The sequence below is a fragment of the Dryas octopetala genome, chromosome 1 (assembly GCF_963921425.1).
Source record: "Dryas octopetala chromosome 1, drDryOcto1.1, whole genome shotgun sequence".
In the NCBI taxonomy this organism is placed as follows: domain Eukaryota; kingdom Viridiplantae; phylum Streptophyta; class Magnoliopsida; order Rosales; family Rosaceae; genus Dryas; species Dryas octopetala.
Window position 1 is genome coordinate 1,100,637 of NC_141366.1, and position 63,067 is coordinate 1,163,703.

Here is a 63,067-nt window from a genome sequence, read left to right on the forward strand (position 1 = left end):
GCCAGCCATCCTTTCCCTTTACTCTTTTCAAGATTTAGACCCATCTGTTTCCTTCTTGAGGTTTGCCAACAAGAACTACTCATCTCGAGTCTCGCTCGTAGCGACTATACGATTGCTTCCTTGTGTCAAGGTTCTCAGCCAAGACACTCGCCCGATCGATAGGTTCTTATGACGCCGGCATTCCATTCTCGCATGTCGGATCTTACTTCATTCCCACATCTCATTTGTCCTGGCACTAAGGGCTAGCTCGCGCCCATAGTCCTTTCCTCGAGTTGAACATGCAAGCCAACTTGCATGTATGCCACCCGAGTGAGCAACTCTTCTCCGATGCCCCACGGTAGCTTTCTCTCGTTGGCACGGGGTCGCCCTTCCCGTGCCTGCTAGCATCCTCTATAGTGCATGGCCGAACCCAAGCCGATGCCCTTGTTGAGTACTACATGGCCAATGTGCACCATGAAGTCTCCGGGAGTTCACATCTGGTTGGCGTGATGTGCATACGACGCGGCGTAAGAGAATTCCCCTTGTAGCCTCGTGTGCGCGCGCCCAGCGCAATACAAGCACTCCCGCTCGCTTGTACTGTCCGTGGGACCTCCTGTCCCACGGAGACACATGACCGCCCTCCGGAAGTCATGTGCCCGCCCCCTAGGTCCCCTCCGGTTCCTAGAGTAGCTCGCTTAACGCTCCATGGGTGTGGGCGCCGGGGGTGGTGGAGAGCTTGACACCATGTCTCCCCCTAAAGAGCATTTTATGCCTTTTCTCACAAAGCAGGAGGAAACATCGACTTGCGCGAGGAGTCATAATTGGCCATAATTAATTCATCCGAACTCCGAATGACGAACCGTCAGTTGCGTTGGACTCGTTTCGACCTCCTGGATTTACCGGTATTTTTAGATTTCTCAAATTCCAACCGGAAGACCCCGAAACAGCCAAATTACGAAATTACCCTTCCGCGTGCGCAACCCGGCCACACTTCGCCAAACGGATGCCATTCTCTTGGCATTTGGCCCTCCATACTTCATATTAATGTCACGGAAGCACAACTCTAAGTGCGGACCGTGACATCCTCCCCCACTTATCTTGTCGATGCCCCCATCGACGTGCCTCCCGTTTTGCTCCAAAATGCTCTTTAGGTCTTCTCACTTCAATAGGGTCGATGACAACGAGTACTGTCCCTCTACCTCTGTAGAATCACCTCTGTGACGACCTTCTCGCGCCCACTCTTGGACTTGGCCAAAGACATGTACTGAAGCATTCACCCATACTCCATTCTCCTCTTCCTGAACGCAATATTTATATGGTTCCACCACTTCCATTGCCCGCTTGCTCCTCTGAGCTTGTATGTGTTCACTCTTGGATTTGATGGTACTCGCCGTACTCCTCGGATTGCTCCTCTGAGCTTCAATGAGTCCACTCTTGGACATAGAATTTCTCTCAAAGCTGTTTGATGGCTCCTCTGAGCATACATGAGTCCACTCTTGGACTTGGAGTCGTAAATACATCTTGTTCGACTCACTCAAAGAGAGATGCACCCCGCCGGGTGTAGCTTAAAAGCTAACCGCACTCTTCTGCGGCACCCTCATGCTCATTTATAGTGGAAAGGGCCCATTTCACTCCTGCATTATTGGTTCCATCCACATCTCAGCTCCTCTTCAGCTCTCTAGTCTTCTTTGGCACTTAATTGCCCCATTTGCTGGCACCAGTCAACTCCTTGACACGACCGTCGTACCACAAGGCTTCGTCCTCTCACATACTAGACCCCGTAGCAGAAGTCATGCACAAGTTACTGAGCTGAACAACCCCTGTTGTAGTTTCACCCTCGCGGATCCACTTACCAGCACTATCTCTTGTCCCTCGGTATGTCTCTTGTAATGCACCTATGTGCGTTTGATGCCGATGTGCTCTCGTGGGCTCCCCCACTTAAGCTGGGATATACTTGTCCCCATTTGCCTCTTCTCGTGCACCACTGTGCATCCTTTGTGTTGACATTAGTGGGCTCCCCCACTTTTGCTATCAGCACTCTTGTCGATAGACTGCTTGACTAGCTCAATACAAACTCCACTCAATGTCCATGCAACCGTCTCACAAGTTCTGAAGGAAGTGCGCCCCTCTAGGCGAGGTTCTCTAACCTACTACACTCTTGTAGCACCCCGCTTACACAGCTCAAGTGATCAACCGCATGTCCCTCAAGTAGGGTAAGCTTGAACTCTGTACGCTTCATTGTTCCCTGCTTTCTCGGCCCTCGTGGCCGTTGCTTCAGTGTATTTGGCCCTCGCGGCCTTCAGCTTCAATGTAATTGGCCCTCGTGGCCTTCAGATTCTGTGTATTTGGCCCTCGTGGCCTTCAGTTGTTGAGTGCATGGCCCTCACAGCCTTTACTTCTATGCACTTGGTCCCCGTGACCTTTGCTTCAATGTATTTGGCCCTCTTGGCCTTCAACTTTTCCCATTCGACCCTCTCGGTCTTCTAATCTCAATTCTACATAGCCCTCATGGCCTTCACTTTTATGTACCTGGCCCTCCTGGCCTTTGCTTTTGAGTACTTAGCCCTCTTGGCCTTCACTGTTTATGTACCTGACCCTCCTGGCCTTTAGCTTTACTTCATTCGACCCTCATGGTCATATGTTGGCTTTTTCGCCTCTTGCTTTACTCTTTCTCAGGCTCTTTGCCTTCGTTGTGCTCAGTATGTTGCCTCTTGCAACTTTCGTGTGGCTCGTCCACTCTGGTGTAGCTCCTTGCTCCCTTATGTGCCTCCGCACTAGGGTGCCTTCGTTTCAACTGATTTACACAACGTTGGCTTCTTTGCTCGTCTCAATACTTCAATAGGATTGTTGGCAACCATATGACAACTGTCGTGGCTTACATGAACTCGACTATCACAAGAGCAACCCACCAATGCGGCTTACAAGGTACCTCTGAACCCATGCGCTCCTCTAGCGGCTTACATGCTTCAATAGATCAATGCGCCACTGCGACGGCTTATAAGAATCTAAGGAAGAATGCGCAACTTCACTCTGCAGCTCTTCTGACTCCTCCTTGCACAATGCACTAGTCTATCATAGGTGTCAACGCTTCCGTCCAGCATGTCTCTTCGTTGGGGCTTCACTCTAGCCCATTTTCTCATTGGGTGCCTCTGCACGTTGTTCTCTTACTTGTTTGGTGCCACCGCACATTGTTCTCTCGCTTGTTTAGTGCCTCTGCACATTGTTCTCAGACTTGCTCGTAGGGCTGTGTCTCTGTAGCCCATCCATCTGTTTCAATTTGCCCTCTGTGGGCTTCTCTTTGCCTCACTCTTTGGCCTTGGGGTTCACATTCACTAAAGATGTTGCCCCGCTCGACATCTCCGTCTATCAGCACCATTCAAGTTAGCGTCGTCCCCGATTTGGCCACTCTTGACCAACCAGGCTCTGATACCAACTGTCACGGGCTCACTTTTTACGCAGCGGAATTTGCCCGTGCGGCGCCAAGATTCCTCTGAATCAAGGCCAGCCATCCTTTCCCTTTACTCTTTTCAAGATTTAGACCCATCTGTTTCCTTCTTGAGGTTTGCCAACAAGAACTACTCATCTCGAGTCTCGCTCGTAGCGACTATACGATTGCTTCCTTGTGTCAAGGTTCTCAGCCAAGACACTCGCCCGATCGATAGGTTCTTATGACGCCGGCATTCCATTCTCGCATGTCGGATCTTACTTCATTCCCACATCTCATTTGTCCTGGCACTAAGGGCTAGCTCGCGCCCATAGTCCTTTCCTCGAGTTGAACATGCAAGCCAACTTGCATGTATGCCACCCGAGTGAGCAACTCTTCTCCGATGCCCCACGGTAGCTTTCTCTCGTTGGCACGGGGTCGCCCTTCCCGTGCCTGCTAGCATCCTCTATAGTGCATGGCCGAACCCAAGCCGATGCCCTTGTTGAGTACTACATGGCCAATGTGCACCATGAAGTCTCCGGGAGTTCACATCTGGTTGGCGTGATGTGCATACGACGCGGCGTAAGAGAATTCCCCTTGTAGCCTCGTGTGCGCGCGCCCAGCGCAATACAAGCACTCCCGCTCGCTTGTACTGTCCGTGGGACCTCCTGTCCCACGGAGACACATGACCGCCCTCCGGAAGTCATGTGCCCGCCCCCTAGGTCCCCTCCGGTTCCTAGAGTAGCTCGCTTAACGCTCCATGGGTGTGGGCGCCGGGGGTGGTGGAGAGCTTGACACCATGTCTCCCCCTAAAGAGCATTTTATGCCTTTTCTCACAAAGCAGGAGGAAACATCGACTTGCGCGAGGAGTCATAATTGGCCATAATTAATTCATCCGAACTCCGAATGACGAACCGTCAGTTGCGTTGGACTCGTTTCGACCTCCTGGATTTACCGGTATTTTTAGATTTCTCAAATTCCAACCGGAAGACCCCGAAACAGCCAAATTACGAAATTACCCTTCCGCGTGCGCAACCCGGCCACACTTCGCCAAACGGATGCCATTCTCTTGGCATTTGGCCCTCCATACTTCATATTAATGTCACGGAAGCACAACTCTAAGTGCGGACCGTGACATCCTCCCCCACTTATCTTGTCGATGCCCCCATCGACGTGCCTCCCGTTTTGCTCCAAAATGCTCTTTAGGTCTTCTCACTTCAATAGGGTCGATGACAACGAGTACTGTCCCTCTACCTCTGTAGAATCACCTCTGTGACGACCTTCTCGCGCCCACTCTTGGACTTGGCCAAAGACATGTACTGAAGCATTCACCCATACTCCATTCTCCTCTTCCTGAACGCAATATTTATATGGTTCCACCACTTCCATTGCCCGCTTGCTCCTCTGAGCTTGTATGTGTTCACTCTTGGATTTGATGGTACTCGCCGTACTCCTCGGATTGCTCCTCTGAGCTTCAATGAGTCCACTCTTGGACATAGAATTTCTCTCAAAGCTGTTTGATGGCTCCTCTGAGCATACATGAGTCCACTCTTGGACTTGGAGTCGTAAATACATCTTGTTCGACTCACTCAAAGAGAGATGCACCCCGCCGGGTGTAGCTTAAAAGCTAACCGCACTCTTCTGCGGCACCCTCATGCTCATTTATAGTGGAAAGGGCCCATTTCACTCCTGCATTATTGGTTCCATCCACATCTCAGCTCCTCTTCAGCTCTCTAGTCTTCTTTGGCACTTAATTGCCCCATTTGCTGGCACCAGTCAACTCCTTGACACGACCGTCGTACCACAAGGCTTCGTCCTCTCACATACTAGACCCCGTAGCAGAAGTCATGCACAAGTTACTGAGCTGAACAACCCCTGTTGTAGTTTCACCCTCGCGGATCCACTTACCAGCACTATCTCTTGTCCCTCGGTATGTCTCTTGTAATGCACCTATGTGCGTTTGATGCCGATGTGCTCTCGTGGGCTCCCCCACTTAAGCTGGGATATACTTGTCCCCATTTGCCTCTTCTCGTGCACCACTGTGCATCCTTTGTGTTGACATTAGTGGGCTCCCCCACTTTTGCTATCAGCACTCTTGTCGATAGACTGCTTGACTAGCTCAATACAAACTCCACTCAATGTCCATGCAACCGTCTCACAAGTTCTGAAGGAAGTGCGCCCCTCTAGGCGAGGTTCTCTAACCTACTACACTCTTGTAGCACCCCGCTTACACAGCTCAAGTGATCAACCGCATGTCCCTCAAGTAGGGTAAGCTTGAACTCTGTACGCTTCATTGTTCCCTGCTTTCTCGGCCCTCGTGGCCGTTGCTTCAGTGTATTTGGCCCTCGCGGCCTTCAGCTTCAATGTAATTGGCCTTCGTGGCCTTCAGATTCTGTGTATTTGGCCCTCGTGGCCTTCAGTTGTTGAGTGCATGGCCCTCACAGCCTTTACTTCTATGCACTTGGTCCCCGTGACCTTTGCTTCAATGTATTTGGCCCTCTTGGCCTTCAACTTTTCCCATTCGACCCTCTCGGTCTTCTAATCTCAATTCTACATAGCCCTCATGGCCTTCACTTTTATGTACCTGGCCCTCCTGGCCTTTGCTTTTGAGTACTTAGCCCTCTTGGCCTTCACTGTTTATGTACCTGACCCTCCTGGCCTTTAGCTTTACTTCATTCGACCCTCATGGTCATATGTTGGCTTTTTCGCCTCTTGCTTTACTCTTTCTCAGGCTCTTTGCCTTCGTTGTGCTCAGTATGTTGCCTCTTGCAACTTTCGTGTGGCTCGTCCACTCTGGTGTAGCTCCTTGCTCCCTTATGTGCCTCCGCACTAGGGTGCCTTCGTTTCAACTGATTTACACAACGTTGGCTTCTTTGCTCGTCTCAATACTTCAATAGGATTGTTGGCAACCATATGACAACTGTCGTGGCTTACATGAACTCGACTATCACAAGAGCAACCCACCAATGCGGCTTACAAGGTACCTCTGAACCCATGCGCTCCTCTAGCGGCTTACATGCTTCAATAGATCAATGCGCCACTGCGACGGCTTATAAGAATCTAAGGAAGAATGCGCAACTTCACTCTGCAGCTCTTCTGACTCCTCCTTGCACAATGCACTAGTCTATCATAGGTGTCAACGCTTCCGTCCAGCATGTCTCTTCGTTGGGGCTTCACTCTAGCCCATTTTCTCATTGGGTGCCTCTGCACGTTGTTCTCTTACTTGTTTGGTGCCACCGCACATTGTTCTCTCGCTTGTTTAGTGCCTCTGCACATTGTTCTCAGACTTGCTCGTAGGGCTGTGTCTCTGTAGCCCATCCATCTGTTTCAATTTGCCCTCTGTGGGCTTCTCTTTGCCTCACTCTTTGGCCTTGGGGTTCACATTCACTAAAGATGTTGCCCCGCTCGACATCTCCGTCTATCAGCACCATTCAAGTTAGCGTCGTCCCCGATTTGGCCACTCTTGACCAACCAGGCTCTGATACCAACTGTCACGGGCTCACTTTTTACGCAGCGGAATTTGCCCGTGCGGCGCCAAGATTCCTCTGAATCAAGGCCAGCCATCCTTTCCCTTTACTCTTTTCAAGATTTAGACCCATCTGTTTCCTTCTTGAGGTTTGCCAACAAGAACTACTCATCTCGAGTCTCGCTCGTAGCGACTATACGATTGCTTCCTTGTGTCAAGGTTCTCAGCCAAGACACTCGCCCGATCGATAGGTTCTTATGACGCCGGCATTCCATTCTCGCATGTCGGATCTTACTTCATTCCCACATCTCATTTGTCCTGGCACTAAGGGCTAGCTCGCGCCCATAGTCCTTTCCTCGAGTTGAACATGCAAGCCAACTTGCATGTATGCCACCCGAGTGAGCAACTCTTCTCCGATGCCCCACGGTAGCTTTCTCTCGTTGGCACGGGGTCGCCCTTCCCGTGCCTGCTAGCATCCTCTATAGTGCATGGCCGAACCCAAGCCGATGCCCTTGTTGAGTACTACATGGCCAATGTGCACCATGAAGTCTCCGGGAGTTCACATCTGGTTGGCGTGATGTGCATACGACGCGGCGTAAGAGAATTCCCCTTGTAGCCTCGTGTGCGCGCGCCCAGCGCAATACAAGCACTCCCGCTCGCTTGTACTGTCCGTGGGACCTCCTGTCCCACGGAGACACATGACCGCCCTCCGGAAGTCATGTGCCCGCCCCCTAGGTCCCCTCCGGTTCCTAGAGTAGCTCGCTTAACGCTCCATGGGTGTGGGCGCCGGGGGTGGTGGAGAGCTTGACACCATGTCTCCCCCTAAAGAGCATTTTATGCCTTTTCTCACAAAGCAGGAGGAAACATCGACTTGCGCGAGGAGTCATAATTGGCCATAATTAATTCATCCGAACTCCGAATGACGAACCGTCAGTTGCGTTGGACTCGTTTCGACCTCCTGGATTTACCGGTATTTTTAGATTTCTCAAATTCCAACCGGAAGACCCCGAAACAGCCAAATTACGAAATTACCCTTCCGCGTGCGCAACCCGGCCACACTTCGCCAAACGGATGCCATTCTCTTGGCATTTGGCCCTCCATACTTCATATTAATGTCACGGAAGCACAACTCTAAGTGCGGACCGTGACATCCTCCCCCACTTATCTTGTCGATGCCCCCATCGACGTGCCTCCCGTTTTGCTCCAAAATGCTCTTTAGGTCTTCTCACTTCAATAGGGTCGATGACAACGAGTACTGTCCCTCTACCTCTGTAGAATCACCTCTGTGACGACCTTCTCGCGCCCACTCTTGGACTTGGCCAAAGACATGTACTGAAGCATTCACCCATACTCCATTCTCCTCTTCCTGAACGCAATATTTATATGGTTCCACCACTTCCATTGCCCGCTTGCTCCTCTGAGCTTGTATGTGTTCACTCTTGGATTTGATGGTACTCGCCGTACTCCTCGGATTGCTCCTCTGAGCTTCAATGAGTCCACTCTTGGACATAGAATTTCTCTCAAAGCTGTTTGATGGCTCCTCTGAGCATACATGAGTCCACTCTTGGACTTGGAGTCGTAAATACATCTTGTTCGACTCACTCAAAGAGAGATGCACCCCGCCGGGTGTAGCTTAAAAGCTAACCGCACTCTTCTGCGGCACCCTCATGCTCATTTATAGTGGAAAGGGCCCATTTCACTCCTGCATTATTGGTTCCATCCACATCTCAGCTCCTCTTCAGCTCTCTAGTCTTCTTTGGCACTTAATTGCCCCATTTGCTGGCACCAGTCAACTCCTTGACACGACCGTCGTACCACAAGGCTTCGTCCTCTCACATACTAGACCCCGTAGCAGAAGTCATGCACAAGTTACTGAGCTGAACAACCCCTGTTGTAGTTTCACCCTCGCGGATCCACTTACCAGCACTATCTCTTGTCCCTCGGTATGTCTCTTGTAATGCACCTATGTGCGTTTGATGCCGATGTGCTCTCGTGGGCTCCCCCACTTAAGCTGGGATATACTTGTCCCCATTTGCCTCTTCTCGTGCACCACTGTGCATCCTTTGTGTTGACATTAGTGGGCTCCCCCACTTTTGCTATCAGCACTCTTGTCGATAGACTGCTTGACTAGCTCAATACAAACTCCACTCAATGTCCATGCAACCGTCTCACAAGTTCTGAAGGAAGTGCGCCCCTCTAGGCGAGGTTCTCTAACCTACTACACTCTTGTAGCACCCCGCTTACACAGCTCAAGTGATCAACCGCATGTCCCTCAAGTAGGGTAAGCTTGAACTCTGTACGCTTCATTGTTCCCTGCTTTCTCGGCCCTCGTGGCCGTTGCTTCAGTGTATTTGGCCCTCGCGGCCTTCAGCTTCAATGTAATTGGCCCTCGTGGCCTTCAGATTCTGTGTATTTGGCCCTCGTGGCCTTCAGTTGTTGAGTGCATGGCCCTCACAGCCTTTACTTCTATGCACTTGGTCCCCGTGACCTTTGCTTCAATGTATTTGGCCCTCTTGGCCTTCAACTTTTCCCATTCGACCCTCTCGGTCTTCTAATCTCAATTCTACATAGCCCTCATGGCCTTCACTTTTATGTACCTGGCCCTCCTGGCCTTTGCTTTTGAGTACTTAGCCCTCTTGGCCTTCACTGTTTATGTACCTGACCCTCCTGGCCTTTAGCTTTACTTCATTCGACCCTCATGGTCATATGTTGGCTTTTTCGCCTCTTGCTTTACTCTTTCTCAGGCTCTTTGCCTTCGTTGTGCTCAGTATGTTGCCTCTTGCAACTTTCGTGTGGCTCGTCCACTCTGGTGTAGCTCCTTGCTCCCTTATGTGCCTCCGCACTAGGGTGCCTTCGTTTCAACTGATTTACACAACGTTGGCTTCTTTGCTCGTCTCAATACTTCAATAGGATTGTTGGCAACCATATGACAACTGTCGTGGCTTACATGAACTCGACTATCACAAGAGCAACCCACCAATGCGGCTTACAAGGTACCTCTGAACCCATGCGCTCCTCTAGCGGCTTACATGCTTCAATAGATCAATGCGCCACTGCGACGGCTTATAAGAATCTAAGGAAGAATGCGCAACTTCACTCTGCAGCTCTTCTGACTCCTCCTTGCACAATGCACTAGTCTATCATAGGTGTCAACGCTTCCGTCCAGCATGTCTCTTCGTTGGGGCTTCACTCTAGCCCATTTTCTCATTGGGTGCCTCTGCACGTTGTTCTCTTACTTGTTTGGTGCCACCGCACATTGTTCTCTCGCTTGTTTAGTGCCTCTGCACATTGTTCTCAGACTTGCTCGTAGGGCTGTGTCTCTGTAGCCCATCCATCTGTTTCAATTTGCCCTCTGTGGGCTTCTCTTTGCCTCACTCTTTGGCCTTGGGGTTCACATTCACTAAAGATGTTGCCCCGCTCGACATCTCCGTCTATCAGCACCATTCAAGTTAGCGTCGTCCCCGATTTGGCCACTCTTGACCAACCAGGCTCTGATACCAACTGTCACGGGCTCACTTTTTACGCAGCGGAATTTGCCCGTGCGGCGCCAAGATTCCTCTGAATCAAGGCCAGCCATCCTTTCCCTTTACTCTTTTCAAGATTTAGACCCATCTGTTTCCTTCTTGAGGTTTGCCAACAAGAACTACTCATCTCGAGTCTCGCTCGTAGCGACTATACGATTGCTTCCTTGTGTCAAGGTTCTCAGCCAAGACACTCGCCCGATCGATAGGTTCTTATGACGCCGGCATTCCATTCTCGCATGTCGGATCTTACTTCATTCCCACATCTCATTTGTCCTGGCACTAAGGGCTAGCTCGCGCCCATAGTCCTTTCCTCGAGTTGAACATGCAAGCCAACTTGCATGTATGCCACCCGAGTGAGCAACTCTTCTCCGATGCCCCACGGTAGCTTTCTCTCGTTGGCACGGGGTCGCCCTTCCCGTGCCTGCTAGCATCCTCTATAGTGCATGGCCGAACCCAAGCCGATGCCCTTGTTGAGTACTACATGGCCAATGTGCACCATGAAGTCTCCGGGAGTTCACATCTGGTTGGCGTGATGTGCATACGACGCGGCGTAAGAGAATTCCCCTTGTAGCCTCGTGTGCGCGCGCCCAGCGCAATACAAGCACTCCCGCTCGCTTGTACTGTCCGTGGGACCTCCTGTCCCACGGAGACACATGACCGCCCTCCGGAAGTCATGTGCCCGCCCCCTAGGTCCCCTCCGGTTCCTAGAGTAGCTCGCTTAACGCTCCATGGGTGTGGGCGCCGGGGGTGGTGGAGAGCTTGACACCATGTCTCCCCCTAAAGAGCATTTTATGCCTTTTCTCACAAAGCAGGAGGAAACATCGACTTGCGCGAGGAGTCATAATTGGCCATAATTAATTCATCCGAACTCCGAATGACGAACCGTCAGTTGCGTTGGACTCGTTTCGACCTCCTGGATTTACCGGTATTTTTAGATTTCTCAAATTCCAACCGGAAGACCCCGAAACAGCCAAATTACGAAATTACCCTTCCGCGTGCGCAACCCGGCCACACTTCGCCAAACGGATGCCATTCTCTTGGCATTTGGCCCTCCATACTTCATATTAATGTCACGGAAGCACAACTCTAAGTGCGGACCGTGACATCCTCCCCCACTTATCTTGTCGATGCCCCCATCGACGTGCCTCCCGTTTTGCTCCAAAATGCTCTTTAGGTCTTCTCACTTCAATAGGGTCGATGACAACGAGTACTGTCCCTCTACCTCTGTAGAATCACCTCTGTGACGACCTTCTCGCGCCCACTCTTGGACTTGGCCAAAGACATGTACTGAAGCATTCACCCATACTCCATTCTCCTCTTCCTGAACGCAATATTTATATGGTTCCACCACTTCCATTGCCCGCTTGCTCCTCTGAGCTTGTATGTGTTCACTCTTGGATTTGATGGTACTCGCCGTACTCCTCGGATTGCTCCTCTGAGCTTCAATGAGTCCACTCTTGGACATAGAATTTCTCTCAAAGCTGTTTGATGGCTCCTCTGAGCATACATGAGTCCACTCTTGGACTTGGAGTCGTAAATACATCTTGTTCGACTCACTCAAAGAGAGATGCACCCCGCCGGGTGTAGCTTAAAAGCTAACCGCACTCTTCTGCGGCACCCTCATGCTCATTTATAGTGGAAAGGGCCCATTTCACTCCTGCATTATTGGTTCCATCCACATCTCAGCTCCTCTTCAGCTCTCTAGTCTTCTTTGGCACTTAATTGCCCCATTTGCTGGCACCAGTCAACTCCTTGACACGACCGTCGTACCACAAGGCTTCGTCCTCTCACATACTAGACCCCGTAGCAGAAGTCATGCACAAGTTACTGAGCTGAACAACCCCTGTTGTAGTTTCACCCTCGCGGATCCACTTACCAGCACTATCTCTTGTCCCTCGGTATGTCTCTTGTAATGCACCTATGTGCGTTTGATGCCGATGTGCTCTCGTGGGCTCCCCCACTTAAGCTGGGATATACTTGTCCCCATTTGCCTCTTCTCGTGCACCACTGTGCATCCTTTGTGTTGACATTAGTGGGCTCCCCCACTTTTGCTATCAGCACTCTTGTCGATAGACTGCTTGACTAGCTCAATACAAACTCCACTCAATGTCCATGCAACCGTCTCACAAGTTCTGAAGGAAGTGCGCCCCTCTAGGCGAGGTTCTCTAACCTACTACACTCTTGTAGCACCCCGCTTACACAGCTCAAGTGATCAACCGCATGTCCCTCAAGTAGGGTAAGCTTGAACTCTGTACGCTTCATTGTTCCCTGCTTTCTCGGCCCTCGTGGCCGTTGCTTCAGTGTATTTGGCCCTCGCGGCCTTCAGCTTCAATGTAATTGGCCCTCGTGGCCTTCAGATTCTGTGTATTTGGCCCTCGTGGCCTTCAGTTGTTGAGTGCATGGCCCTCACAGCCTTTACTTCTATGCACTTGGTCCCCGTGACCTTTGCTTCAATGTATTTGGCCCTCTTGGCCTTCAACTTTTCCCATTCGACCCTCTCGGTCTTCTAATCTCAATTCTACATAGCCCTCATGGCCTTCACTTTTATGTACCTGGCCCTCCTGGCCTTTGCTTTTGAGTACTTAGCCCTCTTGGCCTTCACTGTTTATGTACCTGACCCTCCTGGCCTTTAGCTTTACTTCATTCGACCCTCATGGTCATATGTTGGCTTTTTCGCCTCTTGCTTTACTCTTTCTCAGGCTCTTTGCCTTCGTTGTGCTCAGTATGTTGCCTCTTGCAACTTTCGTGTGGCTCGTCCACTCTGGTGTAGCTCCTTGCTCCCTTATGTGCCTCCGCACTAGGGTGCCTTCGTTTCAACTGATTTACACAACGTTGGCTTCTTTGCTCGTCTCAATACTTCAATAGGATTGTTGGCAACCATATGACAACTGTCGTGGCTTACATGAACTCGACTATCACAAGAGCAACCCACCAATGCGGCTTACAAGGTACCTCTGAACCCATGCGCTCCTCTAGCGGCTTACATGCTTCAATAGATCAATGCGCCACTGCGACGGCTTATAAGAATCTAAGGAAGAATGCGCAACTTCACTCTGCAGCTCTTCTGACTCCTCCTTGCACAATGCACTAGTCTATCATAGGTGTCAACGCTTCCGTCCAGCATGTCTCTTCGTTGGGGCTTCACTCTAGCCCATTTTCTCATTGGGTGCCTCTGCACGTTGTTCTCTTACTTGTTTGGTGCCACCGCACATTGTTCTCTCGCTTGTTTAGTGCCTCTGCACATTGTTCTCAGACTTGCTCGTAGGGCTGTGTCTCTGTAGCCCATCCATCTGTTTCAATTTGCCCTCTGTGGGCTTCTCTTTGCCTCACTCTTTGGCCTTGGGGTTCACATTCACTAAAGATGTTGCCCCGCTCGACATCTCCGTCTATCAGCACCATTCAAGTTAGCGTCGTCCCCGATTTGGCCACTCTTGACCAACCAGGCTCTGATACCAACTGTCACGGGCTCACTTTTTACGCAGCGGAATTTGCCCGTGCGGCGCCAAGATTCCTCTGAATCAAGGCCAGCCATCCTTTCCCTTTACTCTTTTCAAGATTTAGACCCATCTGTTTCCTTCTTGAGGTTTGCCAACAAGAACTACTCATCTCGAGTCTCGCTCGTAGCGACTATACGATTGCTTCCTTGTGTCAAGGTTCTCAGCCAAGACACTCGCCCGATCGATAGGTTCTTATGACGCCGGCATTCCATTCTCGCATGTCGGATCTTACTTCATTCCCACATCTCATTTGTCCTGGCACTAAGGGCTAGCTCGCGCCCATAGTCCTTTCCTCGAGTTGAACATGCAAGCCAACTTGCATGTATGCCACCCGAGTGAGCAACTCTTCTCCGATGCCCCACGGTAGCTTTCTCTCGTTGGCACGGGGTCGCCCTTCCCGTGCCTGCTAGCATCCTCTATAGTGCATGGCCGAACCCAAGCCGATGCCCTTGTTGAGTACTACATGGCCAATGTGCACCATGAAGTCTCCGGGAGTTCACATCTGGTTGGCGTGATGTGCATACGACGCGGCGTAAGAGAATTCCCCTTGTAGCCTCGTGTGCGCGCGCCCAGCGCAATACAAGCACTCCCGCTCGCTTGTACTGTCCGTGGGACCTCCTGTCCCACGGAGACACATGACCGCCCTCCGGAAGTCATGTGCCCGCCCCCTAGGTCCCCTCCGGTTCCTAGAGTAGCTCGCTTAACGCTCCATGGGTGTGGGCGCCGGGGGTGGTGGAGAGCTTGACACCATGTCTCCCCCTAAAGAGCATTTTATGCCTTTTCTCACAAAGCAGGAGGAAACATCGACTTGCGCGAGGAGTCATAATTGGCCATAATTAATTCATCCGAACTCCGAATGACGAACCGTCAGTTGCGTTGGACTCGTTTCGACCTCCTGGATTTACCGGTATTTTTAGATTTCTCAAATTCCAACCGGAAGACCCCGAAACAGCCAAATTACGAAATTACCCTTCCGCGTGCGCAACCCGGCCACACTTCGCCAAACGGATGCCATTCTCTTGGCATTTGGCCCTCCATACTTCATATTAATGTCACGGAAGCACAACTCTAAGTGCGGACCGTGACACATAGCACTGGAGATGGACAAAGAAGATAGTTTTGTACGTTTCTGCTAGACTGCCCACCACACTACTACTTACAAAAGGGGGTTACTTTGAGTAGTTTTGCTAGCTTTTGCTTTCCCTTTTGTTTCTGATCGATATATCACTTTTTTGTTTTGGGTATTTAATTATTATGGTTATTATTGTGGAGGTTGATCGATAACATGAATGAATTCAAGTACAATATCATTACAAACCATTTGGATGAAATTAAAGGTTGCCAATATGGTACAGACCATCATGTGTCATGAGTCTACAATCTACATGTCATTTTATTATGATGGTATTATATATATAATATCCTAATTTTGCATTTTCCAATTATATATTAAAGAAGCGATGAGACATTATTAATTATTAGATGGAGGCAAGGTATTAGGTAGGTATAGTAGTAGTGATTCGAATTTCCTTTTCAGAGAAGGAATAAGCTACGCTGTTATTGAATCTCATATACTTCTTTTCATCAACTTAATTGGTCTATTAATTAATTGGGTACCCTAGTTAATTATACTATAATTTGTTTGTTGGTAAGATATGATTTTCTTTCAACTGCAAGCTAAGGTAATTGAAGGCAGGGTAGGATTACGAAATTCCCAACTTAACCAATGCCATAAAAAAAATCCTGATCAATTAATCTAGCTCGATACAAAAAAGTCAAAGTATTTATTTTCATTATGATTCAGTTTTGAATTAAACGGTCAAACTTACTTAACATAGTGATTCGATTGCATATCGGTCTAATTTAATTATGCTTATTAAACTGAACACATACATAGGTAGAAGTGTTTCATCTTTCAGTTTATGAAGTATTTTTTTGAGACATTTCATCAAATATCTTATTCCTTTCTTTAAAAAAAATATTAAAGAATATTATCACTTAAGATTGATAAAAGAGAAAAGAAATTATTGGAGCGATAACATTTTATTCCTTTCTTAAAAAACAATATTAAAGAATATTATCACTCAAGATTGATAAAAGATAAAAGAAATTATTGGAGCGATAGATCCATTGATCTCATTGTACATCCCTGGCCGGCACTACAAGAAAAATGCCTTTTGACAACGTGCAATGTGCGTTGTTAAAGTAAATACACAACGTGCACCTGCACGTGGTCGTACGACATGTCGTTAAAAAGTGAGATCTTTTAACAACGTGCACTGCACGTTGCCAAAAAAGGCGATGCATGTCGTGGCAATGTCTGATCATTCGTTTATAGTGGATGTAAGACGACGTGCGCACGTTGTAGTCTGGTTAATTAACAACGTGCTGTGCATGTTGCGGTAATGTTTCAACAACATGCAATCGCATGTTGTTATTTATTTTTTGACAACTTTGAATTGCACGTTGTCATTCATATTTTTTTTTTTTAAAAAATAATTTGGTAGACCAATGTTAACCACCAATTTAACCTAATAATTAAGTAACAAAATAGTTATTCACCAATTGTTCAAAATCAAAGCAAAATCATTAATCTACCAATAATAAAATATTTTCCAGTTGAATTAATAATTAAAATAGACAAAAAGTTAGATTTTTCAATAAACATAAATTCTCCATGTCAAAACTAAACAACAAAAACCAAATCTAGGACAACTTGTATTACAAAAAGCTCCAACAATACTATAAGTCTTATGAAAAGAATGATCCACTTAGCTGCCAGACTTGCAATCCTCATTCAAAACATAGTCTGAACCCAAATTCCATTGAAGTTAAAGTGCATCTCCAGTACTTTGGCTTCTTCCCTCTCTTTTCTATCAGCTTGGCTTCCTGCAAACTTCTTCCGTAAAGGGGAAAAAGTTAAATATCACCAAGTTGTTGTGAAAACAAACACTCACAAGGTAAAAATGGCCAAAAATGAGAAGGGGGAAAGAAAAAGATAAGAGAAGGAAATATAAGTGAGGCCGGGTACATTGGTAGATGATATAAGAAATGGAAAGCACATACCAGTTAACTTTAAGTACTAAAAAGTTCAACATGACAAATCATTAATCTGAGCATTGGCATCAATTCCTGCAGTAACTGTTTTCATATTAACCAGGACCTTCCTCTAAACCAAACAACATGACTAACCAGTCAACATTAAAGAATGTCACAAGTTTTATAAAAAAGAAATATATTTGTATGGTGATGTCAAATTAAATGAGAAGTCAGGACATTAGGGAGAATGAAGAGAGAATGTTGCTAGGCTTTTACTGCCATATTGCATTTTTCATTAAGTCTCAAGATTTTGAATTGTTATCTAAAAAAGAAACAGTCCACCTAAAAAATAATTGAAACTTATAATTAGAGCATTTACTATCCTCTATATTTTACACTTATCATTTTTCTCTAAGTCAGCATGTATGATTTATCCACAAAGCCTAGACAGTATTTATTTTTAATACTGCTTGACACTGAAAAACATGTAAGCAAAAAAAAAAAAAAAACATGTAGCTTTATTATGCTAGAACAGAAATCCTTCAGCAACCCAAAAACAAGTAACTCATGTAAACAACTAGACATAGCAAGTCATATGTACCACTTTTATGAAAAAAGCAATACATCAGAACCACATTGTTTTTGATACCCAAATCTAAAAGGGGATTGGGGATTGATGAGAATAAGCATAGCCTCAATGAGAAACAATAGAAACATATAACTTGCTCAAATGAAAATTACAATTATAACAACAAGAAATATTAATACTTACAATTGGCTCAAAGTCTGGACTAGACAAGTTCATGCTGAGGTTTCTCATCAACAACAAAACCTGCAAAAATAACCAATTACAATTACAGTCACATCACCTCTCACAATTATAATAATTATAGGCAGACCTCCCCTCGCTATTTATTTATTGGCCAAAAACCACCATTATACAGGGTCCTTTCCTCTATCTAATGACAATAAACTTTTCTCTGTAACAGGAAAATCTTACACAATTTCAAGCATTATAGATTTAAACTTGCAAGAATAAATCACTGAAAAGTGATAAAGTTTAATCCAACTCACAGTTTCGAATTGATGGGATCCATTTCCTTGAGTTTCTGAGCTAGGCCCTTTGTGTCTGGATCAAAAACACTCCCAATGAAGCTATTAACCTCAGCAAAATCAGGAATACCTGCAACATATGAAATAATATATAAATTTTCATTTGTGAGGGTGACCATGTTTGCAAGTACAGCTACAAACTTGAACTCATCACCCATTAGACAGGCTAGCTGGATCATTGCTCAGCTGGTGGCATCCGAGGAGACTAAGCATGCACCCTCCTATTGAAATTTAATTATTGTTCATATTAAAAACACCTATTAATATTTTAAACTTTTTATTACTAATTGATCTTATATATGATATGGCAGTTTAATTGATCTCCCTTTCTATCTCTTAGTTTAATTGATCAGGATTTTAAAAATTAAGATAACAATTTTTATCTCAAATACTATTCGCAATATATTATATATTTATTGATCACATCTTTTATAAAAATAAAACATGCATAATGAGTTATGCATGTAGCTCAAATATGTGGCAATTTGATTAGTAAACTTCGAAAAAATAGTTTTATTCATTCTCAAATGCTAATTAGATAATGAATTAGCTCCTCCTTAATGCTTTAATCAGAGTATATACCTCTGTGATGATCGTATATACAAATTAGTATATCCATTAGACATTAATCGATCAAATGCAAATACATCCAACATAATGACAAAACATGTCATACTTGGTCAACAAATTTATTAAAATTACAACTAGCTATCTAGCTTCTTTATTGAAATAATTGCAGCCCTTTTGTTCCTGAACATAATAAAATACGTTAAAAAACTAGACAACTACAGCTAGGAACTCTTTAGAACATAGACAAATAGAATCTAGAAAAAAAAAAAAAAAGGATATGTTATTAACATCACAATTATTAAGCTCCCTCTCAAGTATACTCAAAAGGGAGTGGACTATTTAGCAATGTTTAATTACCAAATATAGCCGCCACACAAAAAAATTTGTCCTATACTAGTCACCGAAATTCCTTGCCATCTGTGGGAAATGGTTCATCCCCTAAAAAACTCACATGCTCACATTCCAAATCAATCTGAAAAAGGGTGGTTATATTGAACAAAATAATTAAACAGTAAAAAAAAAACATAGGTTCGTATATGTGATGAAAGCTTGTTCTGATATTCAACCACAAAAATTGAATATGGTACACAGACATGCTAGATAGAACACTGGGGTTTTATTGTACACTTCCATTATGCACCCACTGCACTCTAAAATATGGTACACTCATATACATTATTCACTCCTTTTATTGTTTCATGGTTATCTCCTAGCTCCTTGAAAGCAACCTCAGAACAACCCAGCATTGGCATATACATAATATGTGGTCCTGGTAATTATGCCAGTATAGTCTAAAGAGGTCAGGCTAGCTCAGCTAATTATGCCAATATTCACTCAACGCAATATTTTGCAATACACACAGATTTTCAAGATTCATACATTTCAATACCAACATCATCAAGATTAAAAGAAATTCACTCAACTAACTAAGACGCTTTGGATTGGTGAGTACTTTAAGATTGCTAAACTCTTTGTACAGAATTGCATTTGATAATGTGGAGAATAGGTAGAAGTAGCAAACACCAAATCACACACAGAAGGTATTTATGCAATGAAATAGGAAACTGTATATCTGTTGCAAACAAATCCCATAATTGAGGTCCTTGGTATCATTGAGAGTAATCTATATGAATTCACGTATGTTGGCTAATTCACGCCAACATATGTGAATTAGCAAAGTATTAGCTGTAAATTGACTCCTATATATATTGATTAGGATTGTTAGCTTTCCTTCTACTGTGTGTTTGTATAATCATATATACCTCTATAGGAAAGTAATAAAAATTCACACTTTTATCCCCAAATACATAATTCTACAAAATACATGATTTTCAAACAAATACCTGAAAAACAGAATGTTTGAGATAAACATAGATACACAGGGAAAGCACGCATGAATGTAATATTTCTGTATCAAGTGCATAAATACCTAAATGGTATGCCAAGAAATTTAAATGTAAGCAATAATGTGATTCTGTTTTGTAAAATATATTTGTAGTTCTAAGAGAGTTAATGGACATAGCAACTGTGGATGACATCTCCTACGACAGATCAATCGTTCTAAATTAACCCTCATTGATATATCAAAGATCCATCCTCAGTTTATAGGGATAATAATGCAACGCAATCAAACCCATTTGAGAAAAACCCACAAAGAAGATGCAAAGGAAGAATCTTGTTATACCTGGATGAAGCAATCAGGAAGAAGAGGCATAGTAGTTGACCCGAGACATTCTTATGCTAGGAATAATATGGGGCTTTGACTTTGTGAAAGTGGTTGATGAGATTTGGGGGAAGAGAACGACGGCAAGAATGAGTTTAGGACAGAATCAATGGGGGAGAGAGGCTGGGAGAATCGATGGGGCTTTGTCCAGTCGCGCCTGTTCTGGAACTTCCAGTTCCAATTCGGACGATGGATGGTTTAGCTAGGACAGAATCGATGGGGAAGAGAGCTAAGAGGACCGGATGAGTTTAATCAATCGGGGAGAAAGGGAGCATTGGATGGGTTTAATTGATGGGGGAGAGGAAGACTGGCATAACGAGTTTGGAAGAATGGGTTTGGAAGAAAAGGAATCCATTTTTTTTTTTGGGTGAAAAAGGGGTTTTGATTTTTAGTGATAAAAAGGGGAGGGAGAATTCCCGCATAAAATTTTGGTCTACATAAATATTATGAGTTTAATTTTAACAACACACGGTGCACGTTGTTATAGTTAATAAATTTCACAACGTGCACGAGTATGTTGCAGTATAAGCTTTTAACAGCGTTCAAAACTTGCATGTTGTTAAATACTTTTACATAACACTAATGACAACGTGCATTAAAGGCACGTTGTAAAATACCTTATTTCACAACGTGCATCAGCCGCACGTTGTTAAACGCATGTTGTCAAAAGGCATTTTTCTTGTAGTGCGGGGCCAAAATAATGAAATAAAAAATTTTGTTTATATTTTTTTTGCCCTGATACTAAGTACGATGTCCAAAACAATGTTGCTTTCGTGAATATATTGTTAAGTATAAAATGTGTAGAATTTTGAGTCCCATGCCGATGAGTCCAAGCTTAGACATTGTCATCAATGAATTGGTGATAGATAAGTGTATTGTGTATATATCAAGTCAGTCAAGCTCTACGTTATATATAGAATCCGCATGAAAGGGGGAAATTCCTTTCCAAACTGCAGAAATGATTCTTAAAATAAAAAAATAATCAAGTCTAAAGTTCATGAAGACTTTTTAATTTTAGATATTTAAAGTTCATGAAGACTTCAACATGATTAATTACGCGTTGATCTTGAAATAAATATGCTCCAAAAGTTGTGACATTGTCAAAATCCTATGTTTCTTTTCATTCTAATATATGTATGGGGTTTTGTATTCTAGCCTATTGCAGGTAATGTGCTCCGGCCGTTGGGCGAATTGGGGTTAAAGATGTTTTTTAGCATTTTCAGCCCATACAAAGTTTGAAAAAGAATAGCTTCACTTCGTTCAATGGGCTTCTTTGACAAAAGCCCAAAGGGCCCATATATTTAAGCAATATGCCTAGCGATTATGCTTTATTGCTTTGTTATAATGAGTTATATACTTATATGCACTATGAAGAGTTTGACCACAAAAAAAAAAAACAAAACAAAACTATGAAGAGTAGAAATTGAGAAATTAATTAAAGCAAACAAATGCCCATTCATTCCATGCAAAAAATGCAGGGTCATCCCAAAAGAGGGACAACCCTGCATGCAAATGAATTAATTAAACATGAATTGTTGATTAATTTGTTGAAGAGTACTGATGGGTCAGCGAGGCATGAGATTGTTGATGATGATGATGCTAGTATGCGAAGAAGTGATTGTTGTTATTTCTGTCGTGGATGAATGGACGACGCCATGAATATAATTATGATGATTAGTAGTACTCCATGCTGATGCTGCCGCCGCCATTTTTGTAATCACCGGTTTCTCCACAACAATCTGTCTGTCACGGCACTCTGAGCTACAAAATGCCTGCAGCGAACTGCAATACATATGACATACCATGCATTATGAATACACATCTTAATCATGAGGGAGAAATTAATGTGCATTACATGGAAAAATATTTTTTCTCGCTTCTCCCTGATTTTAATTTTTCTCAGCAACCAAACACAGAAAAATTACCTGTACATATAAATATCATCTTCATGTCCCATGTTCTTCTTGCAGTAGTTACATATATTGAGAAAATTACCAGAAAGCCCTTGATCACAACTGTCCATCTTCATCTTTGGGGACCATAATGTAAGAATCCCCGATTGTGACACATTCGTCTTTGCCTTGGGAATGATCGGAAGACAACTCGGTGGCTTCACCTGCATCTGCCGTTCCGGTGGTGAGATTGGCTGGTTGAGCATGGTCATGTTGTCAATGCTGCAGGAGGAACGAACCAATCGTACGCGTTTCCCTGGCATATATTGTGGTGTTGGTTGGGATTTTAATTATGACCTTCAATGTAGGGGTAAATATTTTCTTGGCAAATAAAATTAGGGTTTTGGCATTTTATTTTTTTATTTTTTATTTTAATCAAACTGAAATGAGAATTCGAATCTGAACCTCGGGCTTTTTGGTGTCTGACTTTGGAATTGAGAGTAGTGAATGCAAAAGACAGAAAGCTAGCTAAATATGTGAAGGAAAGAGAAGGTTTGGCGGTTTGGCGTTTGAAATGGGTTGCATGGAGAGGTATATATATATATATATATATATTAATGATAACAGTCCTCTCTAACTGTTGGTTCTTAAGTTAAGTCCTGGATTAAAACGATTTAAAACGTATACATTGGTGTATATAACTATATATAGTTATATATGCAAAAATGAACTGCGACATGATCGATATAGATGTCAAACTTGCAAACCATACTATAGTTATATATCGTACAGTTAGTTTTTCATTGTAAGTTGTAACTAATCATGTTTGTTTGTTTTTTTTTTTTTTTTCTTTGAAAGGGTAATTAATAATGTTAGATGGGCTGAAGCCCAAAAGCTACCAACAAACTGATATGGGCCAAGAGACCCCAGTCCAGTCATTCTTAAGTAACTGAAGAAGTTTGGAAAAGGGCCCAATTTCCGCCCACTCTAGATTATGGGTCCAATTAATTGTTGGGTACAGCAATCTCTCACACTTAAGTCCCTATTTCAAGGCCCATAAAACAATTGGATAAAAATTTAGATGCTAATTAAGAGAGTGTGAAAGAGATAATTGTCAATTCATAACATGAAAGGTTAATTGGTGCATTTCTTGGTTCATAATACGTACAGTTTTATAACATTTATCTTCTCCTTTTGATTTCATTTATGATGTGAAATAGAAGTATCATGCATGTTCTTAGTTGGGTTTTAATGATTATGGTCACTTCTTCAGAAATTAAAATAAAATTATATCTACCCGGTTGAATGAATCGATGGAGAAAGTCAAATTTGAGAAGATTTCTTACTCCCTCCAATCTAGGATCCTTGATTATTTATCAAGAGCCTAGAATATATATACTAATATAAATTGCTTAATAATTATATTCCTAATTTATTTTAAATATATGGTTATTATATGCTCCTCCTTAGATTGCAGAAAACAAGACAATGTCATGCACATGCCTTATTGATATCCCATTTGTTCAATATAACATAACATGATATTTGTAATCTTTTATCTTTTACTTGCTATCGATATTGAGAAGTTCCCATAACTTACGAGGGCTTGTCGAGACTATGCAACTGGCCCTCATTAATTAATTAATTAGCTATTTTTATATAATAATAATTAGTAATTAATTATTAATTTATTAGAAGCATGCAATGCACCAAATATCTGCTAGCTAGCTATAATCAACTATATACGCGCATGTTTTGTTATGGTCCATGGCCTATGACCTTAATAGGGATTTTGTATATATATGCAATGTATATAACTCAGCACTGTCGTGGCCATTCCATTAGACACCAACGGCTCACGTGTGCATCAAATTGTTGTTTGGATATCATGCATCGAGATAGTAATATCCAATTGGTTTTGGAATTGCCACTACAATACACTATTGTTATAATTGGACATATCTGTATATTATTGTCTTCAAGTTCAGAGTAAATAATTTATAATTGCATATAATTTTTGAAGTGTAGAGAGATGTGATTAATAATGTGATTGTCTCATAGAGACATGCACAAGGGGAAGTCGAATTCTGCTTGATCCTTTGGTAGCTAGCTTGTTGGGATTGGGCTATTAATTAGAGCATTCTTTTTATAGTTTATTTAATTCACTGATTTTCTCAGAATAAGAATGTCTATACAATAGTTTTGAAAGCATAAAAGGTGCTGACATTACCATATTGTACGTGATGGTTAATGGCACTCCGAGAACATTATAGATGTAATCAATGTATATCATATATATGCTAGGAAATCAATCAAATGTATCTGCCACCAATCTATTTATTTGTTTTTTTTCCTTTTTTGGGAAATGAGTGGTATACTGATATTTCCATTTAACTACCTTATTAGTCTGGTGGGTTTCTTTATCTAAATAGGCAGAGATTACCTTGTTTTAGAATGCTGCTTTATGAAGGTGATCAAACTTCTAGCTTCATGTATATAGGCATACACGTTTGAACTTTTATATGGCTTTTTTTACATTTTCATGTGGATCCCTAGAAGCACAATTAGCGATATTCACTTTCAAAATTGGAGAATAAGGAAGTAAATAGCTATATACAGGTTTTTTATTTTATATATTTTTGGATGCGAAGTTAAAATGATTTCATGGCCAATCATCAAAATAAATAAAACTTCAATTAGATTTTTGTTTCTCCTCCCCAGATTTCAAATTGTGCTATAATAAAAGAAAAAAAATGTTCAAATGGTAATGATCTCACAGAACCCAGGCTATGTATGATGTGCATTAATGGTTAGATTTGAAACTAATATACTCTTATATATGTAGTCGGTCTCACATAATATTTTATTCTAATTAAAATCCCTCAGCAATATCATGAGTGCGGGTACGTAAGAAAGAATTGCTCTTCACTTATCGGACTTCTCTACTCTAATATATAAGAACACTTAATATAACAACCCGATCTACAGGGGGGTTGGGTTTTTATATATTAATGTACGTTTAATTTTATTCCATGCGCAAATACTTGTTTCAGAGCAATTCCCTAACCCAAGTCTCAATTCACACTAAATATAAGTGGCTAGGGTTTGTGCAAGAAAACAATTAGGGCCTCCCTAAAAATATAGGGAATTTGGCTGGCTTTTCATGAATTCAAGTGCTTAATTTCGAGGCGACACGAGCACTTTCCCGGTGTTTCCTCCCATCTTTTGGAAACTCTCAATTTTGTTTCTATGGATTCTCGTGATCAGCTTCTTTAATATCCCCAAAATGACCTCATTTCCTTGTTCATGTTCACCGCTATGCCCCTCCTCATCACCTATTCCAACTCCTGTTTCTCCACTCTCACATGGACACATTCTAATATTTCTGCACACCAAATCGATGGAACATGGATTTCATCGTCACTGCCATAATGCATCCAACAATTCAAAGATTCTATAAATTGATAGATCCCACCTGGGTTTAATTTCCAATATTTATCCATGCCAATAACATCTCTTCTTATATATATCCCTATAAATCTAGCTAGCTAGATGTAATTAATATTATTGTAATGCATGCACCTGCTTGAAAAGTTTCAAAGTTTCTTAAAATTAGTTCAAACATGTCCATGATCAGAACCAAATTAACAAATTGGATATATTCATCTATCTATATATATATACATATCATTAAAAGCCGGTATATATGTGTCCTATATATAAAATTTACCAATGACACTTGCATTATTTGTGTGTGCATGGAGATCCATTTAATTTATCCACCAAGAGCATCTGGGAATCGAAGTTTGAACCTTAAGCTAGGAAACAAGTTAGCTTTGGAGCACCTTAATTAATATAACCGTTGGTTATAGTGATTTTCGAATCCAAATGATATCTTAATTTTGACTTGTTTGAGGAAACAATTAATTCTTCAAGTTGGCCGGGTTGTAAATTATCTTTTCTGTTCTCATGCATTATCGATCTTATTCCTTTTATAAAAGAAATTAAAGAACCCATGGCCACAATCCCATGCACTAATGCTACTTTTAGCTAGAAATTAATATCCAACAAACATATATGTGAATTTATCAATAGTTTGGATTTATCGAATCATATTCATGAACATTGAAGAATTATATAAACAAAGTTTGAAAGCGAAAAGAAGAGTAGAAGAGGTTTCAACTTTATTTTTTCAGAGAAATAAATGTGGCATTAACTATTGGCGAAAAAAAATGCGTCATTAATTCAAATTGAACCAATGAGGGTAGTATAGTAATTAAGAAAAGAATGAGATTGGTATAATGGAGTCTACATAGAGGCAGTGTGGTCAAAGTTGCTTCTGTTTTTCGTGTTTCTTTGTGCAAAGCATGCAAACGGGATAATTGGCCCGCCTGGCTGCAAATTTCAAACCCACCCCAATGGGCCCCGCTCCAACCTCAGCCATAAAAGCATCTGACACGTGGCACTCGCAATCCATCCAATTTGGCCGAAGAACTTGAAACGCCGTGAGAGGCCGAGACATGCACCACCCTCTCCCCTCCTATTAACCCTTTCACTCCACATTTTTCAAGAACACAACAAACACATACACAAAGTAGACGTATTTGGGAGAGAGAGAGAGAGAGAGAGAGAGGGTTCTGTAGCTTTTTTTGAAAATACAGTCAATGTTGTAAGTTTATGTTCCTCTTTGCATTTTGTTTTAGCTAGCCTGCTTTCAATGAACAAGTTAAAGGGTTTAATTTGGATTTTATTTTTATTAATTATTTTTTGTTGTTGATGTAATTTGCAGTATTTGGTTCTAGGGTTTGCATTTTTGCGGGTTTCATTTTTTAATTACTTGAGAGAGGTTGAAGTAAGCGATAGACGTGGGTTGTTGCCCCCCTATTGTGGTGCACTTCAGTCAAATAGCCTTATATGTTTATGTACAAGAATATGGCGGGAACTGTGTCATCAACAATTGCAGGTGATTTTCTTTCTTTTCTTTTGTTGTTGTACTGTTGTAGCTAGCTCTTATTTTATTTTCGTGAAATATATTTATAAATCTGGGCTAAAAGATTCTTATACTTTTGGTACCATGACCAGTAAATGAGTATATATATATATATATATGTGTAGTCTGAACTCTGAGAACTCTGTGAACGTACAGTTGATCAGCAGGAAAAAGGAGACCATTGATTCAGCGGATTAGAAAACCAACTGTTTCGAGTCTTAATAAAATTCAAATAATCTAAAGTTTTGAAAAGGTATAAATTCTTCGCAGCAGATTGCTTCTCTCTCTCTCTCTCTCTCCACATATGTTTAATTGATATAATATTTGTTAATGATATGATGTCTCTCTCTGTAATGAATGCATCCGGATTATATATGTGGTGTTAAATTCGTATTCACGTATCTGTGTTTATGTATGTGTATACGCATGCATGCTATCAAATTATAACACATATATATATGCAACATAATGCTGCTTACTGCTTACTTTAGCCTTTCAAACTTGCTTAAGAACATAAGATCGAGACAATATATATATATTGTTATTTAAACGGACAAAGTGTTATATATATGTTCTAGATAAATGTTTACTTTTCACATGCAGTTGTTTACGTGTGAAACACTTACATAGAGTTGATCTATTATGAAAGGTAATTAGACATAACAACTAACAATCACCAATGTGCTGGAGTCCTTAGCATGACCTTCTAGCTAGAATTTAGATAATACGTTATATATATATATATATATATATATGTCACAACCCCATAGCTAATGGTGCTTTTATGTAACAATCAGAAATAAAATTATAAAGGAAAAAAGAACAAGGATCGTGCCAGAATGTTTTGGTCAGTACTGATCATTAGTGAACATGATCGGTCACAATTAATGTACAGTGTCACTCACACTGATCATACAGTGGAGGCAAATTAATCTGCGGTTAATTATTAATTAAGTTAGATGTATATGTAGGGATAACATTTTTTTAACCAGTGCGCCTAACTGGACGGCACAATTTAGCTTCTTATAACTAATAACTGTGTACAGGCCAGACATGATCGAGTAGAAAAACATATTTTAAATAATATAAATGTGGTTCCACCTTTTGACGGGTGCGCAAACCAATTTGGTGGTCAACAGAATTCTTTGGGGAAACCAAACTAAATCCTTCAGTCTCTTTTAATTTTGTTTTTGAATCCGCCAATTAATTATTTGTAGTGTTATATATTTTGAACAGAGGAGTAATCCTTACTCTTTTGGCAGTCCTTTTAATATTTAATAGTCGAATTTTTTCTTTTGAATATTGCATGGTCCGTACAATCCCATCTTTAACACATGCAGGAAGACTCGGGGATCCACAAATTAATGGGTTTTCTTTGGACTATCCATTTTCGGCAGATCTTCTCTGATTTATGGGTTTGTGATCAATTGATCGTCTGCTTCATTATCATCATCATATATCTGAATGAAATCTCAGTACTTCTCTCTACCTATAGTCTTGTAGCTTGCCAGATAAAATATAATATATATGTCTATTATGTATGTTATTTGTGTTGTCTGTGTGTGTGTGTGAGAGAGAGAGAGAGAGAGAGAGAGAGAGAGAGAGAGAGAGAGAGAGAGAGAGAAATTAAGAGGTCGGTTGGGTACTTGGCTGGCTTAGTTTAACTTTACGTATAGTGTCGATTTTGAGAGTGGGAGATGATTTGCAGAGTGTGGGAATGCTGGGCTTTCGGGTGTCATTTATTGCACATTACGAGGACGAGAGTTCCAATAAACCAAGTGGGTCGTAGAAATAGAAAGAAATATAAGAGAGATAAATTGAAAGATATTAGAGGCTTAGAGAGAGAAAGAGGGGTTGGCTAGCTTGGACTTTTCCCAGTTGGATTTGTGGGTTTGTCTCAGTACAAAGACTGAAGCCATGGACTTCTAGTTTAGTATGACACTCGTGCCCTTTTAAATTACTTTCATTATCTGACTACACATATAGATATTTATAACATTGTTTTATTCTTTTTTATAATAATTTTGGTATTTCTTGATTCTTAAGTGTTGGAATGTGGTGTGGAGAGTCAGAGTCAGACAACCCTAAAATGACCACTGCAAAAGGGGTGACAAAACATTAAACAACAATAGCTAGCTAGCTCATTTGTTTGCCTATGTTTGACACATAGACTAGAGCAAGACTATCTAGTACTAGTTTATTATACCCATCCATATAAGTATAGCTTCTCTCTTTCTCAAGATTTTCTCTTTTCAGCCTCCCCCTCTTCTTCTCTTTTTTTCTCTCATGTTCCCAAAACCACTTTCTTCTCCAGAAATATGAAACTCTAGAGAGAAACAAGAGACAGAAGAAGAGATAGAGTCGGCTTCACTTTTTCAAACCCTATAACTAGTCACCTGGGTAAACATATTTGTATATAGTACGTAGTACTAGTATATATTTATACTTCTCATCTTTTGAGCACTAGCTAGTTTTGAAATTTTCCTTGAATAGATATTAACATTTTTTGCCATGTATGGTATATGCAGGAGGTTTTTGATTTTTTTTTTGGAGAAGTGAATATATAGCTAGCAATCAATACCTTGGAGAATTATAATCAAATTAAGAGCTAGCTAGCCATCGATCGATCGAAAATGGGGTCCATGAATTCAAACAACTGGCTTTCGTTTCCTCTTTCCCCTACGCACTCTACCTTGCCATCACAACTCCACCCTTCTCACTCTCATCACCAATTCTCTCTAGGGCTAGTCAATGATACTATGGACAACCCTTTCCAAAACCAAGGTACGTACGTACATATATATGAGTATATATTTACTTTTTCAAGATGTTGTATTTACATAATTTTTCACCCACTGACTCATGAATATATAATATGTAACACTGATATGTAAATTTACAGAGTGGAATATGATTAACACTCAAGGGAACTGCAGTGACGTTCCAGTGGTGGCTGATTTTCTGGGGGTGAGCAAATCTGAGAACAACTTGCACTCAGATCTTGTGGCCTTCAACGATATTCAGGGCAGCGATTCAGTCTCTGACTACATGTTTCCAAGCAACAGTACTGGTACTTTAGTCCCAGTACACAACAGTACTAATGCAGTTAGTGTAGCAATTGATTCCACCACCGTCTACGATGTTTTCCAAGAAAAATCCAACAGTTTGCAATCGCTGACTCTCTCCATGAGCAGTGGCGGCAATAAGGCTTCTCCTTCAACATGTGAAACCAGCACCGATATTACTACTAGTACTACTACTGCTGTTGAAGCTCCCCCAAGAAGGACTTTGGATACCTTTGGACAAAGAACATCTATTTATCGTGGTGTAACAAGGTACGTGAGTGTCTGCATATTTGGAATTTTGCTTAATTTGTAACATTTACATATGTAGATTAGTAATTATTTAATTTAATTTGCATTATATTGAGATAGGTTTTGAGTAATTTGGTGCAAATTATGCAGGCATAGATGGACAGGAAGGTATGAAGCTCATCTTTGGGATAATAGTTGCAGAAGGGAAGGACAATCAAGGAAGGGCCGCCAAGGTATGTATATATATATACATATATATGCCTCATATATTCTTCTAGCCCAGCTATAGGCCGGGTTCCTTAATTAATTTTTTTACTGACCCATAATTTGCTCCCTCATGATGATCATGGCCTTCTTTGTTTCCTACGTGGTCTCTTGCAGTCTACTTGGGTGAGTGCCAATTTCTAATTATTAGCTACATTATTTTAGCAATGGCTTGAAAATTTTTGGTTATGAAGCAATTCTTTTTCCCCTTTTTGGGGGTTTTCTTTTGGGTTATTCCGAACAGGTGGGTATGACAAAGAAGAGAAAGCAGCTAGGGCTTATGACTTGGCTGCACTCAAGTACTGGGGAACATCTACTACTACCAATTTTCCAGTAAGCAGTTAATTTAATTATATACATATATATGCAGCAAAATGAATCAAAAGAGAAGCACATAAATTAATAAAAGAGAATCGTAAATATGATTCATGTTTTATATTATATTTGGCTTAGTTTTCAAGTGGACGTTGTACTTGTTGCAGATTACTAACTATGAAAAGGAGTTGGAGGATATGAAGAACTGCACAAGACAAGAATTTGTGGCCTCCATTAGAAGGTATATACGTACATATATAAGAAATAAATAGATAGGTAGATAGATCCCATTAAGTAGTTATTCATACTTTTAAGTTATATATGTTGTGTACGTGCAATGCATATATCTTTTTTCTCTTTCAACAATTAATCAATTTGTTCGTTGCAGCTGCCTAATTAAGGTTTTAGCTTTTCTAATTCCTATTCATGTATTAAATTTTCAGGAAAAGTAGTGGCTTTTCTAGGGGAGCATCCATGTATCGTGGAGTTACTAGGTACTAATTAAAATAGCTAGCTAGGAACACTAATCTGTCTGTCTGTGAGTACTGTCTCTCCCTGTCTCTGTCTTTGTCTCACACTCATAACAAAATGTTTGTTCAGGCACCATCAGCACGGACGATGGCAAGCCAGGATAGGCAGAGTTGCCGGAAACAAAGATCTTTACCTGGGAACTTTCAGTGAGTCACTCCCTAATTAATTATATTACACGTACCATGCATACAATGCATTAGCTACTATTTATGGAGAAATATAAATTCATAGTTTTAAAAAATATTTTGAATAAAATTGTGTTTAACCCACCTAAATTTATGAATGGGTTTCATCTCTAAATGATACATGTATTACATTCATTGATTACATGTGATATTTCTCACATAAATATGAGTAAAATTGTTAGATTCATTCATATATATATATATATATTTCACTTGTATAAATGAGTTAGGTTTCATCTCTAATCTATAAATGTGATACATATAACATATAATTATTCACATATATTTATGTAATTAAAATCACATATAATGAATAAATATACTAAATTAATGTAACACATTACGTACTCAAATCTTATTTTAGTCATGCAAGAAATAATTATTCACATATAATGAATAAATATACTAAATGTAACACATTACGTAACTCATTATTTGTCTTTTAATGAGTTTGAATTCCTATTTGTAGGTACTGAGGAGGAGGCTGCCGAAGCATACGACATTGCAGCGATAAAGTTCCGAGGCCTAAACGCAGTGACCAACTTCGACATGAGTCGATACGACGTGAAGAGCATTCTAGAGAGCAACACTCTCCCAATAGGAGGCGGCGCAGCCAAGCGGCTCAAAGAAGCTCAAGCCTTGGAATCTTCTAGAAAACGCGAAGAAATGATAGCTCTGGGCTCCACCTTCCAATACGCAGCGGCTGGAAGCAGCAGCTCATCAACCTCCGCAGCTCGTAATAGTAATTTACAGGCATACCCTTTGATGCATCATCAGCACCAGTCCACCTTTGACCAACAACAACAGCCTCTACTTTCTCTCCAGAACCACGACATTTCTCAGTACACCCACCATGACCCTTCTTCGTACCAAAATTACATCCAAACCCAGCTCCAGCTTCACCAGCAGTACCAGCAGCCGAGCCAGAACGTTCATCAGTTCTACAACGGTTACTTGCAGAGCACTCACCCAGCTTTGCTTCAGGGGTTGATGGACATGGGCTCGGCTTCTAGTGTCATGGACAATAGTGGAGGGTATTTAGGTAATAATGGACTTGGGATGGCTACGAATCCCACGGCAAGTAATGCTGTGGGGTCCGCAGAGGATCAGCTCTCGCTTGTTAAGGTTGATTATGATATGCCCTCCGGGTATGGGTATTCGGGTCAGGGATCGAATCCGGGTGGTGTTTTTACAATGTGGAATGACTGATCTGGTCACGAGACCGACAGAGAAAGAAAGAGAGATTGTTTTGGGGAAATTAGTAATTTTATGATGTGGGACAATTTTACTATCAAGTTTGGTAGGAGCAATTACTGTCCCTTTTGTTTTTTTTTTTTTTCTTTTGATTTTTTTAATGGTTTTTAAGTAACAGAAGCTGATTTTTAATGCATTTTATAAGGAGCTGGACGCCTCTTTTATTTTGTTCTAGAATTTGCTGTTATTTTGTTGATCATTTCGGTGAAGAACTGACCATAAAATATATATCCAATTGTGGGCAAAGATTAGTAGTAAATGGGTGCTAAGTGGAACCCCAAATTTTGTGTGCAGAAGAAGATGCATTGCACAGCTGCTAATTATATGTAATGTAATTCTATTAGTGTTATTATATGTATGTATAACTTTTATCAAATTATCAATGAGATCACGTACGTTAAGTAGTAGTCCTAGAAAGATATTTAGTGTTGTAATATTTTATTAATCATTTAGTTTTAGAGCACTCATACAATATATATATACAAATTTAATCAAGTGCGAATGAACTTGCGAACATACCGCCAAACGGTATGTAGCATATTCTTAACAATGGTCTAGTGCTTAAGCTGGGTGCAAACGTGCAGACATTCGCACCTGAACGGGCGTAAATATATATATATATAAAGTACAGGCTCCTTCTATTGAGGTATACCTCAACTTATTTATGTTGAGGTATGACCTTGTTGGGGCCCACATGAGTCATTTTGTGTCGATCCGAACCCTTCGCAAGGATCATCTTCATTGATAGATCATCATTGCAAAAAATTAGTCAAATCTATCATTTGCCTATCTAACTTTGATAAAACAAATGGACGGTTTGATCGAAAATATTTGGTTCGTCCATTTATTTGATCAAATTTAGATAGGTAATGATTTCCGATTTGGCTAATTTGTTGCAAGGATGATCTATCAATAGAGATGTAAAAAATGAATGGTTCGGATCGACACAAAACGACTCATGTGGGTCCTAATAGGATATACCTCAACATAAATAAGTTGAGGTATACCTCAATAGAAGAAGCCTGATATAAAGTATATATGTAATATGTGGCAAAAAAAAAAAAGTATATATGTAATATGTGCAACTTTTTTTAATTTCCCAAGTTAATTATGCATGAAAGAGTACTGTGAGATTTCTTGACACTAGCATAAGTATGTCGTTTTTGGGAGGACACATTTTTTTAAAGAAATTTTTTTTTTGGCCAAAATTTTTGTAAAGAAATTTTATTAAGATAAAAACAGAAAGAGAACCAATGGGTCCTTTGGTAATTTCTAGCATTATTGATTAATATATGGATGCAAAGTTTATTGATTTTTAATGGGTTATGGACTTGGACTTGAATGATAGGGAATTGGGTCGGAAGCAACATTAAATGTCTGAATGGGAAAGGCCTTTCATTTTGGGTAACTCCGTTCCTAGCCCATTTTCATTGGAAAACCCTTGGACCTTCAAGGACCGACCTAGGCCTTGTAGTTGTTTGATTTTTTTTTATCTGAAAAACAGAAGAAGTATATAATTTTGTTTAGGGTTTATTTCATATTTAGTACCTAAATTTTGACCCTTGTCTTAATGTGATACCTAAACTTTTATTTGTCCCAATTGAGTACCTAAACTTTTATTTTGTGTCTAATAGGTACCAAAATGAATTTTTGTTAAAATTGTCAATAAAAATTAGGGGCAATATAGTCAAAGTATATTTTAATTATTTTTTTTATATGTTTAAAATTATTAAAAAAAAACACACAACAAACAAAAAAAATTAAAAATTAAAATTAAAATATAAATTTTTTAAAATGACTATATTGCCCCTAACTTTTGTTGATAATTTTAACAGAAATTTATTTTGGTACCTATTAGACAAAAAATAAAAGTTTAGGTACTCAATTGGGATAAATAAAAGTTTAGGTACCACATTAAAACAATAGTCAAAGTTCAGGTACTAAATATGAAAAAAACCCTTTTGTTTATTAACTTGTTATTAAAGCAAAAAGAAAGAGAGTTGCTATTTGCACACCATTTCTGAAAAAAAAAAAAAAAAAAAAAAAAAAAAAAAAAACTCAAGGGAAAAAAATACCACTTTGGCCCTCCCTTCACCCACACACCCTATCCCCATCTCCCCCCGTACACACCCTTTTTTTTTTTTTCTTCTTCACCGTTGAAGCCCACCCCCGAGCCCTCCCTTCCTCTCCTCTCCAACTCCTCTCTCCTTGCCACCTCCCAATCCCTCCTCCCCCTCTTCCCCGCATACACCAACCACCACCTGCAGACAACCAAAACAACCACCACCTTCTCTCTCTCTCTCTCTCTCTCTCTCTCTCTCTCTCTCTCTCTCCCTCCTTTCACCCAAGCAGACATCCACAAGTCCAAAATATTAAAAAAAAAAATTTGCAGTGGGTTCGGTGAACTAGTGCCGAACCCGGTGGTTTCGTTCGACAGATACCCTCTGAATAGATTAGGATTGTTCGGTGGGTACTTGCTGAACGAAACTGGTGGTTTCGGCACTGGTTCACCGAACCACCTGCAATTTTTTTATTTTTTTTTAAGTTTTCTTCTCTCCGGCTATGGTGAGCTAACTGGAGGAGCAGTTGTGGAGTGGGTAGAAGAGATGGGGTGAGGGTGAGGGTGGGGAAAGAGAGAGAAAGGGAAAGAGGAGAGAGGGGCAGGGAGGTGGTAGGGTATGGGTGTGTGCCTCTGTGTGTGTGTGTGTTTTTTTTTATGTTCAGGAAGGGTGTGCAAAAAGAAAAATGGATGAAGTGTGAGGGTGAGGGGAGGGTCAAAGTGGTCTTTTTCTTTGAATTTTTTTTTTAAAGGTGTGCAAAAAAAAACGTTTGCAAATAAAGTACTTAAAAGAAATTCAATACTTTTTTTTGGCCCGAAAAGAAATCAAATACTTACTTGCCCAAGGAATATAAAAGCCGTCAATGTAAGGAGAGAAGGTAATCGATCGAAGGCTGAAGCACAAGAAAAAGGGTCTATCCTTTTGTGTGAGATCCTTAGGCTTTCATTAATTCTCTGTTGAGGTAAGCTCTTCTAACTTGTAATTCATTTTTTATTGCTTATTATTTCGTTGGTTTTATTTTTCTTTTCGTGACTTCTAATTGAATCGCAATTACAGATATAGAAGGAAAAAAAAAAAATTTTGATGCAACATATTCGTATTTTTGTTGGTCGCACTTGTTGATTAGTTGGGTTTGGAATTGTAGTCCATTTGCATTTTGCATTTTGTAGTCCAATATGTAATGTTTCTTTTCTTTTTAATTTTTTTTTTGCTGTTACTGAGGTCATGAGTTTAAAAGCTTCTAATTGACCCAATTGAAAGGTTTTTCTCTAAATTGGTGAGATTTTTTGCTGGGTTTACAAGTATATCGGTGATTGTTTATTTGTGCCTATTTGGTGAAAAACTAGGATGGGTTTAAATGTGCTGTGAGCCTGTGAGACTCAATTTTGTGTTCCAATATCAAAAAGAGGGGTGTAGAAACTTGGTGGGTTTCAAATGTTTTGGAGCTGAACTGAATGTTGTTTCTTGAGAATTTAAGCTTTTCTAAGACCCATATTTAGGTTGTGAATTCTGCTCATTTCACTGTTTACACTTGGGAGTTTAAGATTATGATAAGTCGGTTTGTGTATGCAAAAACTTGGTTGGAGGGTGAGATAGTATGGAGTTTTGTAGGATGTGCACCTTGCTTAGACTACGGCGGTGAAAAAGTGTTGCACAATTCTAAAAGCATTAAAATCACCTTTTTTGTTTTTGGGAATTCAACATGTGAAGAAATGCATAACATATCCCAAAGTATCTACTGTAACAGTCATAATAGAAGTTCTAAACGTCAATTAGTTACCACAAAACTAGTGCAAAGTCAAGAGCAGAGGAGCTATCCATAAAGGCTTCTCACCCCTTTCATCGATTAGTCAGCTGGCTGCAATTGTCATCATCCATGCCTAAATGTATGTCACAGCACTCTGCTTGCTAAACTAGAAGACAGGAGCTCCTACATTTTGTGCCCTTTTAAACAATCAAAGATCCTCTCATTGTTGTTTTACCTTTTCTGGTACTATCTGATTTCTTGTTCTTCTGTCACCGTGAATGATTGAACTTGAATTACAAATAGTTTTACGATTCAGCTGTGATGCTCCTACTCGCGAGTATCATTTTTCCTCCCATGCTTGCATTGATTAGAAATTTTGAATAGTCAAATAAATAACAGTCTTGTGCACTTGGTATGAAGAGCTAAATTGTTAGGTATGAGTTACGTCATTGTTGTAATTCTCTTGTTTCATCTAAAAGAATTACTTCCGAGTATAAAAAAATAGAGACTGGATAACCAACTTTATGTTTCTGATTTGTAGTGTTTGTGTTTGAGAAAAGAATTGCTGTGTCATTATGCTTGAGTTATTTAACTAAATTATATGCTCTTACTCTTTCTTCTGTGAACTAAGATATTGTTCTTTTATCAGCCTCCAAAGTGACAAAGAAAGTGATGGTGAGAGCATATACACAAGAGTACACATACAAGCACCCATGGGAACGGGTGACTTCTGCATCTTGGAAAAAATTTTCCGACCCTGAAAATAAACACACATTATCACATATCCTTGACGTTGACACTCTGAACCACAAGGTTGATCCTACTACAGGGAAGCTTTACACCACACGCGCTATCACTGTCCACACCCCAGGACCATGGTTTATTCGCAAAATTGTTCGCCAGGATATCTGCTACTGTGTTGAATCAACAGTTGTGGATGCACGAGCACGATCGATGCAACTCAGCACCCACAATATTAGTCTTGAAAAGTTTATAGAGGTGGAGGAGAAGATCAGGTATGATCCCCACCCAGAAAATCCTGATAGGTGGACAATCTGCCGACAGGAGACTAGTATTCGAATCAAGCCGTTATCAGCATTGGCATCAATGGCAGAAAAGGTTGAACAACGATGTGCTGAGCGGTTTGTGCAGAATAGTGCCAAGGGTAGAGAGGTGATGGAGCGGATATGCAAGTATCTTGAAGCTGAATCGAAGGGGATTTCTCTCTAATTCTGACTGGACTTTTGTGGTGCTAGATCGTAGAGCTTGTGAACTCTTTCAAAGTAGAAATAATAGAAGAATGCTAGTGTGTAGAAACGTGGAGGACTAACCTTGAATCTCTCGTTGTTCAAAATTTTGGTACAGTAAATTGTTTGGGAACATCAGTTTTCCACTACATTTATTTTTCAATTTTGATTTCATCAATTACAGTGGTTTAATATTGGGTTAAGAGGTTCCCAATCTTGCGTATTATTATAAACGAGTGGATTGGATTATTGAGAACCTTTTGTGGAAAAATATACTTTGAAGATAATGTACCATCCTTTTGTGACAAATAAAGAATTGTATCAATTATTATTGCGTAAATCTTATAATAAAAACAGGGGTAATGTTGAAACTGAACAGCTAAAGATCAAGATATGTGCTTATAGTCCCCAGACCACTGCATTTGGTTTTCTTATTTTAAGCATGGATTCCAAAATTTGTACAAAGAAAAATTTAAGAACACAGTTAGAAAAATGAGAGAACAAGTAGACGAGGGAGCTAATACACGAAACAAGAGGCAGTAGTAGATTTGAAAAATGAAAAAGATAATGCAATGTTATAGATTTTCGTGTCCAAAATTAATATATTTACTTCTTCAGTTGCTATTAAAATGGTTTAAAAGTTCAATGTCTGTCGCACTCACATGGCACTATGGCAGCAAAATTCATAGGATCATGTGGATCAGGCATTTTCAGTCCAAATCTACTGAAACTAGCAAATGCTCAGCCTTCAAACGTTTACAGGTCCGTATCTATGAGAAAAACATTATAGTGCCAGGAACCACTTTACTCCTTATCTCTTTCATACAACATTGTTCAATATTTTATGTTATGTCATGTTGGGTTATAGACTAATAGGTGACGCAGACACTGGACAATTATATAGAATCTAAAGTTTAACGATTTTTCTTTAAGCCAGAAACTCAAAATTGGCCCTAATCATATCAAAAGCTCTTCTCAAGAATATGCATGTCAACCCCCCATCGACCGGAAAGGATGAAAAAATAGATTTATGCATGAAAGCCATATCGATAATTTACAATACCAGCCACTGTTGTCCACATCTGAGAATTGCCACTGACATGTACCACAAGAAAGAAATGCCATATGAACAGCGCGTAGACACATTATGAAGCTTAACCCATAATTATGTCCACCAAACCAGCACAGACTACAACTTAAAGACACTGGAGCAACATACACAGTTCTCCCAATCACAACAAATACAGAGTTCTTCAAAGTGCTGAGATGTCCTAATTGCCATGCCTCCAAGTAGATATAACATAAAAGGGCAAGTGATAAGATACCGCAGCAGACTCTAAAGCCATCTCCTGGATGAAAACAAGCATCAATTTCATAATGAAACTCACTGCATCAGGCTTAGATTTTATCAAGCTTCTCGGCCTTCACGACAGGGTTGGCTTTAGCAATAGCATCACGTGCAGCAGTGTGATAATCATAGGGGCAGTCGTGTTTGTCTGAATAACGATGCACTGCACAAAAAAGATGACCGCAACGGCAATTGAACCCCGTTAAACCAACCCGCTTCTTGCAAGTGCTGCAGCGTTTTGGGCCCTCCTTTGGCTTTAACTCAGCACTCTCCCCTGAACCTGAACCAAAGGCAAAAGATGGTTGCAAAGAGATAGCTTTTGGCTCCACTGGACTAGCTTGAACATTCACAATAGCAGCAGTAGCAACTGGTTCATTTCCATTGCTGGTTGATGATCCATTGACAATGCTTCCAATGGATGATGCTGCAAGCTTAGCCTGCTCCTGTTTCATCATCATGTCCTTGTGGCACTTGGAACACATGTTCATAGTAGCCGCACTTCCAAAAAAACCACAATTGTTGATGCACAATATAGGACCTTCAGGGGGAGCTTGACATCCAGTCTCCTCATGGTCCATCTTTTCAACTCACCTGCAAAGAGAACACCTGAATCTAAACATCTAAAAAGGAAACCAACAATTTAATGGGGGACAGTTGGGGACAGTTCAGTAAGAGCATTGAAATGATAATTAATAAGTTTTGTTCAAGAGACAGAACTTGATAGACTGATTTCCAAGTTGCATAGTATCATCAAATGTGAAAAAGACAGATTTTCATTTTGTTTATAATTTGAACACAAGACAACTCATCTTTAAGCAAAAGCACATTTAGATTTCAACCTGGCATACCACAGAACATAAATGGCAACATTCAAAGATGTCAAAAGATTAAAACATGGGTAATTACAGTAATCCATAAGGACATACATATGCCATTTCAATAAGCTGTAAAAATAGGAAACTCCTATTTGCAAAAATATACACATATGTATGAGTGTAGTGTCAGAAGCTAGATCTTTTATACAAGACTTTAATGGAGCTTCCTCAAACCAACCACGCCAAGTATTGTAGTTGAGCTACAGAAACACATATCAACTGAGAGCAATTATGAAATACAAAAGAAAATTCTTATTATTTTAAACCTCCTCAAGTACGAATACAAAACCCCAAATTTTCTAGCCAATTAGCAATTACTCTAATCTCACAAACTACCCAATACCAGACTTTGACTCTCAAGTGTTAACTAAACCTTGTGTTAACTAAACCTTCCAAACCAAAAACCCAAATAGGGAATCCACAAAAAACTCCAAAATTATGAATTTGCAGACGCTTCCCATCCCGATAACCCTCAATAACAGCTAGAATCATAAAAATTTCAAACTTTAATCAGCTATACATCCGCACATACATATACATACATAGAAACCTTACCCTATAAAGCAAAGCTCTTTAAAATAAACCTCTGAAACCGATCCCTGAGCTCAGAATCGCATCGGACACGAGGCCTCTGTTCACCAAAAGTAACCAAAGAATCAAAAAATAAAACAGAGATTCAGTAATCGAATAAGAAGATCAAAAAACGCCCTCCATCAAAAGCAACAAAACCTAAATCAAAGACAGGAGATTCAAACAATTAAGAAAAAGGGGGGATTTTCAAAACCCTAACCCTAGCAGATTTTGGATCGCAGAGGAGAGAGAAAGCCAGAGAGAGAGAGAGAGAGCGGGGAGAGAGAGAGACGTGTTTCTCTCTTTTTCTCTGTGTAACGCTCTCTGGCTATTTAATAACGACCATTTCTATTTAGGGACGACGTGGCCGCTTACTATTGGCTGCCTGTTTTACCTCACATTTTCCTATTTTGTCCCTCTTTTAAAGTGTTAATAACGGTTTTGCAAAGTTGGGGATGCTGGTGAAGTTTGGTGTAGTGGTCGGTTAATCACAATGGTAATGTTGAGATTTTCCTTTTCAAGTAAAAAAAATTAATTATTCCCTCATTCCTATTATCTAATGCTGATTTGTGCAGATTTTAATTTAATTAAAAAAAATTCGATTTTGGATTGGATAATTAGTTTTTAAATCTATCATGTGTCTAATAAAATTCAATAAAAAATTATGATTAAATACCAAATCTCAATAATTTTTTGGCATAACATAAAGACTATATAATTTTTTCAATTGAACTACCAAATTTAAATGTAGTTTTTTAGATTAGGTCACAAATATGTTGGCCCCTTTGATTTGAGCATTTTCCATTTGACATTTTTATCCTTTGGCTCACATATGATGAGTGTTAGTTAAAATTTATAAGATTTTGACAAAATTGCCCTTGAGACTTTTATATTATCTTGAAAATTTGTTAATGCATGTAGTCTCAACTTCACATTTAGTTGTGACTGTACGACACTCATAACTTCAAATTTAGTTGTGATTGAACGACAGTCACATCTAAATTGTGAGACAGTCACAGTTAAGTTGTGACTTAATTGAATTTTTTTTAGAGAAATTATACTACAATATAGTATAAATAGAGGTCAAAACAATACTTTTACTAAAAATAATATATAATATAGTAATGTGAGTTGTCTCTTTCAATTTATCAAGACAGTCACAGTTAAGTTGTGACTACATTGATTTTTTTTAATACAATATAGTATAAATTAATGTAATATTTGTGATGTAATATTATTTTTTTTTATTGTAGTGGCATGTGATGTAATATATGTAAATTTTAATACCTTTTACTTTATTAATTTGTTTGACTTTTCAACTAGTACCTAATCTAAAATGCTATTTAATTTTGGTACCTAAACTAAAAAATTATTGAAATTTAATAGTTAAAATCAATAGACCTAAAATTCAATCATATGTTTAATAAGCTGAAAATTATTTCATCGTGTGTCAAATAAATCTAACATTACACATGTCTGTCTTTGTTTTTTTTTTTTAGTTGGAGAGAGAGGAAATCAAATTTGGATGCATTGTGGGTAATTTTATAGCTCTTCCAACTAGACTATCTAACAACTGTCTCTCCTGTCTTAGTTGTAAAATAAACTATAATAGTTATTGAAAACTAACACCACTTGAATCATAAAACCAATACTACTTACTAATGACGTGTCTCATCGTCAGAGTAGATCTTATTTTCAAATCTCATCAACAATAGTTGATTATTAAAAAAAAACAAAATAAAATGAATACTACTTTAATCATAAAATCATTGAAAGATAAAGAAAGCAAGAAATCAAACTAATGAAACTACCAACTCTCTTAAAAGGTAAAAGTCTTTCTTGAATGATCAGTAAACTACTCTTGGGTTTGGTTTTCACTATCGATGAGGAAGTTTCTTTCTGCTCTATGTATAGAGTAAAACTCTAGGTGCTTGTGCAGGGGACAAGTAATCTTTGTTCGACTAGTATTAGAAATTGTAGTGGTATGATTTCAGCTGATTGATATACTCCATTTATTGGCCATATATTCTCTTATAACATGTAAATGGTTTTTTTTTTGTCCAAAATAACATGTAAATGGCTTCAAGGCTTTTCATGCATTCTTTCATTGGTCATAGCTCATAACCCTTTGATGGGAGACCTTCCTATCTAGTAGGGCTTTGGTGCCCCTTTCATATTTAGCTTTGACCTACCTGACAAGCTATGAATGTCATATGATTAGTGAAATATCAACTATATGGTAGTAATGATGTCCCCGGAACCTCAAATTGCAAGAGAGATTGCTTTCCAAATTTAAACTAAGGTTTGCAAACCTGTCACTCAGACCCTTTTTTGCCCCCCTTTGCTTTTGCCTCAAATCTTCTCTCTTTTTAAGCTTTAATTTATGTTTTATTTAAAGCATGTATTTCCACCCATCACGGTTTTCTCAGGCGTCTGCAATTCCAAGAATTGTTCATGGCAGGTCTTATCTAGGTAACCTTTTAAGCAGTGCTTTAATTCCTGATGTGTATATAATGAATTCAATGCTTTTTTCTAGTCATGGTTTTTTCATGATTCCTTTTCATGGTCTCCGTACCACTCAGCCTTTACAATGAATTTGCTTCCTGCAGACAGTTGGGATATTTGAATAGGCTTTTAAATTCAATTTAATGATGTGGTGCCTTGTGGATATATATACTTCCAGTAGAGCATAGCTTGGACTTATGCTACCTACTCTCTTGTGCTTTGAAGGTGGTCATGGAGATTAAAAACGAAGCTATGGTGTCAAAAATGGAGGAGTATGAAGTAATAGAGCAGATTGGGAAAGGAGCTTTTGGAATTGCATTTCTTGTTCTTCACAAATTTGAGAAAAGGAAGTAAGCTCTAATACCTCTTTTCTTTCTTACTTATGTTCATTATCAGTTACTCTTGATAAAGCCAGACTTCTGATGATTTCAGATTTTGGCTCTGAAAGAATGAAGACTAAATTAGGTAATGCCTGTGGTCCTGTTTTGCAGGTATGTACTGAAGAAGATTCAATTGACTAAACAAACAGGGAAGTTCAAGCTTTCAGCATATCAGGAGGTTACCATGTCAATTATTTTGCATGCCTTTTGATGTAGATGCAGGCCTTCAATTTATTACCTTTTAACATTTTTCCTTGTGTTGTAGATGATTTTGATTGCAAAGCTAAATAACCCATACATTGTGGAGTACAAAGATTCATGGGTGGAAAAGGTAATCAATTTGCAATAATGCATCTATTACTTTACTTTTATGTATTCTTTAATATTCTGTGCTTGAACCTAAAACAAATTCAATTCAGAATCACATCACTAGAACACCATAAAGACTAGCATAGCATAACTCTTGGTTTGTTTGCATTCATTTTTTCACAGGAATGCTGTGTGTGCATTGTGACAAGTTATTGTGAGGGAGGAGACATGTAAGTCAGAGCTGTATACAGTGTTCATTGTTAGTGACATACAAAATGCCTAACTACAAAGAAAATCTGCAATATAATTTCTGAGAAATTTTCTTTCATTCACCGCTCCTGGTGTCGAGAGCATTTTCATTTGATTTCTCTTTGAATAATCTTTTTAATCCTAAAAGAAGAGACTACAATGACTACATCTGAAGTAAACTTAGTTTTTCCTTTCCAACTCAAACACTTCCATGCCCTTATCACTCTCTAATGCTGCACATACAGGGCTGAAATGATTAGGAAATCTGGAGGAACCTATTTTCCTGAAGAGGTGAGAAATATGGAATATCTCCAAAAATTGTAAATCCTTGCATGGAACCACTCAGACTTTCACATAACATGCATTTAAAATCTCTTGCAGAAGCTCTGCAAATGGCTGGTCCAGCTATTGCTAGCTGTCGATTACCTCCACTCCAACCGTGTCCTTCATAGGAATCTAAAGGCATGTCTCTCTTGTTCTTTTCATTTAAGAGCTTAGCCCAAGAAGTAATAACTTTATCATCAATTTTCAGTGCTCCAACATATTCCTTACAGAGGACAATGACATCAGGCTGGGTATGGTGACAAGTAAATGGATCTTTTTTAATCATATTAGGCTGTTATTGCCTTCTAACAGTTTTATCTGACATAATAATATGCAAAGGTGACTTTGGACTTGCAAAACTGCTCAAACATGAAGACCTTGCTTCCTCGGTAATGTTTGCATTGCCTTTTCTAGTCAAATACATCTTGGTCATATCTTTTAGTTGCGATCGTTTAAATTATCAACACGTAATGAAAATTTTAATTTCAAAGTGGGAATGCATACATGTTGAAAAAAAATATGCCCATTCACTGGTTTTGCATTGGTCTTCTGTTTGTTCCTTAAATCCCACACTTCTTAATTTGAATTTGGACTTATGAAGTAGGGAAAATTTTGGTTGTAATGCCTAGTTTGCTTTGGTTTGCTGTTTGTTCTGCTGTATTTCATTCTCTACTGTCTGAACTCAGTGCTTAAATTGAAAGAATCTGATGAGCTGTGGAAAAATCTAAATTTCAGTTGAGTTTTTTTTATAACTTTCAGTCAAAGCTGGTTGCTGGTATCAAATTATATATATATATATTTATTGTTCTTTTTTTCATATCTCTGTAGATTGTGTGCAGTACTCCCAACTACATGTGTCCAGAGCTTCTTGCAGATACACCCTATGGCTACAAATCAGAAATATGGTCTCTAGGTCTCAAAATTTCCAATCACATAATCCTAGTTTTTAGTTGAGTATATCAACTTGGTAACCAAACCTCCTACAAATGACAATTTGCTATTGTAACAGGTTGTTGCATCTTTGAAATAGCTTCACATCGACATGCTTTTGAAGCTCCTGTAAGTGTCATGTTGACCTGCATTTTTGAAATAAAGTTTCAAATTTTAATGATGCATTTATTGTTTGGAACATTTTGATCAAACAGGATATGGCTGGACTCATCAACAAAATAAACCGCTCTTCCATTTCCCCACTCCCTTCTGCATATTCCTTAGCTCTGTATGTGAACTTTGTGATAATTCTCCTAAACTTTGTGACAAGTGTAACTATTAAGTACTAATAGGATGGTTCCTGGACTACAGGAAACGATTGATCAAGAGCATGCTAAGAAAGAACCCGGAACACAGACCAACAGTGAGTTCATCTGGTCCTAACTATCTTGTCTATTGAAAGCAATGACTTGTCCTGATAATAGATTATAAATATATAATGACATATCTAGGCTGCTGAGTTGTTGAGGAATCCCCATTTCCAATTACATCTTGTTCAATTTCGCAATCTGCCTCCTGCCTTTCTTCCAGTGAAGTCTGAACATAGCTACAAGGATAAACCAAAAAGATCCAGATTGTCTAACAAGTCCAGCATTGGAAAAGGCAACAAAGGTAGACATGACCAAGCACAAAATTCACCAGAAAATGGCACCAGCATTTCATCTATATCTGGGGAAGTGAAAGTTGAGACCAAAATTCACCAGAAAACCAACAAAAGTGAACAGGATGTGGAGCACAGATGCTGTTGGAATACAAAAATAAACCCCAACTCAGATCCAGTTAATGCTTCCATGGAAAACATATCCTTACCAATGAAAGTGAGACTTCCATGTGATAGTAAAGTTAAAGCGGAAGAAGATGATGTTAGTATCTATAGGCAAAAAGAAAAAGAAGATATGCATGAAGTGAATGGAGGCTCTAGTGACATGCCATCAATTAGTAGTCTAACTTTGGTGAATGAGGATGAAACAAGAATTGAATGGGATCCTGAAAGCCAGCAGAGAGCCGAAGCCCTGGAGTCATTGCTAGAGATTTGCGCAAATTTGCTTTGGCAGGAAAGGCTTGAGGAACTTGCAGGGGTGTTAAGACCATTTGGTGAAGCAGCTGTGCCATCGAATTTGGTTCACACAAAGCCTAATGAATATTCGCAAGACCGGTAGCCTACAAGTTGAGCCCTTGAAGTCATTGCAGTCTAGTGTAGCCTTCTTCTACCTCACTTCTTTATATAACAAAATGTCATTTATACAATTATTATTTGTTTTTACGTAATTGTGGAATGTCACCGATGAATGGTGACATAAAATATTTGATGGAAGTTGGAACCAGCATTCGAATCCTGAATGCAATAGGGTTATTCAAAACCGGATCATATTGTTTTGTGGAGAAAAGCTTGCCTGTCTCCGAACGTGGCATCATAGGCAAGAGAGAGAAAGAGAGAAAAACTTGCCTCTCTCTCTCTCTCTCTCTCTCTCTCTCTCTCTCTCTCTCTCTCTCTCTCTCTCTCTCTCTCTCTCTCTACATTATAAATAATTAAATATGACATGTGAAATGGCAAAATTACCCTTGACAGATGGGCCAGGCTGAAAATGCTTTAAGTTTTGGTAGGCCCGCCCAGTCCTATGTTAGTGTAATCATTCTTTGGGCTTTTGGCCTCCACAACACCAGAAAAGGGAAATAACCCAAGAGATATGGCCGTTTAAACTGAATTTTAAATATATTTTTGGTGAAACGTCCTTTTTGAACTTTATTACCTCTCTCTGTTCCGTCGATCTTTCTTGCTTATTCAACGGTCCAGATACTACTGCCCCGTGCGCAGCCAGCAAAGCAGCAAATGCTTACACCTAAGACCAACTGACCAAGAGAGCCGTTGTGGGGACCGCAGAAAGGAACGGTGAAGGCTGGCATATCATATCACCTTCTGGTTGTGGGCCCCAGAAGACGTAAACGGAAGAGAAACGTTACCCACTCTCATATTTAATTTGAATTTGAATTTTAGATGTAATTACCAAAAATTGATAATTGAAAGGCCTATAAATACATAACAAGTCTCCTAGTCTCTCACACAAGTCACACTGTCTTCCTTCACTTTTCATTTTTCAACCTACACAAACTCTCTTCAATCTAGCTTCTTCATACTTCTCACAAGTTCACAGTTCACTCCCCATTCTCTGTCTAGAAATGGCGTACCTTAGCATCTGCAAAGCTCTGTTCTTGATGGTATTGGCCATGATGCTTGCCTCAGTTACAGCACAGGATAGCGGGCTTGCACCTTCGCCAGGGCCAGCGTTGGACACCGGAGCCGGAATTCCAGTGACATTTTCCAGCGCATTTGTCTGCGCTTCCCTGTTCCTCTCTCTCTTTGGTATGCTTTGGTATTAGAGAGGTTTGAGACTGAGAGTACCATATATATTGTTATTATGAGATATATATAATTTTATTTTGTAATCTTTTGGGGGTGGGTTGGGTTTGATAGGATGTATATTGCATCATGCATGCATGCATGTGGGTGATACAGGGGGCGGTGAAGCTGTATTTGTTATTCTTGAATAATTGAATTTACCCTAATCATTGGTTATGGAATGTTATATAACAACCTCATTACATAACAAACATACTAGTCTGGGTCTCTGGCAGTTTTGACCTTTATATTTTGTTGCATTTCTAGCGGCCATGGCCACAGTTTTTATTTAAAGTGGTGAGATGGTAGCCCCCTCTTTGGCAAGCAAGCTTGATTTAACAGCCTCAAAGATGGCCAAAGCCTGATCTAGCAGTGTATACAAGGCTCTATAATAGTCAATGAGTAACTTCATCATCTATTTGAAAACAACCTCTAATAACTATTTAGAACTTTCTGGGCTAAGTTGCTAGGCAATTTGGTCATCTGGATGAGGATTATTCAGCAGAAATCACTTTTTTTTTTTTTGTCTGAGCAGAATCTCAGTTTAAATAAAATAAAGAAGCCAATTATAAATTTGAAATACATGAAACATGCTTATTGCAATTCACAACACTTAACCAGACAAATAATATAATCCTATTGTCAAGGGAAAGAAATGCTCAGGCAGAAAATTTGCTAGAACTAGTGTGACAACAAAAACATAATGTAAACAGTGGCACATTCCTCATTTTCATGCCTAGTCATATGGGAATAGTGGCAACACTTAGCCAGACTAATAAAAAATAAAAATAATTGCAAACATGAATAATTGGGGCACTGGAGAAGATTTCACTAGAACTAAAGAAGTATGCCAAAACATGACCACAAATCACAAAGTAAATCCATCAAACTTCTCTATAGACCGAACATACATTTGGGCAAATTATTTTTATTTGGTAACATTTTACTCTTGGGAGCAAGCTTTCAGGTTTTTATATTTTGGGGTGGTTGGGTATTAAAACTCTTCAAGCTGGGTAAGAGATTACTCAGTTTGTATTCAATATTACATATTCATGTCGATAAAAACATTATACAATCCATGATTAGCCACAAAAATGTACTTCTTTAGTAACAAAATCAAAGGTGTTGTGTAGATCAATGACAATTCTATACTTGTTTGTGATCTTGATGTGTGATTCCTAACCAAGCAACCTAATAGCTCATTATTTTTAGAGTTTCAGGTTCAGAATAGGCTTAGCTTTGACCACTTACAGGGGGTGGACCGGTGGTGCAAGGTGACTCCCTAGTACATAGTGGGGAAAGCTATATTTTAGACATTGTGGGGGTGGGAAGCTGGGTTCAAATATGCATATTCATAATTTTCTGAGAGAGAGCTTAGTACAACCCAGATGATGCTCAAACAATTCATAATAAAAGAAAACACTAAATGCTTCAAAAGACCAAAACGTACACCAAGACAACAATTCATAACAAATCAGTGATGCATCATCTTTGAATACTAGTTGCTAAAAATTAAAGCGCAAAACTAAGCACAAAGGAGAAGAAAACACACACATCTCTCCCTTATTTCTCAATAACCTACTGAGATTATAAGCAAACATCGAATGCATATTCTCAAAGTTGGAGCAGTATCAAACACAATACCTGCCGGGTATTTCAATTGACTATGCCATTCCCAATTAATGGCATTATTCATTACTCAGTTGAATTGAAACAGTATAGAATTCATCAGTGAGAATGTATCACTACAACAACAAAATTGGAACCTTTTAAACCCTCAAATTTCCAAAATTTTCTCTCTTCTTCAACACCAATGCCTATTCCCTCACCTAAACGTTAATCATTAAATCAATTATCCAACTACCCAATTATAACCCATTTCTCAATCAACCAATATATACTAAACAAGTACAAAAAAAAAAAAAAAAAATCAGCAAAAAAATTCAAATCAACTCATACCCATCAAATCTAGGAGCTTTTAACATCTCCTCCACCTTGACCACCGGCATCGGCCCCGGCCTCCGCCTCGAGCTTCTTCTTATTCTTCTCGATCGCCGCAGCAACCTCCCCGGGCATGTACTTCTCGTCGTGCTTTGCCAGAACCTCCGTGGCCGAAAAATAGCACTCACCGGTCCTCGCCTTCCCCGAGACGCTCTTCGTCGACACCTCCTTGCGAATTTCATCCGTAAACGGCTTCACGAAGCCCTCGACCACGACGGAGTGCCCCTCGCGAAACAAATCGGGCAACGAGCCCTTGTACCGGATCAAGATATCGGTGATCAAATCGGTGATGACGAACTCCATCTCGGCCGACTTAGCGGGTTGGACAACGCTGCCTTCGAGGACCAGACCCCCGAGCCTGAACTTGCTCTTGCTAGGGTTTGAGGAATATTTTTCGAGAGCTTGGGTTGGGGTCACGTAGAAGACCAATTGCTCTTGGAAGCTGTTGAGGACGATGACAATGAAGCCGGCGATGCAGCTGAAGGTTAGGGCATAGGTCCAGAGGCGGCGGGCCTGCATCTGGCGGGCCCGGGCTCCGATGTCAACGGACTTGGGCCGGGTTGGGCCGCGGCGAGAGGTGGAGAGGAAGCGGAGGGTGGGTATGGATGGGAGTGGCTGGGGGTTGGAGAGTGAGAAGAAGATCGATGGTGGAGATTTGATGAACTGACGGTGATGGATGATGGAAGATGGGATGGCGGTTGTGCTACGGGTGAGGTGGGACTTGAGGCGGAGGGCAAGCCGAGTGGCCATTGGGTTTGGGGGATTTTTCTTTTTCTTGGGAAAGTGATGGAAAATGGGGGAGAAACGAGGGGGTTTGGACTTTGGAGAGGGAGTAGCCTCTCTCTGTCTATCGAACCACTCTATTCTATTTCTTGCTCAAGAGGGAAGCTTCGACCAGAGCCTCGAGGGTTTTTTTTCATAGGATATGAAAGGAATTTTGGAGAATGTTTTGGGTTATATTCGAAGTTTCATTTGCATTATATTATGAGAGTTGCTTTATGCACACAGCACACCCCTCTCCAGTATACTTGCTGACCAAGAGAAGAGGAGAGAGGAGAAGAAACATAGAGGGAACGAGATAGAAATTGAGGCCGACGACGGATGGCCCGCGGTGAGTCGTGAGTGGGGTGGCTGGGTTTTGGGTCTTTTTTGTTGTCAATAAGGATATTTTAAAAATTTTAATAGTGTGTGTTAAGAAATTAAATACATTAAAAAAAAAAGGGTGTGAGTTGACAAATAGACGTGTAATAAGATGAAGAAAAATGTGTATATAACAATCCTCCGTTGATAAGAACTTACCTATCCCCCTATGGCCCTAGGATACCACACATCCCCTTTTCTTATTGGCTCTTTTTTTTTTTTCTCTTTTTTCTCTCTTTTATCTCTCTATGTGATATCACATATTCATATTACAAAGACATGTAAGTTATTTTTTTTATTTATAAAAAAATTATTGAGGGTAACCAATATACCAACACGTCAGGTAACAAATCCAACATATAAGAATATTATTAGAAAGTATTAATAACATATACCTATATTATGACATGTTGAATTTGTTATACCACTTGACGGTGTATCGGTTACACAGAATAATTTTTTTATTTATAATCCTCTTTTTTTTCAACCGGCATAAACAACCCGAAACAAAACAAAAATTATACGAGGATGGACCTAGACCTAGCAATACCAATCTAAGTCCTCATAAACCAAAGAAGCAAATAATATACGTTTGTATTTTATAGTATTTAACTATGCTTCTAGTTTATGCATCTATGTTCTTCCTTCTTCCATTTGACCAGGATGAATCATAGGTGAAATTAAGTGGAGGTCGGATTCAATTGGTGTTGAAGAATTTGCGAATGGGTTGTAGTTAGTTAGGGATGAAATGCCACTCGAACTCATAACTTTTTTTTTTGGTCGAATCAGCCATGAATTACATAAGCCCAATAGGCAAACAAAGTACAAAGCCAATAGCCCAGAGGCTGAAAACATTACAAACTAAAACTGAGAAGCCCAAAATAAAATAAACCCATCTAAACAAAAGACCAAATCCAAGGCACAAGGAGTGATACGGGAGGACCACGCCGCCACCATGGATCGGAGGAGGATAGGCACCGTTAGGTGGAAGGGAGCAGTATCCACAAAAGTCCAAGTCTGTCATCGCATCAGCATCCAGCAGACACCACCGCCACCAAAAGAGCCAGAGAGACACCGAAAGAGGAGAAGATGGAGGTGCGAACACCCGAGCCGAAGCGCACATCTTCCAAAAGTGTAGCGACCACCCGTGCCCAAGGGCACAGGATCGCTTTGCGACAACCATGATCCAAACATCATCGCCGAAGATCAAAGAGTATTCTCGAATCTGACGAAGATGACGGGCCAGGAGTCGAGAACAAGCGGAGGTAGCGGCTGCCCGATGCTTATTGAAGAGACATTGAAAACGAGAGCAAATGGAGAAAACTCCAGAAATAAGCATATGGCTCAAGTAAAATCACCACAAAGAGGGTGAAGCAAAATCACCACCAAACGGGTGAAGCAAAAGTCACCACAAGAGGGTGAAAACAAACACCACAGAGGGTGGAGCAGATCTAAAAAAACAAAGGAGATCTGTAAGAAGATCTCAAGAACAAAAGAGATCTGAAACCAGATCTCAAATAGAACAAACCAGAAGAAGTAAAACTGAGCGGGGGAGGGAGTGGGAGAAGGAGAGGCAGGAGGGAGAGAAGAGGGATAACGAGAGGCAGGAGGGAGAGGAGCGGCCAGGCAGAAGCACCAGGGGCGGCGCCCCCTCCCCCCTGGAACAAAGGCTTGAGTTGTGTTTGAGGAGAGAGAAGAGAGAAAAGTCAAGATTGGTAGATTCTTCACTCGAACTCATAACTAGATGATTCTTCTTAAAATGCATTGAGGGACTGTTTTATTGTGCCTACAAAAACGGTACTAAAATCAAGACACTGTGAATGCTCGATATGAGCTCAAATCTATCCGTTATATTTCTAATTTATTTGTCATATCTCCCTAAATTGTTAATGATGGATAGGCCATTACTGAGCATGAGTTTGCTTGCATGATTATTAATTTATCTCCTAATATTCTTACCATATAGTCAATTGCCTAGTACGACAACAAAGATGCCGATTACTTTTAAGTAGCCAAGTTTGCTCTCAATCAACATATACTATATTATATTCTTCCAGATCTCAATCTTGAAATTGAGTTGAGAGTTTTAGAGAGATCGAGATGAGGCTTAGTAGCATTTGGGGATCGATGATGTAATCCACCATTAACTTGACTTAATTAGTAAAACTTCCACGCATGATTGTATAGTGCCTTTACATAAATAGACATTAACCATTAATAAGTAAATTGCATTATCTGTAGACAGCACTAAGAAGTTATTAACGACTCAATTTAATTATACTTGCGTCAAATAGCTAATCTAACACCATCCATGAATCATGATCATCCATAAAACATGACATTTTACTTCTAAGAAATAAAAAGTTCAAGAAAAATAGTTTATCTAAATAGCATTGTTCTTAATGCATCATGTAATTAAAAAAATATCTATATGTATATAAAGTGTAACTGAGATATGCATTAATTAAGTTTAGAGTCTTTAGACAACTTTTTTTGTGCGTTGATATTATGTTTATTCAAAATTATGTTATTTCTCTAAAACGGTGATATACATCATATACTAACCATAAGTTGAATACTAAATTATTAACAATGTTTCTATTTTCATATTGTGTTTTGTGTCTGTACTTAAATTAGTTAAAATAGTAGTAATTGGGATAACCCAGTTAGGAAAACCGTGTAATTTGGTCCCTGCACCAAACTTTGATCCCTCGTCTCTCAAATAAAAAAAAATATAGTTAAGATTATAATAAAACAAGGATTTATTTTATTTTATTTTTAATGTTAGCTAATTGAGGCATGATTCGTCGCGTGAAAACCTTTGCAGTGGTAGCACACTTGCACCTACCCCTAGATATACGAAGCACTTCCATGAAGGACGGAGACGATGACGGTACAACGTTAGGTATAGACTGTGGAGAAAGAAAGAACGAACGAAACTTTGTTTTCTAACACTTGCTTGGACCACCCATTCAAACATCTCTTTCTTCCACTATAAAACATCAAAATTCCCTCTCTCTCTCTCCCTCCTTTCACTATATTTAGCTTGGAGTTGGCGATAGCTAAACCATTCCACCTTCCACTGTTTCATTTTACTCTATTCAGTCATACTCCGTCAAACTCTTTTCAACCCCCCCACGATTTGAACCTTTTTCGTCTTTCAGTTTCAACTTTTGGGTCAAAGCGCTCCATGGATTCTCAGGTCTTAGTGGCTCTCGCGCTCTCTCTTGTGGGTGGATTGAGTACTTCTATCGGTGAGTTCAAGTTTATGCTGATTCATGCTCTGCTTAACATACCCATTTCAGCAATTTCGATTTCAAATTATCCCATTAGTGGAGCATTTCATTTTCCTTGTTTCGTTTATCAAATATGATTCTCCGAATTTGCTTCTGGGTATTTCTTACTTGTGGGTTTTGGGACTTTTGGCTTCAAATTTGCTTTCTTACTTTGTTTTATTGAATTTTTTATAGAAGTCTGATATTGGTTAGTTTGCTGGTGAACTGTTTAAATTAGTTTGTAATGATTTCAATTTCCAAGCAAATCCACTCCGTTAAGTTGTTGTGAAGTTGAGGTTTAATGGTGTAATTTCTGATGAAGGCATTGCTGGGATGTGTTCCCATTGTTTTCTAGGCCAGTCTTTGGTATTGGTGGTGGTGTGAAATAAGCTTTTGATTTGTTATTCTTATGATTTCTTTATTTATGATGTTCACCTCGATGCTTACTTGATCAGATTCTGTTCTGGAGTCTAATTATAAGTTTGGAATGTGGAACAGGTGCACTGTTTGTAATTCTCAATGAGACTCCCAATTTGAAGATGCTTGGGCTTTTACAGGTGTTTAGATTTCATATCCTCCAATTCTGAAATTTTTAAATTTGGCAAAAAAAAAAAAAAAAAGAATTCCGTCATTTATGTTGCACAAATTCTTCTTGGAAGAGTTAACTCATTTTATTGGCTTAATTGTTTCCCTCTTCCAGCAGATGTCTAAATGTCACCAATGTAGTTTACTCTACCAAATGTCAATTTTTATGTTTAACTTAGCAAACATCCATCTAGCAATTGATGAAATGTTTGTGACAGTCCATTGTTCATTTGGATTTGATGTTATAGTTAGGATATGGTTAGGGGCAGAAGGATCCATCTAAACTTCTAAACAATTTCTCTTCAGGGCTTTGCTGCAGGGCTGATGCTAAGCATATCTTTCCTTGATTTGGCTCACAATGCTATAAACTCAATTGGATTTTTAAAAGCCAACCTATGGGTAAGCCCTGTACTTCAACGTTCATCTGATTTAAATGCATCACTTCAACAACATGAGTTCATGTTTGCTTTAACAGTTAGATTTAAAATTCTTGGCGGTGCAGTTTTTTGCAGGTGTCATATTCTTTGCTATAATTGCCAATTTTATTCCGGAACCAACGCTTGCTCCTTCTTCAGATGTGAGAAGTAAAAAGGTATTGATGAGTTTTTCTCCTTGTACTCTAGTATTTTGTAAATACTCTTCTACATGATTCGGCATATTACTTTTACCCAGAATATTATTATTGAAGGTATGCTTGACCGTGTGACAATATGCTTTAAAAACAGAAAAGTGGGGATGAAGGGGGCAAAGACACTATGAAAAAGCATCGCCGTCAAGTTTTATTCAGTGGTATTGTTACAGCAATAGGTATTACTACTTTCTTGAGATGGTTTAACCCACCTTCCAGACTGTTATTTGATTTTAAAAAAAAATTACTTTGACATTACCCGTTGAATCAGAAGTTTTAGTTAGTTGATTGTTGCAGATTTAAATTATATAAGTTTGCACTGATATGGTACTCAATTCTATAAATTGGAAAAGCTATTTTTATGTCTTTGTGTCTTGCGTACGAGAAGAATAAAACCTATGTCCTACCTTGCCCATCCTACCCCAATGCCACCCAACCCAAGGCCTAGGGGTGTTTTGAATCATTTGTATGTTTTGAAAGTTCTTAATAGTTTATAGAAATACTTTTTTGTTTTGCTGGAGTTTTTCCCTTTTGAGTAATGAAGTCTGAGCAAATGTTGAGCAATATGCTTAATTTCCATAGTCGATAATGTGGAATCTCATGTCCTTTGAGTTGCAGGCATAAGTTTGCACAATTTTCCGGAAGGAATGGCAGTGTTCCTTGGATCAATGAAGGTACCCCCAGCTTAAGATCTTATTGTTCTTGGAGTATTGAGTTAATTCTGATTTTAATTAGATAGATGAGCGGCTTATGCTTATATTACTTTGAATTCGGTTTTGTGTCTGATTTAATATAAATTATTTATAAATTATGCTGGAAAAAGTCTCCTTGAATGATGACTTCCTTCGATTCCTGATGTGCAATATCAATGCAATATTCCTATTTTTCCCCTTATTATTTTAAACTACGTTGCTGAAGATAGAATATGAGGTTATATGACCATTTAATTAACTTTAGGTCACCCACTATACTTACTATTTAGTATTCTTGATGACCCAAATCAGATATGTTATTTTGTAAGATACCATCTAGTTGGTGAAACTTTCTTTATTTCTTCCATGTGATGCATTTTTAGCTTTATTGCCTACATTTCAACAAATTAATAAGGACATAGACGTCCTTTAGCTGCAAAAACAAAAAAACTCACCTTGTCCTGGAAATGTGTTGCTTCTTGAAGCACATCTTCTGATGCTGAGTTGTCTAGTTTGGGGACTCATTAGTAAAAACAAAAAACTATTATTTTTCCTGATATAAAACGAGTTCAACTTGATTAGATGCTATTCAAATCCTGGTTTATATGCTTTCTTTTTAATGCATACTTTTTTTTGTTGTTGTGCTAATTGACTTATGTGCTAGTTGAATATGTTAATGTGTGCTTCATGCACTCATTATTTTTGCATGTTTTCTTTTAGTGAATATTACTTTTGATTTGCGCAGTCTTTTCATCATATGGGATTGGTGATTATAGATGCAGCGAGAACGGTTTAAGATATCTGTTTTGAGGACTATAATTTGTGCTGGTGCTAATTGTCATATACAATTCTTGCTTGTTCCATAATTCTATGCAGGGCCTTCGTGTTGGTGTCAACTTGGCTTTGGCAATTGCCTTACACAACATCCCAGAGGTATTCCCTAAATTTTGTAACTATGTAGTATTACTCTAATTTCTTGTGCTCTGCCATGGATTAAAGTAGCACATAACTTCCAAGCTCAAACGCTTTACATGCCAACAATGGTTGGACTGGTAATTTTGATAATATAAGAGACTTGTTCTTTTGCGGTTAAGGAGACAATCTCTGAAATCTATGGAACTAATGTTGATTGCAATATAATGCTGATATATTGTCTTCTATATACATTGATGATGAATAATATATCATGCTCTAATTATTCATAAATTTTATGACATAGAGTGTGATGATCAAAATTGTGGACTATTCCAAAACTAGAAGATTGCTTTAAAGTCTGAGTTTGGACTTTAGATTATTGTAGAACTATTATCTTATTCTTTATTTATAGTGACGAGTTTCTCTTTTCTAGGGTGTTGCTGTTGCACTTCCTATTTACTTTGCAACACAGAGGTGAGAATTTATGAAGCCATCATATAGTTCAGCCTTTTGAAGTATTTATGAGTTGTGAATCGTGAGGAAACAAGAGATCCACCTGTATAGCCAAATATTTTATGAATATCTCTCGATGAACAGAAAATCATTCGTAGTGGCCAAAATAAAAAACAGAAAATCATTCATATGATAAATTATTAAATGGTGGCTTTTTCTACATGTACCAGCAAATGGCAGGCATTCAAATTGGCGACGCTTTCTGGTTTTGCCGAGCCTTTGGGTGTTATAATTGTAGGTATGTCAACTGCCAAATGAAACTTTAGATATCTTTTACCAATGATAATGGCAAAGGGTGGATTTAGAATGTGTGCAATGGAAGCAACTGCCCCATTGGAAATTTGAAAATTATAGAGTTTTGCTGATATGTTCAGAAGTTGTGAGAATTTCCTTATCTTGGCCCCCACCTGCATTTGAAAAGCTTCCAAGATTCACCTCTAATATTCATATCCGAGGGTTTTTTATTTGAAATCCAGAGTTGTTTGCAATAATATAAAAATAATTGATAAATTGAAAGTAAAAAGTAATAGTAACTTTTGTCTGCAGAATCGATAATCTATTAAGTTTGCCCCTACTAAATGAAAATTCTTAGTCCACCACTGGTTAATGGTTTTCACTTCTGCTACAGCCTATCTATTCCCAAGCAGCTTGAATCCTGAAATTCTTGAAGGCCTGCTAGGATCAGGTTTGCAAAATTTATTGATTATTAAATATCTCAATTAATAAATTATATTCTTCTGACAATTTTGGTTTCTATGTATTTTGTTGTGATACAGTTGGTGGAGTGATGGCTTTTCTAACTCTGCATGAGATGCTGCCCTTGGCATTTGATTATGCAGGGCAGAAGCAAGCAGTCAAGGCTGTGTTTTTGGGAATGGCCTTCATGTCTGCAAGGTAATACTAACATAATAAATAAATGAAGAAAAATATTCTCATGGAAAAGAAGATATTGTTTGACAGTGTCAGATTTCAGGATCCCATCCAAAGCTTCCGTTTATCTTTATCTGAATGGAATTAGAAATTTATTCCATTCCTAAGTTTTCTTAGAGAGAGAGAGAGAGAGAGAGAGAGAGAGAGAGAGAGAGTTATTCAATTGCTATTTAATTCCTCTTTATCAATATCTAGAAGGGCCAGAGCCTCTTGAGTGTGTAATATTTTGTAGCTGTAACTCTCACAAAGTTTTGTTACATCAGTCTTGCTCATTCTCTTTACATAATATACTTTCTCTTTGCTTGTTTTGCAGCCTCTACTTTCTTGAAATCAGCTTACCTGCGGAGATGAGCTTGTAGGTGTATCCCATGGGTCTTCCTGCCCAATAGTATTTTACGTTGTTGTACATTTCTGTTCTGCCATGGACCAAGATGAGTTCTCAACTGGCGCCAGCATCTTGTAACTTGCACTGAATACCTGCAGTACTGATTTTAAACGACCTTTATTAGCTCATTTGGTTTCAGCACAAAGGAGAAGGCATTACTAATTTACTATGACTGTGCCACAAGGATAGCAGTTTATATTTAATATAACAGAAACGTAGTTATTTGTCCATTAACAATGTAAAATGACTAGTGTAAGGAACATGATTTGTTCAATGAATATTTGCTCTTTCCGTTTTCTGTGCTTATTTGAATATGATTTGATGGAGTAACGAAACACATGTAATGTTCCAACGACTTACAATGCAGCTGCTGCTTGTCTTTTGTTTTTGGACTTTAGAAAGCTGTGTGAGGGGGAGTAGTTCTGCAGGGCTTGGCTAATAAACACTTGAAAACCACTCAATAAAACCTTTCGAGTGTGCAATCTAACCAAGAAGCACTATGTGGACAGTTACAGTACTTCACTTTTATAAAGCATTTTCATAATTTTTCATATGCTTAAAACAAAATTAAATCCATATGCATTTCTCTTGACACCTCCGGAAATCCTATTCCTAATGTTCATCAACAGTTCGCAAAATCAAATAGGATAGTTTCAACTTTCAAGCCAATAATCATAGTCATGAGAGAAAAATGAGGAATAAATTCACTCAAGTTACATGCACATTTCTGTGCTACCATGCATCAAGCATGATGGGTTCTGAACTGGCGCCTGCTATACCTTCTTGTCGCCTCTACTGATTCTTAATTGCCCATTTGGTTTCGGGCCTTTCGGCCCAACTGAGAAGAAGGTATTACCTAAACGCGAAGTGACTATTGCTAGCTAGTGTATGGACTATGGAACTTGATTTCTTCAATCAACTACTTCTGCTTTTGTTTTGTTTTTTCTTTTGGTGCTTCTTTCAATATGATTTGATGGAGTTGACAGAACAACTGTTCCAACGACTTAGAATATTGCAGCTGCTGCTTATTTGAATATGGATTTTATTCACTTGGTTTGGACTAGGGAGTTATAAAAATCTGTGCCCTCAAATGCTATAAGCGACAGCTCATCAAATACAAGACTATATATATATGCAATATCTTGATTTTTCTTTTCAAGCCAATTACACAAGTTAATACATGCTGTTTTTTTCTTCTTCTTAATAATCAATCCCTGTGTGTAAGTTAAAATGTGCTAACAATTGATTGGTCCGTAAGAAAGATAGCTCCTTCCTACAACCTTGTAGGTAAGGAGCCAATTATCAGATTTAATGATTTGAGTGCTTTGTATGCAACAAAGGAAAAGACATATAAATCAAAAAGCTAGACATTGAAAAAGGAAAAGAGAGAAAGAAAAGACACAAAAAGAAAAGAAAGGTAGCATAAATCATGACTTTTTGTATGCAACATACATGCAATATGCATGCACTAAGTCACCATATAAGGAGCTTAAGAGATTCCACAGACCCATCTATCATGGTTTTGAATTTTGTTGAATGGACAATTGCAATGAAGGATTCCAATCGCATCATGATCATGACTTTCCATGATGGAAATCATTGTAATTGCTATCTGGGAAATGCAAATTTGGGAACAAAAAAAGAGCTCATTTGCACAGTACATGGGGTTAAAGCTGTCTGTGTAGTCCAATCTTTAACTTGGTATGTATGTATGCAAAAAGTAAGCTTTTGATTGGATTTGTGAAATTGAAGAGAAATTAGTGATCAAAGCAAAAGAAAAGAAAAGACCAAAGCATCAGAGGAGGGAAAGTACGTTGTTGCTAGTTGCTACAAGCTATATATATCGGTAATTAATTAAGAGAATTTCTTAGAACCAACCAATTATCTAATTAAGCTATTTTATATATGGCATTCAAGCTGTCTAGTCCTGTCTTTACCCTCTTGTGCAAAAAGTCAGCTTTTGATTGGATTTGTGTAATTGAAGAGGAAATTGGATACAAAAAATTCTAAGTATCACAATCCTACAGAGGAGTGGTACACTGCCTGTGTCTGTGGACCTGAAAATTTTGATTTAGGTCTTTTATATAAAAAATTCACTCTAATAGACCTCTAGAGATGCTCTCTGCTACATGATCCTACAAAATAATTAATAAGAGCGATCCTAAACCCTTTATTCCTGAGAGCAATGGATCTAGTTTTCTACTCTGATAATATCTAGTCAAATTTAATCACACACTAGATATATAGCTATAAGTCACCTATGATAGCTATATGTATAGTAGCTCATGCTAAATCCAAATTAATCCTACACAATGCATCTGTTTTGTGCTTGTAATAAGAAAAGCATTAAAGTTGAAAACATTAATCTAGTGCACAAATAGTGTGTTAACACCTTTGCTGTTGTCTCTCATCAATGTCTTTTTAATTAATTACTTGGACTTGCATGCCGTATGCTTCTAGCCTTCTATATATGCTTTCCATGTTCTGTCTGCACCAACATTCATCTTTAATTCTTTTTAGTACCTAGGTTATATCAATTTGTCCTATTTTAATTTCTTCTAATTTATTGCTTGCATGCTTTCCACAAAAAATTATAAAAACGAAAAAAAGAAGAGAAGATCGAATACAATTATATGCTAAATTCATAATATGGCACATCTTAATATAAACACATGAACTCTAGCTCTCTCTTTCTCTCTCGTTTTAAACCTCAATGATGACATACTTTCTCTCTTTCAAGTTTTTGTCTATATTCCCCTACACTGAGACCCCATCCCCACTTTATATATATATATATATATATATATATATTGGCACAAACAAAAACCCATGTTTCAAATTTGAAGAATCTTTCTTTATATACCCCTAGAGCAAAACAACAAATTTATTATAGGACATTAATTAATTGAAGAAAGAGAGAATTCAAATGGATTAATAATATTATTACTTTTATTCTCTATATAACTTTAGGTTGCTTTCTGAAAATACTTTTTTTTTTTTTTTTTTTTTTTTTCTGTTTTTTCAGTATTTGGGTGATAAACGATGTAAAGAAGATGAGGTTTCCCCGATCGATCTTTATTAATTTTCCTTAAACATAGGGATCCCTTATCAAATAAAGTTGTTCTTCCCTGTTAGTTACAAGATTCACTAGTCACTACCAATTGTATACGGCCTCCAAGACAAAGTAGTGAACTAGTTTATCCTCCTAATTAATTAAGTTATCTCTGGTCATGATCAGGACATGTACATGTAAAATTCTTTTACTATATATTATTCACACACACACACACACTCTCTCTCTCTCTCTCTCTCTCTCTCTCTCTCTCTCTCTCTCTCTCTCTCGACAAGAATTTCAATTTGGTGGTTTGTATATTGAGACCTATCTAATGGAGCCAATTAGGGAGACAAAGTTGTCCCCTTTATGCTGCATATTCTTATGCTTTCACGGAGATTCTTTGTGGCTCTAACCATGTCATTCTCTTTTTTTTTTTTTTTCTCACTTCATTTTCTCTTTATTATTGAAGGGGATACAACAATTCATAATATTTTTTGGTGTAAGTAAAATTGTGCATAAGTTCTCAAATTTATATTACACGACCATAATTGAAATAACTAAAAATAAAGAAAACAGATAATTCAAATCCGTCCTTCAGTCGAATAATCCCAATAAAAAGAGAATTACAAAAAGTTATAATATTTATAAACGTAAGCCAGTATAGAGCAAGGGTTTAAATTTCGAAGTTTTCGGTGAAATTTCGCCGAAAATTTCGTTTTTTAGGGGTTCTGAAATTTTAACACGGATTCGACTAAATTTCGGAAAATTTCGGCGAAATATTCGAAATTTCGAAACAACCCAGAAACGGAGAAACCCAGCCGCCTCAAGAGGGGCGGCGGCAGGGGGTGGCCGGGGGATGCGCCAGG

The 63,067-nt window shown here is 39.2% G+C and overlaps 7 protein-coding genes and 1 long non-coding RNA gene across 9 annotated transcripts; 4 read left to right on the forward strand and 4 right to left on the reverse strand.

Annotated features, from left to right (window-relative positions):
- Positions 1–16,454: 16,454 nt before the first annotated feature.
- On the reverse strand, positions 16,455–20,661 carry LOC147296121 (uncharacterized). The gene is made up of 4 exons (XR_015119963.1): positions 20,297–20,661; positions 18,004–18,112; positions 17,702–17,761; positions 16,455–16,786 (listed from the first exon to the last, which is right to left on the reverse strand). It is a non-coding gene; the product is annotated as an uncharacterized LOC147296121 (long non-coding RNA).
- Positions 20,662–21,323: 662 nt separating this feature from the next.
- Positions 21,324–22,550, reverse strand: LOC147296122 (uncharacterized). Its single transcript, XM_086228703.1, has 3 exons — positions 22,261–22,550; positions 22,020–22,117; positions 21,324–21,400 (listed from the first exon to the last, which is right to left on the reverse strand). Exons 1-3 carry the CDS (start codon positions 22,548–22,550, stop codon positions 21,324–21,326), a joined length of 465 nt encoding a protein of 154 aa, XP_086084829.1.
- Positions 22,551–29,850: 7,300 nt separating this feature from the next.
- LOC147296123 (AP2-like ethylene-responsive transcription factor PLT2) lies at positions 29,851–33,035 on the forward strand. The gene is made up of 9 exons (XM_086240656.1): positions 29,851–30,001; positions 30,120–30,552; positions 30,682–30,764; positions 30,913–30,921; positions 31,040–31,128; positions 31,278–31,351; positions 31,554–31,604; positions 31,711–31,787; positions 32,296–33,035. The coding sequence occupies exons 1-9, from the start codon at positions 29,851–29,853 to the stop codon at positions 33,033–33,035; spliced, it is 1,707 nt and encodes a 568-aa protein (XP_086096782.1).
- Positions 33,036–35,969: 2,934 nt separating this feature from the next.
- On the forward strand, positions 35,970–38,489 carry LOC147296124 (MSF1-like family protein). Its single transcript, XM_086240668.1, has 2 exons — positions 35,970–36,101; positions 37,537–38,489. The coding sequence occupies exon 2, from the start codon at positions 37,560–37,562 to the stop codon at positions 38,115–38,117; it is 558 nt and encodes a 185-aa protein (XP_086096794.1). The 5' UTR covers positions 35,970–36,101; positions 37,537–37,559; the 3' UTR covers positions 38,118–38,489.
- A 629-nt stretch (positions 38,490–39,118) lies between these two features.
- Positions 39,119–41,226, reverse strand: LOC147296125 (A20/AN1-like zinc finger family protein). Its single transcript, XM_086227509.1, has 3 exons — positions 41,148–41,226; positions 40,913–40,988; positions 39,119–40,073 (listed from the first exon to the last, which is right to left on the reverse strand). The coding sequence occupies exon 3, from the start codon at positions 40,058–40,060 to the stop codon at positions 39,533–39,535; it is 528 nt and encodes a 175-aa protein (XP_086083635.1). The 5' UTR covers positions 40,061–40,073; positions 40,913–40,988; positions 41,148–41,226; the 3' UTR covers positions 39,119–39,532.
- A 2,059-nt stretch (positions 41,227–43,285) lies between these two features.
- NEK5 (Serine/Threonine kinase catalytic domain protein) lies at positions 43,286–46,986 on the forward strand. The gene is made up of 14 exons (XM_086255574.1): positions 43,286–43,399; positions 43,658–43,782; positions 43,924–43,990; positions 44,078–44,143; positions 44,305–44,351; positions 44,616–44,661; positions 44,752–44,832; positions 44,903–44,945; positions 45,034–45,083; positions 45,523–45,607; positions 45,704–45,753; positions 45,840–45,913; positions 45,997–46,048; positions 46,137–46,986. Exons 2-14 carry the CDS (start codon positions 43,664–43,666, stop codon positions 46,842–46,844), a joined length of 1,488 nt encoding a protein of 495 aa, XP_086111700.1. The 5' UTR covers positions 43,286–43,399; positions 43,658–43,663; the 3' UTR covers positions 46,845–46,986.
- Positions 46,987–47,950: 964 nt separating this feature from the next.
- Positions 47,951–51,174, reverse strand: G1 (transmembrane protein G1P-related 1). 2 transcript variants are annotated; one of them, XM_086255525.1, is made up of 2 exons: positions 50,042–51,174; positions 47,951–48,075 (listed from the first exon to the last, which is right to left on the reverse strand). In XM_086255525.1, the coding sequence occupies exon 1, from the start codon at positions 50,831–50,833 to the stop codon at positions 50,051–50,053; it is 783 nt and encodes a 260-aa protein (XP_086111651.1). In that variant the 5' UTR covers positions 50,834–51,174; the 3' UTR covers positions 47,951–48,075; positions 50,042–50,050. The 2 variants fall into 2 exon arrangements, with proteins under 2 accessions (XP_086111651.1, XP_086111653.1); XM_086255527.1 differs by lacking the exon at positions 47,951–48,075 and adding an exon at positions 49,663–49,911.
- A 2,886-nt stretch (positions 51,175–54,060) lies between these two features.
- On the forward strand, positions 54,061–59,444 carry LOC147296128 (ZIP metal ion transporter family). Its single transcript, XM_086248102.1, has 12 exons — positions 54,061–54,477; positions 54,997–55,055; positions 55,390–55,482; positions 55,586–55,675; positions 55,809–55,890; positions 56,330–56,385; positions 57,280–57,336; positions 57,752–57,792; positions 58,002–58,069; positions 58,460–58,516; positions 58,608–58,725; positions 59,075–59,444. The coding sequence occupies exons 1-12, from the start codon at positions 54,414–54,416 to the stop codon at positions 59,118–59,120; spliced, it is 831 nt and encodes a 276-aa protein (XP_086104228.1). The 5' UTR covers positions 54,061–54,413; the 3' UTR covers positions 59,121–59,444.
- Positions 59,445–63,067: the final 3,623 nt, after the last annotated feature.

Bases quoted from the DNA above. Each gene is read 5' to 3' on its own strand.
- NEK5 (XM_086255574.1), top strand. From the start codon at position 43,664: ATGGAGATTAAAAACGAAGCTATGGTGTCAAAAATGGAGGAGTATGAA. The intron at 43,783-43,923 runs GTAAGCTCTAAT...CCTGTTTTGCAG, and splicing joins CACAAATTTGAGAAAAGGAA to GTATGTACTGAAGAAGATTC. The intron at 43,991-44,077 runs GTTACCATGTCA...CTTGTGTTGTAG, and splicing joins AGCTTTCAGCATATCAGGAG to ATGATTTTGATTGCAAAGCT.
- LOC147296123 (XM_086240656.1), top strand. From the start codon at position 29,851: ATGGGGTCCATGAATTCAAACAACTGGCTTTCGTTTCCTCTTTCCCCT. The intron at 30,002-30,119 runs GTACGTACGTAC...GTAAATTTACAG, and splicing joins CAACCCTTTCCAAAACCAAG to AGTGGAATATGATTAACACT. The intron at 30,553-30,681 runs GTACGTGAGTGT...CAAATTATGCAG, and splicing joins ATTTATCGTGGTGTAACAAG to GCATAGATGGACAGGAAGGT.
- LOC147296122 (XM_086228703.1), bottom strand. From the start codon at position 22,550: ATGCCAGGGAAACGCGTACGATTGGTTCGTTCCTCCTGCAGCATTGAC. The intron at 22,118-22,260 runs GTAATTTTTCTG...TATGTATTGCAG, and splicing joins GATGATATTTATATGTACAG to TTCGCTGCAGGCATTTTGTA. The intron at 21,401-22,019 runs GTACTACTAATC...ATTTATTTCAAG, and splicing joins GGCGGCAGCATCAGCATGGA to ATCAACGCGTAATTAATCAT.
- LOC147296124 (XM_086240668.1), top strand. From the start codon at position 37,560: ATGGTGAGAGCATATACACAAGAGTACACATACAAGCACCCATGGGAA.
- LOC147296125 (XM_086227509.1), bottom strand. From the start codon at position 40,060: ATGGACCATGAGGAGACTGGATGTCAAGCTCCCCCTGAAGGTCCTATA.
- G1 (XM_086255525.1), bottom strand. From the start codon at position 50,833: ATGGCCACTCGGCTTGCCCTCCGCCTCAAGTCCCACCTCACCCGTAGC.
- LOC147296128 (XM_086248102.1), top strand. From the start codon at position 54,414: ATGGATTCTCAGGTCTTAGTGGCTCTCGCGCTCTCTCTTGTGGGTGGA. The intron at 55,676-55,808 runs GTATTGATGAGT...CTTTAAAAACAG, and splicing joins CAGATGTGAGAAGTAAAAAG to AAAAGTGGGGATGAAGGGGG. The intron at 57,337-57,751 runs GTATTCCCTAAA...TCTCTTTTCTAG, and splicing joins CCTTACACAACATCCCAGAG to GGTGTTGCTGTTGCACTTCC.